Raw genomic sequence first — 54796 nt, 5'->3', positions numbered from 1 at the left:
TTTAATTAATATAAAATATGAATATTCCATTCATAGCTCCACGTTAAACTACCACACACGCATGAGAATTGGCCACCCCTGCAGTGACCAAACACAACAATAGTAGATGCGAGACTTACCAAACAGGCGATAACTAAGTAACGATATTTAGCAACTCCAACTAGTGGACTTCAGTTAGTTCAGCCTTCAAAATCAGTTTTGACCCACTGCCCGCACTTGCTCTGCATTTTCTCACCGAATTCTTTGGGTTTAACCTCATCAATCTTGGCTGGCATTTGCCATGGATTCCTCTTGCGCTTGAGCAGTTGTCCTGCTGCTCTTCTTTGCCATTGCCCCTCTTTCAGCTTCTATCTCCCAACAGCTATGTACAACACAGCTCAATACCAACATCAGCAACTCCATTAGAGACATTGCATCAAAATCGATCCCTCACACTAATCTCACCAATACTTTCCTCTTTGGGGTCACGTTCTGACTTGAGCATCCAAACTCTCGGTTATTCTCTTGTGAACAATGGCAATGTGTTAAGTAATTGCCCGATCAACGAGGCGAGGAGAAGCGAGACGTGAGTTATGAAACGGAAGTGAATAAGCTGAGAGTAGAAACCCACAAAGGAGGTGAGCAGACAGATGCAAGAGACCATGAGGAATGCCAAGCCAAAAGAAGTAGGTGGCATTTGAGAAGAATTTTTGGGGCTAGAGAAGCTGCAGATAGGATAAAAGAGTGTGAAATAAGAAGCCAAGAAGGTATTAGAAAAAAAGAAGCAGAAGATCAAAAGAAGAAGCCAAGAAGGTATTAAGTAAAAAAAAGCAGAAGATTGAAGATAAATGTCCGCGTAGAGGCATAGACTGATGTGAGGAAGCAAAGTTTGGTTTGGGGGGGTTGCATTTGTGTTGATTTGATTTAAAAAAAAGAGTAGGACCATTGATACCCCTTTAAAGTTATAATGAAGCTCATGTTCTAATAAAACTCCATTAATTAATCAGAAGAATCCATTAATTATTTATAAGGATATTTGTGTTTTTTCAAAATTATCCCTAATTCAATCTTTTCCAACTTTTTTGTTTATGAAAGATGTTTTTTTCAAAAAAGGCAAAATTATTGCTGCATTAACAGAAAAAAATTACAAGAAAGAACTGCAATTTGTAGAGCTCATCCCCAGTCAAATACACAATTAACCATTATTTTAAATACCCTAAATTTTTTATCAACCTTTTCCCTAACAAAAGCAATGAGATTAAGCATCTCTCTAGAAGTTGAGTCATTTACATTTACCAAGAAGTTAGAGTGAACATTTGAAATCTCCTCTAAAGTCTTCGACAAAATGGAGTATACATTGAAAGAATGACTCTCTAATTGGCTGGAGCATCCGCTTAGGGAAATTTTAGTTTTCTTATAATGTTCTTTTTATATTTTTGGTGAAGTATTAATTTAAAAAGAAAAAAATGAATTTGTTGACAAAGAGAAAGAAGCGATTTTATGGAATTGATTTAGGGGTAATTTTGGAAGAATATAGATGTACTTACAAATAATAAATTCTTTCTATTGAAAATGGGGTTCTTTTATCAGGACATTAAAGAGGTGCCAATTAGACATAATTGTAGGTTATGAATGCCTACATAAGATTAGACACCGTAAAAGGAAGAGAAATGGTTTTATAGTTCTAAAGCTTGACATAAATAAGGCCTATGATATGGAGTGGCTGTTTTTGAAGCAAACTATACTTGAACTAGGATTTGCTCACTCGTGGGTAGATCTAATTATGAGGTGTATCACAACTTCCTCTCTCTCAGTCATTATAAATGGTACAGCAAAATGCTTAATCTATCCCCTAGAAAGGCCTAAGATAAAGCTGCCTCATTTCCCCTTATTTGTATATTATGTGTGTAGAGGTATTCTCTGTCATGCTGCAACGGGCATAAGGGAATGGACTGATCCATGGCTTAAAATTTGGCAACAATATCAACATCTCCCACCTCTAGTTTGTTGATGATAGCCTTGTTTTCACAAGAGCCTCGCTTAAAGATTGTCAGCATCTTAAGCAGATTTTGACTACTATACGGTTGCATCAAGACAGTTATTCAACTACAATAAATCCTCAATGTTTTTTAGTAGCAATATAGACAGAGGAAGCATTACAACAATAAAAAAAATCTTCCAATTAAATGTAGTCTCCAGACATGGGAAGTATTTAGGGCTGCCATTTAATGGTGGGGAGGAAAATGACATGATTCTTTAATGATATAAAACTAAGGGCGATGATCAAAATTTCAAGTTGGCAACACAAGTTCTTCTCAAGTGGGGGAAATGAGGTGCTTATTAAGGCAGTAGCACAGGCTATTCTACCCTATACTATGAGTGTTTTTAAACTTCTCTTGAGTACTTGTGAGGATATTCAAAGAGTCATAGCTAGGTTTTGGTGGAGCAGTAACACACAGAAGAAGAGTATTCACTGGGCAAGATGGGAGAGCTTGAGCCAAGCAAAACAGAGAGGAGGATTAGGATCTCGAGACTTTGCAAGTTTTAACCAAGCCCTGGTGGCCAAGCAAAGCTAGAGAATACGACAGTTCCCTAATTCTTTAGTGGCTAGGGTGTTGCAAGCGAGATATTTTTGGAGTTGTCAGTTTTTTAATGTAAAACTAGAATCCAAACCTTCATTTATATGGAGAAGCATATTATGGGGGAGACAAGTAATCAACAAAGGGATTAGATGGAGGATTGGTACGGGTGATCAAGTGCAAATCTACAAAGGAAACTGGATGTTGAGACCAATATCGTTTAAACCAGTTTCCCCTCCATCTTTGCCAATTGATGCTACTGTCTCAGAGCTTATTGATGATGATAATCAATGGAAAATTGATTTGATAAGCAGAAGCCGTGATTTGGGGTCTAAATATAGCTAAGCATGTAGGATTGCCAGATATTATTATCAAATCAGATTCTCAAGATGTCATTGATTTTGTTAACAACAAGAAGAGCAACAGAACAGAGATCCAGTGGATGATTGCAGAAGTGTAGAGCAAAATGAAGGATTTTCATGTTGTCAAAGTCCAGCATACTCTTAGATCTTGTAATGTTATTGCTCATTTTTTAGTTAAGCTAGCTTTAGAAAGATGTGAAACTGTTGTTTGGGTAGGTTCATACCATTAAGAAATTATGTACTTATTTAGCTCATTGGTTGAATGAATTTGTTTTCCTTTTTTTTAAAAAAAAAGAGGTGCCAATTGCCAAACTCTTAAAAAAGAAAAGAAAAGGAGGTAGAAGAAGAACACGTGGTAAAACATATAAAAGTTGTTTCTTATGCTATGACTAATTTGTGGAGATTGGATTTTATATTTTATAGGCGTGTTCTCCTCAAATAGTTGCCCAACAGATATTTCAACTATATTTAGAAATGAAAATGAAAATGGCCTTTATAAAATGACATCGAACATTTCTTAATTTTGGTGTCCTGTAAATTTTTTTTATAAATTACTTTTGACAAAATCGCTCAATCTTATAGCATATTCTAAAAAACTACTCTTTCGTTACTTTCCAAAATTTGATTTTGATAATTAATTTTGTACTTAATCTGATCCTATATATATATACACTCATATATATTGTAAGAATTTAAAATTATTCGTATTAATTATGAAATAAAATCGTTCACCTTAAAGAGATTATTAGTATTACCAATTATATTGAGATACACAATAAAAAAATATTTTATATACATTTTTAAAATGTTAAATAAATTTTATCAAATATTTAACCACGTCTTTTCATAGATTATTATTTTTACAGTACAATTAACAACAATTATTTTAAAAACTACATTATTATCAGACTGACTCTAAACTCATTTTTTAAATAAACTCACTCTTATGATTTAAAATTTAAATTTTACTCTACTAATAACCCACTTAAATACCTGATATAACCATACAAGAAAAAAGATATAATTAAAACAATATTTTCTACTTTAGAGACTCATCAAAACTCATATACATATGAAACCCTTAATCGAATGTTGTTGTTATAGTTTAAATAGAATATATATTTGTCTATTGTTTTATTCGCGCAAAAGTTTCAACATCATTTATTCTAATCTTCCCTATATATTAATTTATGAATAACAAAATCTAATAACAAATCAGCTCCACTCCAATCATTTTCATACTCTTTTTCGTTTTCTTCTTCTTCCTTATTCGATTTAATTTAATTATCAAGCATAGAGAATAAGGGAAGCATTCGACTAATATGAAACTATAGACGGTAATAACAACATACAAGAAATTGTATTAAAAAAAAAAGGTAGCAACGAAATATTTCTTTTCTTTTCTTTTGCCTTTTATGAAGCTTGCCTATCAAAGGAATCTGGCCAAAAGAGTTCACTGGCAACAGAATTTCAAGTAACAAGTGATTATAAGATGGATGTGTTCAGAAATAGGCTTAATATTTAAGAACGGGTGCAGGAATAAATTTCCTTATCATTTAATTTCTTTTAGCAATTTGATAACTCTTTGTCATTTAATTTCTTTTAATATTTTGATGGGTTGAAATGGCTTCGAGGCATTATTGTTGCTCGAGTTTAAAGTTTCGATATCATTTAAATTAAAATAGTGTTTACAAATTATGAACAAAATAAACTTAGGCTCAATGTTTAAACTTTAAACATTTGAAATAAAATTAAAGGAAAATAAATAAATAGTAAATGTTTTACTCATCTTGCAGACTCCAGCTATCTAGTCTAGTTGTTACAGAATTCACATCAGTAGCTCTATAAGTCTACAATTGGTAAATGAAGCCACGCATGTGCACACGATTAAATCTAAATTGTTCGCTCCTTTCTGCTAAACTACTTGTTACAACTTCACAAGTATTTACCATCTGAAATCAGTTTAGAACTTCCCGAAGATAGATTCATCTACTCCAAAAAAAGATCGAAAAATTTAGCCACAAATCTTGATTATAAAATTATAAGGACCATCGTGCTCAGTTACCTTACTCTCTACTTGATACAAATGGTTGGAACCAGTTTCTCATGACAGGATCCTTTACATATAAGAGAGATACATACAGAACACCCATAACTCGTTGTACTTGTACCCTCTTTTCGTATAATCCAATAAGGGTGTGGCTAATGCCAAATGACTCAAAAGTGGTATTCAACCACTATGTACACTTGACTTTCTGGGTACTACTTTTGCGTTGGTGTAAGTTCTATTATAATTTAACTTAATGAGGTCAAAATTATTAAACAAGCCATATAAATACTTACTCAGTTTTGGCAACCTAGGTTTAAAATGAGGAATGGGAAAAAGCTCATCACCAATATTGCTGCGATAATTAAGCAATTAAGCAGTGTCTTTTAAAATTTTTTTTTTTAAAGTTCCTAATAAGAATGAGCAAGAGAAAACGAGGCATGGAATCTTCTGTATCACATTCGGATGAATATTAATAAAGTTTGATTGGGTATGGTTCTTGCTAATCTAATTTAATTTTAAGAATATTGAAAGGAAATTAAAAGATAAATAAAGGTTAATGATGCAATGTTTGGTAATAAGGACTAAGGAGATTTTACGTTCCCAAGCTCAGGAGTGCTAATAAGGTTAGTGCACAATTATGAATGTTACATAACAGAAGGAAGACTGCCATGGAACTTCAGAGATGATATAAGGACTAACGAGAGTTTACATTCCCATGCAAGCTCAGGAGTCCTAATATGTACTTTATTGTTGGTGTCTTTAGCTATAAATGAATTCGACATAACGATTTTCAGCTCATTTTAGTTTTTCAGCAATGGGCAGAGTGAACTTTTTAGTTGGTGTAAAAGCTTCCTTGACGCACAAAATAGGAAGATTCGAAACTCTACATGCCCAGGAGGCCAGAAGTGGAATTCAATGAAAGCCACCAAGTCCTTTTAATATTTAGTTTGTTGCTAATTCTTCGCATCCTCTAGTCACTGACTTGGTTAAAGCTTTTAAATTAGTATTTTTTTTTTTTTACTTGACTTGGGGCAATTAATTAATCTAAGCAATTAGGGATCGGTTGCCGGAATAAAGAAATCATTAGTTGTTGTATCACAATTTAATTTGAAATGTTGCATTCAAATTGCTAGAAGACAAACACGTGCAGATTGAAGAGCCTACTTTGAAATTGTGTATGTGGAATACCAACTATCTGGAAGTGATCAATCTCTCTTACCTGTTTCTCCAGGATAAACACACATCCAAATTCCAATCAATTATCGAATTACTTTTTAAAGGCAAAAAATAAAAACAGAGAAGTAGAGGATAAGATAGTTTAATTACAATTCGAAGTAAATAATATAAAATAAAATTACAAAAAACTCTCAGCTTCGAGGCATTATTGTTGTTCATGGTTAGAGTTTTGATAATATTTAAATTAAAATAATATTTACAAAGTATGAGCAAAAGAAACTTAGGCTTAACGTTTAAACATTTGAAATAAAATTAAAGGAAAAAATAAATAAACGTTTTACTCATTTTGCAGGCTCCAGCTATCTAGTCTGGCTGTTACAGAATGCACATCAGAAGCTCTACAATTGGTAAATAATTTAAGCCATGCATCTGCACACAATTAAAACTAGATCCTCCACTCCTTCCTGCTAAACCACTTGTTACAACTTCACAAAATAGTTACTTCATTAAATGTTCAACTGAGCAGCCGATCCGAAATCAAATTAGCACTTCCCGAACATAAATTCATCAAGTGAGTGAGAGATTTTATCTTGAGGAAATTGTTTCGTTCAGCAAGTGAGTGAGAGACTTTTTGCTTGCGTATGAGTAATCTTTGCCAGCATGTTATCTTGTTATTCAGACTTTAACATGGCATTCTCTGTTTTCTGATCGTTTTTTCCTTTAAAAAGATAGTTAAAATACTTTTTGTCTTGCATATCCACAGAATGGTTGCCGCAAGAAGGGGCCTATGGTTCAGTCTTTTAGTATGTGCACTCATGTTTCTGAAAGCTCAAGGCTTTAGTGTACCAATCACCTATGTTGAGAATGGTGTAGTGGAAGGAGCTGGTAGATAAGTGCACTCATATTCTTCATTTTATGATTTTTCGTTATTGTGCACTATAGTTTGTTTAATGTTTGATATGTTTTGCAGTTTGCTTGGACTGTAGTCCGCCTACTTACCATTTTGATAAGGGGTTTGGTGCCGGGATTAACAATTGGTTGGTGTTCGTCGAGGTAACTAACGTCCTTCTCTATCCGCATATGTTTGCTATAGCCGTTCTAACTTTAATAATTATGAATGAAGAGTAATCAATCCAGAAGGTTATAGCCATAAAACTTCTGATGTTTACATTTGGCATTGAATTCAACACAAAGTTTCGAATACTTTTTTTCTTTATTCAATTTGCCTTTGGATTTGGGTTCCTAGGGAGGAGGCTGGTGCAACGATGTCACAACTTGTCATGTTCGTACGAATACTGGTTGAGGTTCATCTAAGAAAATGGGCGAGGAAGATAATTTTACTGGGATACTGAGCAACGAGCAGAAATATAACCCGGGTATGGCCTTTTTGATTCACTTCGACTTGATTGATATGAGTAAATAAATTCCCCTTCCGTTTCCAGATTTCTACAATTTGAATAGAATCGAGGTTAAATACTGTGACGGGGCATCATTTACTGGAGATTTGGAGGCTGTCGATCCAGTAAGTTAATTTTCCCCAAAATTTCCAGCTAGACTTATCTTGTATACTTATTTTTTGTTACTTATTTTTTGGGTCTCTTTTTGGTGGGATAATTAATTAGTTAGTGATTTAATCAGGGAACTAACCTTCACTTCAGAGAAGCTAGGGTTTTTCTAGCAGTCATGAAGGACCTATTAACGGTTAAAGGAATGATAAATGCTCAAAATGTATGATCTTCGTTTTCTTTTTTCCTTCTATAAAATTCTTTTTATTAGATTGGTATGCTTGATAACTCATTAGGACTGATGGCAGGCTATTCTTTCCGGCTGTTCTGCTGGGGGATTTGCTTCAATTTTGTATTGTGATAACTTCCGAGCTCTCTTCCCCGTGGGCACTAGAGTAAAATGCCTCGCAGATGCTGGTTTTTTTATAAATGTGTAAGCTCATTTTAGACATTCCAGCTTGTTCTTTAATCGAACATTGTGTAATAGTAGCTTCACTTGTGTTTCTTTCCAAATTCTAATTCCTTGGTTTATTTCAACAGGAAGGATATTTCCGATGCAAGTCACATTGAGGAGTTTTTCGCTCAAGTGGTTGCGACACATGTACATCCTCTCTCTCATGCATACACGCAAAGCACAACATTCTATGTCTATCCTACTTATTTATTTTGTGTCTAGTAATATATGCCCTGCATATCGTCACTCAAGGATTTTCCCCATTGATCGTAGATTGAAATAATTTACCTTTGTTGTTTTATTTATCATTTTTGATAGGATAAGAAAATTCTTTCCTTGAGGATAAAGTTCTTTTAACTGTGGTTACAGCCCTTGATTCTTCGCTTAATCTCATGTACAGGGATCAATTAAGCATTTGCCAGCATCCTGCACTAAGAGGTTGAACCCTGCAGGATTGGTAAGTTTCACCATTTTAATGTTTCTACTTTGTAGTCTTCATCCTTTCATCTCTGGTCTGACTGTTCCCTTGCTTTTAAAATGACAGTGTTTCTTCCCGCAATACGTGGCAGGGCAAGTAATAACACCGCTATTTATTATCAACTCAGCATATGATAGATGGCAGGTTAGCACAGTTCTTCTCATCGTTATATATTGTTGTGAGATGATTTTGGAAATTGCTTATCAGACTCCTTTTGTCTCATAATTATGGATTTCCGCGACTGATATTCGTATTCCCAAAAATAGGATTCATACAATTTACACAAGTCAATGGAAACTTTTACATGCAATTTTCAAAGATAGGCTTCAATTCGGCATATACGGTTACATGAAGTTTCACTGGATTTTCATTTTTTTTTTTAAAAAAAAAAAAGGATGTGAGATCGTTTTTACAGAAAATTGGATGCATAAGCTTAATGCAAGAAGGTCATTTGTTGTACGTATTGTTTTCCATAAGAATATGGCACCTGCCCCAAACGCATCTTTAGTAAGAGTGAAATTTATCTTTTTTATGTTATTTCTAAAAGGTTTTCACATATATATAGTATAAATAAATTCAGGAATGTGTTTCTCCTTTGTTTCTCATCCTTTGGAACATGATATAGCTAGATAAGTCACATTTTGGTGCCGGATGATGCTGATCCCAACAGCAGTTGGGAAAGCTGCAAAAACATGCTCACCTTATCAGCTGCAAACTTTGCAAGGTAAATGCCAAAAGCCCGGACTACTCTCTACAAATGCTTTTCATTTATTTTTTATAGTTAAAAGTACTGCTAAAGAACTATTAAATTAAGTAATTTACTCGATCTTATCTCGGCGTGTACTTTCAGGTTTCAGGGTGCAATTCTTAAATGCATTGGCTGGACTTGGCAACTCTTCATCCAGAGGAATGTTTATAGACTCTTGTTATATTCACTGCCAAACCGTGTATCAGGAAACTTGGTTAAGAGCTGACTCTCCGGTGCTGGATAAAACGGTACGAATGATTTATGATCATTTTTACTTGTTCCTCAGCATCTTGATGTATTAATTCCTTTCGAATGATTGAAAGTCTGTTCTACAGTCAATTGCAAAGGCAGTAAGACTGGTATTACGATTGAATTCCCTTCCAAAGGATTGATTCCAACCCATTGCCAGAAAGTAGTAATTGTCAAAGCTAACGTGCACACATAGATGTAGGGGCGACGGGACTCTACGTCTGGATCTTATTTCATCTCGGACCAAAATGCTACAGTTGCAAAGCTTTTTCCATTTATTTTATATGCCAAAATGCACCCCGAATTGGCATTACAACGGGAGTTAGCGAGCTTTAAGTTATACCTTTACTGAAAACTAGTTTTAGCATATATAGTCTAGAAAAAATGAACTCTAGCTTCTCCAGTACTTGCTTGCTTAAAGTTTTCAGATAATTGAATTATCTAACTTCATTAATAGTACAGATAAAATTAATTTATATCAACTCTTGGTTGGAACATAGATATGGATCCTTTTCATATTGGAGTGGCACATACTGTACACCAATAACTCATTGTACCACATTTACATATAATCTAGTAAGGGCATGGCTGTCTACCAAAAGTGGTGCCCAATGACCAATTACATGATACAGTAACTCAGATCACATAAACAATATGTCCAATCACTTAAACGTGGTATCCAATACTTGACTTTCTGAATATTACATTTGAGCTGATTTAAGTTTATTATAATATAATTTAACAAGGTGATCCAATCTATTAATCAACCGTAACAATGCTTGGTTAGTTTTTGCAACCTATAATTTAGCAGAATTGAACAACTGATGCATTTATATTTATTAACCATATTTAATTAACTCCTAAAAAGTTTAAAGCACATTTATTTCTCTAAGACAAAAATTTTATCGGAAACCATGGCATATATGTATATATATAAATCAAATAAAAGAGAGCTGCAGAAGAATCACATTTTAGCTTTTAATTAGGCAGCAGCCATGAAGATCTTCATCGCAACCATAACCATTTTTCTTCTATCGCTTATTTCATCAAGTAGGGCAAAGACGTTAATTTTAAGCAACCAAAAAGACACGGGCGAACCTGGTTGTGTTAAATGCCCCAAAAAATAGCATGCGTTCACCCGGGAAATGAGACTTCAATCGAGTTGCCCAATAACACAGCGCTGTGTTGGGGATCATATTACAGTGAATCTGAATACAGGGAATCAGATGGTGTTTATCTTGGATATCGTTGGTCCCGCCGTGTGTATGATTCAAGAGAAGACTTTGACAAGTTCAAAGATAAGATCATCGTTAAGATTAATGACACAAGTTTTTATCGTTCAAATGAAGAGAACAAGGCTTGGGAAGAAATTCCTTCTGATTATTAAATATATATACACATATATAACCTAATTAAGTAGTGTAATTTTGACTTGTACTCCTAATAAGAATGAGGAATTGGATAAAAATGCTGCATGGAATCTCTAGATCACATTTGGGTAAATAATAATAAAGTTAGATTTTATTTATTCTCACTGTTTAATTTAATTTTAAGAATTTTGAATAAGAAAATAAATTATAAGGAAATGGTGCAAAATTCGGTAAAGTTTTTATTGGGCTAATTTGATTTTTGAGTTCAGTTTAATTTTACTATGAGTTTGTAGCTTGTAACATCCTCTTTTATTATGAAAAAACTGAAAAATCAATCATAAAATAAGACCAAAGGGGAAGACTTGTTAATTGTAGTGGTTAACAAGGGCCCATTCAAGAGAAGGGTATGTTGGATACCCGAGATTGTGCTAAACATCAAGAATGACGAGAGAATACTGAGAGAAACGATAGCTTGTCTCTCTTGCCATTCTAATAGTTTTTTATTGTTAAAATATATATATAAGGAGAAAACGACAGAAGACAGCCAATATCCACATAATCCCCACCACTCCATTACTCTCTCTCCCTCTTTGGACTTTGATCTTACCTCTCCCAAATTTCATCTCCCTCTCTCGACAATGGATCCTTTCTTTTCATAACCGGACATTCAATAGTTCATGATGATATTTCCATGACATTCATCTGCTCTGTATTAGTATGATGCCCTTCCTCAGACAGTTCAACTTATTTTGGAGGTTCCGCTCTTTGGACCCATAACACATTTCAACACCAGTGAATACTTGAGGGACTATATGCTCACAAAGCTTCTCTATGCTTGCTTGTAGTATAGTTATATTTTTATTAATGTCTTTGCTTGTAGCTTGGCATGTTTCTTTTTCCAATTGTGCTAAATCAGGAACCATTATCTGCTCTCCATCAGAGTGGTGGTCCTCCTCACATAATTTAATAGGGTCCAGAGGTTCTTCTGCGACCTCACCAATTGTGTTATTTCTGCAGCGTTCATGTACATTCTTTCTTAGCTAGTCCTAATGCTAACAAATCGAATTTAGTACATACTCATTGGCTGGAGAATAATCAGAGAGAGAGAGACGAAAGTCGAGAGAGGGAGAGAGACTGATGGAGTGATGGCATTATGTGGATATGGGCTGTCGTTTTCTCCTATTTCATATGTTTTTAACAATAAAAAATTATTAGAATGGCGAGAGAGAAGCTGAAACGGCAGCACAAGTTGTCGTTTCTCTCACATTCTCTTGCCATTCTAGATAGTAGATAGTAAGCATTTTCCATTTGCTTATTTATGCAATAAATAAAAAAGTGAAAAATAAGTATTCTCTCAAAAACTCTTTAAATAAAAATAAATTTATATTATTTTAATTAAACGTTTCTTCTACCAAAATAATAGTAGTTATAACACTTCTCTCTCTTCAAGAATAATTAAAAAATTAATAATATAATGCTAAATTAAATAGTTTCAAAAAACTCTCCAAATAATATTTTTCAAATGAAATAGTATTTTTCTCCCTTAATATTGAATAAAGAGAAAAACAATCTTATTTAGAAACCCTTTTAAAACTCTTTTTTTTATGTGACTATTGAAATAAATAGTAAAATCTCCATTAAAAAATCATTTAGTAATGCTGTAAGTTCTATTACAATTTAACTTGACAAGGTCAAAATTTATAGGCAACCATATCAATTTTGATCTACATATAGAAAAGCCAGGTTTAAAATATAAATTTAATAAAATTGTATAACTGATCCATTTACATTTATTAACCATAATTATTAACTCCTGAAAAAAATAATAACGCACATTCATTTCTTTAAGACAAAAATTTTTAACCCAAAAAAGAAGTTTAAGATGATTATCAATCAAATTACTATATTGATAAGCAGGCACGGAAGATTGAGCCCCACTAATCTCAATGCCAATGGATTCATATCGTTTCAAAGTTACGAGGCACGCTCTGGTCGCAACTGATAAGCAAAGCCAAGTCGGATGATCCAATGTTAGTGTGTTGAGGGCGAAATTCCTGATGCCTTGTCTTTCAAGCCAATGCCTGAAGGCCACAACTTCCTTGGACCAGCCAGGCTCAAACCCAGCTTGATCATTAACTGAGCATCTACTTTTCGATCATTTGTGTGAAAAGCTTGGAGTTGTTTGGAGAGAAATCCGAGCAAATTAAAAGCCATTATCCCAGCATCAAAATTCAATATCCAAAAAGCAAGTTCTTTAGAAGGCAAAAACGAGTTCTTTAAATGGTGACGTGACCAAGAGTTTGATTTGATACACAAACACACACGCACGCACGCATTGATTCCATGGATTAAACATAATCAAGTTGTCAAACGATACTAGCTTTGCAAGTTGCAACTGTGCGGCACTGGTATGATCACTTGCATATTCTTTAAAGAGTGCTGCTATTTACCCGAATTTTCACCCCGAAATCAAAACGCACTATTTGCTTTGAGTTAATCACGTGTCCATTATCTTGCTTTATATAAAGGAAAGGAAAAAGTTGGGGAAAGAAAAAGCAAAAGCAAAGCTGTTTCTTCACGTGTTTCTTCAGTCAACGTGTGGGCCTAACTAGAAAATTTGTTGTGTCCAACTGTGGTCCACTTATTTTACTTTGCTTTGCTATTTCCTTCCTTCTTTGTTATTTCCTTCTTTGCTATTTACTTTGCTTTCAAGAAGATCTGAAAGAGAAAGAGGAGTTCATTGCTTTACAAAGTGAAAAACTTTACATTACAAAACTCGTAAGTATGGAGAGAAAAAACTCTACATTTACTAACTAGAGAAGTGGAAAGTGAAAGCAAAGAAGTGGAAAGTGAAGGCAAAATGAAGCAACACGTGTAGAGAGAAAAAAAGTAAACGGTGTGTTTTGATTTCGAGGCGCAGATTCGGGGTAAATAGCTTTTTCCTTCTTTAAAAGGTACTGACGAGTTCTTTAAATTGTGACATGACCAAGAGTTTGATTTGATATATATATATATATATATATAGAGAGAGAGAGAGAGAGAGAGAGAGAGAGTAAATATAATCAACAAGTTGTCAAATGATACTAGCTTTGCAAGTTGCAACTGTGTGGCATGATCACTTGCATATATAGAACCTAGGTAATGCTAGGATCCGGTGCACGCAATTGATAGAGCTTCTCCTCCATCTTGCCTCTCCTCTTCTACTCCGAGATCAGAGTTCTTGATCTATGATCACCCTCTGGTTTCTTTCCACTTGCATCAATTGTCGTTGTTCTTGATCATCGCGATGATCACCTTCCTTCACGTCCCCACCAATGTTCAATCCTGACAATGTTAAGAACAAAATTATTAAGATCAGACACCTTCATTCTTGCAGCATTGAAATCAAACAAATGATCGTCTGGCCAGGGGCTGTGGAACTATCATCACAAACATCCACTAAAGACTCTACAAACAAAACTAGGAAAGGGTTCTTCGTTTCTCCTTGAATTAGATCAATGAATTGATCAAAGTTTTGATCATCAATGAAGTCATGTAACTCAAAAGTCATTGCCATGCATCAGAGGATTTCCGAATTCATTCATTATTTTGTTAGTGACCTTGGTAAAAAAATGATTGTAGATGATCATATTCTCAGCACAATAGCATACAAAACAAAAACAGAAAAACAAACTGTGACTTATAGCTAGCTTGTGTTTCAACAAGAATACAAGCACATCTGGCGATGTTGAAATGTTAATAGGTTATTTGGTTTGCTAATGTGAAAAAAAAGAATCAAATATAAAATAAGACCCAATGGGCACTGGCCACGACTCAAGCGCAGTGGAAGACAAGTGCCCGTTCAATAGTAGGCAGCCCATACGAACAGCAATTTGCTCGTTTGCTGTCTGCTCTCCTCCTTAAATAAAGAATCGGGGATGATTGTTTGTCTTTAGGCTTCATAACCATACAAGTAGTTTGAATTGAAAAATATACGTACATAAATACACACACATATTGTTGTCAGTAGTCAGACTGAGTATTTGTGTTTCTTTGTTTGTAGTTTGAATCACCAATTCGGGTCCGAATAAGTTACAGGTCATGTAACTTGCGGCCGCACTACAACATTTCACTAAGCCCCCTATACTCTGTATTATTTACAATTTATTCATAAGTACTATAATAACTTGTGGATTATAAACTTTCATTTAGCCCCTTATACTCTATTTTATTTTATTGAAATCCCTAGAGTACCAATTCGCCCTGTATAATTTTAAAATTTCAAAATAACCTCCATTTAATTAGAAATATAATAATTATTTTATTATAATTATAAATATAATTATAAATTTTAAATAGATTATTATTATTAACAAGAATAAAAAATATTATAATGAATTAATCTATTAACAATAATTAATAATAATTTTTTCATTAAATTCTTAATGATAACTATTAATAATAATTAATTTTTGAATAATAATAATAACAATAATAATTAAAATACAAAATACTAATTATGATAAAAATTAATTAAGGATTTTACAGTAATTTGTTACAAATTACTTGCGAATAAAAATAAATTGTTAATGCACTATAAAATTCATAAAACTTATGAATAAAATTGTAAATAATATAGAGTGGTTTAATTGAATATAGCGTGGTTTACAATTTTATAGTGCGTTTACTGAATAGAAATTGAAATTAGCTAAAAACATAATAAGTTAGAATCAGAATAGCCAGAATCGAAATGAGGAATTGGTATCATAATAATTTATTTACTTAAACTGCATAAATCGTAATTAGAATGTGTTGTATTACCATTTATGTGTTTACTTTGTCTTTAAATAAAAATCAGAATGAGTTAAATTGTAACAAATTACTGTAAAATCTTTAATTAATTTTTATCATAATTATTATTTTTAATTTAATTATTTTATTTTTATTATTATTCAAAAATTAATTATTATCATTCACAATTTAAAGAAAAACTATTATTAATTATTGTTAATAGATTAATTAATTATAATACTTTTTATTCTTGTTAATAATAATAATAATAATCTATTTAAAAATTATAATTATAATAAAATAATTATTATAATTTAATTCATTTAATAATTATTATAATTTAATTCATTTAATAATTATTATATTTTTAATTAAATGGAGGTTATTTTGAAAATTTAAAATTATAGGGGGCGAATTGGTACTCTAGGAATTTCAATAAAATGAAACAGAGTGCAAGTAACTAAACAAAGTTTACAATCTAAAAGAGTTTATAATGCTTATCAATAAATTGTAAATAATATATAGTTTAGAGACTTAATGAACTTTTACAGGGCAACCATAAGTTACATTAATTGTAAGTTAGGCGGAACCAATTCATTAATATTGTCCACAACTTTATGCCTTGAAAGATTCTGATAGATTTTTTAGTTTAAAACCACAAAGCAATAATATTTGAACTTTGAGAAGATACTATTAAATTAAAGTAGAAGTACTGATTGCACTATAGTAGTACTGTAGCATACAAAACGTCAAATATCATTTTTCTTTAAATTGATATAAATACAGGGTCTGCCTATGTTGCAACAGTTGCAACATACTAGAGCTGGCAAAACGGGTCATCGGGTCGTGTTCGTGTCGTGTCAAATTTAGGTCGACCCAAACCCGACCCATTTAATAATCGTGTCAAAATATTTAGACCCAAACCCGACACGGAAAAATAATCGGGTTACTCAATAACCCGCTTAATATCTATATATTAAATAAAAGTTACATTAAATATTTATAGTTTGTCATACATATATATGCACATACATACATACATCCATTCATACATACATAATTTATCAATATTATAAAATATACATATCTACTAAAATATTACACACACTATTGAGGTTTTAATTATATATATGTAAATAATATTATATATCAATATTATAAAATATACATGTCTACCAATATTTTATACATTTACACTATTAAAGCTTTAAATGTATTTAAAATTTTATAAATAAAATATTGTATCTATATTCATCCTTTTAAAGAATAAAAAAATCATCCTAATATTTGAGTTTTGATGACAAGAATCTATAAATTATTTTAAAATAAAAAATATAATCAGGTCATTAATCGGGTAAATGGGTCAAGAATTTTAACCCTAACCCGACACGGAAAAAAATCGTGTTGACCCGGACCCGACCCATTTAATAATCGTGTTAAATTCGACAACCCATACCTATTTATTGGTGTCGTGTTCGTGTCGGGTAATCGGGTCGTGTCAAATTTTGCCAGCTCTACAACATACCACTTCTTTTGTCATTTTATAATTTAACCATTGGATCCAAGACAAGAATGGCAAAAGCAAATCCAACGGTAGAGTGTATTTATTTAGGTTATTTTCATTGCAATCCCTCTTGTTTTCTGAAATGTCAGAAAAAAAATATAATTATTATTATTTTATTTATTGGCTTAGTTGTTAAATGATATGAATAAGAAGTAGGAAATTTAAGAGGACTTTTATTATTGATATTATGTAATTACAATGCATGATTCAATACTAGTTTATAAGAGTCACAACTCGTTAAATATAAAATAAAGTTTATGTTTGCGTCCTAACTTTAAAAAGATAAATACGTTCATTTATTCCACAAATTCATAAATATTTCATATTTTTTAAATTATTACTATAATTTCTAGATCTACTCTTATTATGTAAATTTATTAAAAAATATATTTAATTATTATTTTTATATTAATTATTAATATATAAATATAATATGATATAATAAAATAATATTATGATATAATTTATTTTTAATATTATAATTATTATAGTAAAAGTAAAAATATAATTTAAATATATTTAACGTTTCAATTAAGACAAAATTTAGCACATTGTAGTGAATTATATAATTGACCACAATCTAACTTTTAAAACTTCCAAACATAGGTAAGTAATAAATTAATGTGAACACTATTATAACAATATACAATACTATGTTCTAAGCATATTCTAATGGTGCGTTTATTAAATAAGAATCGAAATGAGCTAGAATTGTAATAAGGAATCGGAATGAACAACATTCCCATTGATGTGTTTACTTTATTTTATAATTGGAATAAACTATTATAAGTTATTAAAATGTCCTTTGTTAATTGAGTCCCTAATATTATTTGTACATATTATAATTAAAACAATAATAATAATAAAACTAAAAATAATAATTATGACAATAATGTTAATTAAAACAAAAAATTAATAAAATTTAACAACAATAATAATAACAACAACAATTAATAATAATTAAAATAAAAAAGTTAATATATTTTAATAATAACATTAATTTTAATCATAACAAGATAAATATTAATAATAATGAATTTAATTTTAATCATAACAAGATAAATATTAATAATAATGAATTAATTAAGGTAAAATAACAATTAAAATAATAAAAGTAATAAATTTTAATAATAATAATGACAGTAATAATCATAAATAATAATAATTAAAGTAATAAAATTTAATAGCAATAATAATAATAATAATAAAATTAAAATTCTTTTCAAATGTCATTTTATTCTAAAAATGGACTTATATATAAAATTTTGTAACTTTTAGTTCCTAATGAATTTTGTAGAAAATATAAGGTGATGTAATGTAATCAAACACAAAAGGACAAAAGTTGTTGTATGTTGCAACAGTTGCAACAGAGGCGGACCCATAAATACAAATGTTAAAAGAACATTTAATTATAAGTAGATGTCTCTTCCTTGGAAGCAGATTTGCAGACTAAACTTCAAAACGAACTACCCCTAATTAATATGCAGTAGCAATCATTTACGGAGTTGCGGTACTGCCCTCATTTTAGACTCTGAGTTAGGTAATTAACAAATAAAACTTTGCCAACCAAACGACTACTTATTAAAGCTATAACCGACCGAAGCGGTATCAGCAAAACAAAATCTTAATGATTTTATTTATCTAATAATCTTGATGATAGGGCAATTTCTGATTTATATTGAATATAACTTACAATCACTAAAAATAAAATAAAAATAAGTAATAATTAAGTTTGCTTCTGATTGCAACTTAGAGAGACCCTAGTGATAGAATGCTTAATGATCTGCCGATTTTTCAAAATGACTAATAAAATCAATCAATTTATGCATTGATTCTTCTACCCTCTTTGGGTCTCAATCAATCAGTTGCAACTTGCACAACATATGCCGTGTGAAGTGTAACTCGCCGCAAAAGGCCAAATAATCAAAGCCTTATTCCGTTCTCTAGAGGGCAAATAAAAAAGGCCATCAGAATTTATGAATCTCACCTAAGCGATGCCCGTCGGTTAAATGCTTCATTGTGATAAATATTATTTCTACTTTTCCAGCCTTAAAAAGGGGGGAAAAAAAGGTAAAGAATATTTCTCTTTACCTTTTAATTTGTTTTATTTATATGTTCTTTTAAAAATTTGCTCTAATTTCTAGTTGTCTATAAAGGAAATAATTTATCTACAAGAAATCGAAATAAAAACGAGTATATTTTAATGATAGAAATATGTACCACCCGTTGTGGGTTTGTTATTACCAAATCCACACCTATAAAAAATTTAAACTACCAAACTCACCGACTACCCACAACGAACTTTTTGCGAGTTTTCTCATTTAAAGTTATAAATATTAAAAAGTACTTTCAATAATACATAAAAAATAATTTTAATAATACAATATTCAATTCTAAATTTAATCAATGTAAATAAGAAATTAGAGTTTCAACATTAAAACAAATACGCAAAATCTATTAATCTAAAATGAAATTTTTTTTTTGTGATCAAATTATCATCACTTATATCAATGCTTTGTTCCATCATTTAATCATTATACAAGTATTATCAACAATATTAACAAGTAGATTTTGTACAAATATCAATACCATTAACAATAAATTAAACAAATAAAAACCCAACTTTAATAAGCAATCATTAGGTTCAAGTCGTTATAGCAAAACAAACGAAATCAATTAAATTAAAATAAAATATCAATAATATTAAACTTGAAAATTATAAAATTCTAATTATAAAAAACTTACGCTCTGTGTGTGTGTGTGTCTATATATATGTTGTAGTGAGATTAATTAGTTTTAAGAATTAGGAACTTTAACTTATATATATTTATGATTAAAATTTTTAACGTAAGTTTTATGATTAAGATTAAAACCATAAATAATTAAAATAAGAAACGCGAGGTTGGGTAAACGGCAGATTTTTCTCTTAAATGCCAAATCCACCTATAATCCATAATGGGTTTAAGTTTAAAATACCAAACCTTCCCACAACCTGCAAAATTACCCTCAGCAGGCATGTTTTTATAGGCGAATTTGGGTAAATTTATGAGTTCGCGGGTAATTTTACCATCCCTAATATCTCTATGTGTATATAATCATATAAATAAATATTTGTACAGTGATAATGTTTATAAGGGTTCAGCTACAATGCAACTGTTGTTTCATACCTTTTTTTTTGTCTTTTTGTAATTTAACCATTGGATCCAATCCAAGAGTTGCAAAGGTTATTCCAACGGCTTGGATATTATCATTTGGTTATTAACAATGTGGTCCCTTTTGTTTACTAAAAGAATAAGAAAAGATTAAATTTCAAAATTTTGACACATTGGTCCATTAAATATTTTATCATCAAAGGTAATTTAGTAAACGAACATATTTATATATTAAAAATATGGATTGATTATTTTAACTTGCTAAAATACTCTCCACTTCCATTTACTTAAAATACCAACTATATTTTAATAATACTATTTTGTATTTAGTGTAACACAAAATTGGAAGTTTTATATAAATTTTGACAATATTAAAATGAAAAATAAATAAATATTAAGCAAATGCTTGGATTTAAGAGGTTTTCGTAATATTCCAATAATAAAAGAGTGCACAAAAGGGCATAGCCTCCTAGGTAGCTAGGGAGCTTACTTTTACGGAAAGTTCAATTATTTATTGTCAAATTAATAATAATATTGCCATACTTATTCGAATCGATCCGTTTAGTGGCAGTTATTTTAATAATTAGCAAAAATAATTCAGGTGCCCCTCGCGATAGATCTTCACCCATCATATTAAACCATATTTATTGAACCAGATAAGAACAATAAGAATGTAGCCACACGGACAGAAAAATGCAAATGAATTATTATTGAGTTAACATGCTACGAGGCTACGACTCGTGACTATAGTTAAACCTCATCTATATTCTTTCTTACAAAGTCAATTAAGAGGATAAAATAATCCATAAAAGAAATTACTTTCCTTATTCCTTTTTCCTTCCACAAACATGAAACAAAAAAAAAAAAGAAGATTTTTATGTAACATTTTTTTTTGGAAATGAAGTAACAACTTGAGTAATAGGACATTTTGAAGTCATGATACTACGAATTGGATAAAAAGCCCATCAATGAATTTGTTGTAAATTGTCATTTACATTTAATGTTGATCCATTGTAGAATTCACAAAGTAGGCTTAGAATATATTATTAAAGCCTTTTTTTGGTACTGAAAAATTATAAGTATAGATGACAAAACAATTTGTATTCAACTAATATTTGCTAAGATTCGAAATATTCGAATTTAGAAAAATATAGATCCGCACACTAAAAAAATACATATTTGAATATTAAAATTGAAGATCCGTACAAATTTAAATTCGGATCCTGATGTAGGTGTATCTAGAAAATTGGGTATTCAAATCCTAATGCAAGTATGCATTATTTTCTAATTAATTAATTTATTTATTAAATTATAATTAAATTAAAAATATATAAGTTAAATGAAAAAAAAAACCTATGTGGATTTGTGGTGGTGTCTTTATTTGTGATGGTTTTATATAGAATCTATGTCAATTTGTGGTGTTTTTATTTGTAGATATATGGTGGTGTTAGATTTGGATTTATATTATTTTTTACGTTTGATTTATGTTGGGGTACTTTTATTTGTGGATTTATGGTGTATTTTCATTTGTGGATGTATGGTGTTGTTGTATGTTATTCTAGGTTTTGAATTATGATTGGATTTTATTTCATTTTTTTGGCAAATTTGTTGAATTTTAAATTAGATTTGAATTTATTATGTGAATTCGGATATCCAAAAAATGTCTGCAATCTACACGAATATTACCTACATTCGAATCCACATATTTTTTGCGGATCTTAAAATATCAATCCAAATCCAGATCCGAATCCCGATTTTTGCCATGCCTAACTATAACTTTTAAGGGTTATTTTTACATACCTCCCCTGAGGTTTTACGTAATAACAATTTAATAGAAATTATGATTGTATTATTACATCCCTCCCATACTATTAGTATTTCTGTCAGTAGACCATTTATAAGCCGAAAAATGACGAAAATACACCTTAAAGGCTTAGAGGTACAATTTCCCAGCTAGTATTTGGCAAATAATCCCTCGATACTTAAAAGCAAAAACGAAAGACATTTACACTAGGAAAAGCAAAAGACATTTACACCAACAAAAAGTAAAGACACAACTTCTTTCTTTTGCTTGCTTTATGATAAAAAAGAAATTAAATTCCAGAAACCTTGAGAGAAATGTAGGGATGGCAAAATCCGGGTCTGGGTCCGGGTTTAGCCTTTCCGGTTCCGGACCCGGATGCCATTTTCTTTCTCCCGGACCCGGATTAAAACCCGGATTTTCTTCACCCGGGTCCGGTCCGGGTTCAACCCGGAAAAATCCGGGTTTCCGAATTCCGGGTTTTGAACCCGGATCAATGAATCAATTTTAAAAATTATAAAAATGAAATATTAATACATTTCCAGCAACAACACATCCAGATTGTAAATCACTCATCAACAATATAAATTTCTGAGCAATAACGGCAAATGATGATGAAGGTGCGCTGTTACAGCTCAAAAAAGGGCAGCCGATGATGAATAGAGGAGCTGCAAGCCTGCGAGGCTGCGACGGTGGTGAACGATTCACCGTGAATCCGAGGGTATGAGTTGCAACGGTGGCGCGAACCCAAGTTTGCGACGGTGGTGAACTTGAGATGGTGGCGAACTTGCGACGATAGCAACCTGGATCGTTGTTTGGCAGCGGGCAATTTGCCTGCGGTAGGCGGCAGCTTCAACTTCAATATGATAAAATTAAGGTTCCTTTATGTTTGTATTTATATTTTTTTTGGAAAGTTATGTTTGTATTTATATTAATTAATAAATATAATTAAAAAATAATATTAAAATAAGATATCCGGGTCCGGGTTCCGGATATACGGGTTAACTCCAACCCGGAACCGGACCCGGATATATCCGGGTCATTAAAATTCATTCCAGATACCGGGTTTTTTACACTCCGATACGGGTTCAACCCGGCCCAGATTTTCCGGGTTCGTCCGGGTCCAGGCCGGGTGCGGGTTAATCTGCCATCCCTAGAGAAATGGCATCTTTCTTCATAAAATGCAGATCTTCTTAGCACGATTTCCAGTGTTGTGAAAGAAGGTTTAAAGTAGCATTGATGCCACCCACCAAAATCTGAAGAACAAAACAAATTGAAGTTTTGAATATCTAGTTCGGTGACCAAGGCGTGTAAGAACTCTATTTTTCTCATCGCTCCTCGTGGCTCTTCAAAGATTACGATAATTGGCCATTATGGGGAAAAAACAGTGGCAAAGTGATTAACTCCAATACCTTATCTCAGCAAATGTTCAGTAATAATAATAAAAATAATAATCATAGTACAACGGCTTCTCGATCTCTCAATATTGCATTAGATATGGTTGAGACTAGGACGGTATCTGATCCGTCTTCGAGCGTGTGCTCTTCAAGTTTCTGTTGAAGCACTAATTACATAACCGGATCCAATCTTCGCTCGGCGAATCTATCCGCATCGATCCTTTCACGTTACTCTCGGTCCACATTTTTCTCCCCAAGTTTGCACTAAACCCTCCCGAGCCTGACTCCAGCCGCAATCCAAGCCTAAACTGCACGCGAACTCGAAGAATGTAGAGGCGGAGCTACCACGCGACCTGCTTCATCTGTGGAGGAATAGCTACGGCTCCCCGAATACGGCGGTGGCTATAAGGAAAGAGGAGTATCAGAGAAGTAGCTATAGCGGCCACAGCAGTGCCGACGCGGAAGCGATGAGTTTGAATGGGAAATCGAATGTGCACAGGGGGTACGCGCTGGTGGATGTGAATAGGAGGAACTGCCAGTAATGTTGCAGTTCCACGGTGGCGGGTGGGTGAGTGCGGGAATCGCAAGGTTCTGTGATGTGATTGTTGTGGCGGTTGGGTAAAGGTTGGCGCCGGAGAATCAGTTCCCCGCTGCGTTTGAGGATGGGATGAAGGTGTTGAATTGGTTGGGGAAGCATTTTTTTAATTGTTTTTACCCTAAATGCCAAATACCAGCTAGGATTAATGGGGTATTTTTGTCATTTTCTTGGCTTGTAAACAGTCAACTGATAGAAATACTAACAGTAGGGGAGGGATGTAATAATACCACCATACTTTCTATTAAACTGTTATTATGTAAAACCTCAAGGGAGGTATGTAAAAATAACCCTAACTTTTAAGTCATAACTATTGTTGAAAAAAATTATATCCATGAAATAAAAGTTAATAGTGTAAAAATAAATATAATTTTTAAATAATAATTTTGACGACATTAATAAATTTATTATAAGTTTTTCATTATATAAGTGTGAGATAAATCAATTTAGCTTCTACCAGATATTATTATAACTTTTTAAGTTACAATTGTGCAACCTCAATATCAGATAAATTCTTAAACTTCGATTGTATTGTAAAATTGTAACTTAATTTTAAGTCGAGAATATTGACAAATAAAAGTTGATAATACCTAATAAATATGATTTTAAAATTATTTTTAGATGAAATAATATGAAAATATAACATTTTCATTAAATGAATGTAGATTAAAATTATATGAACAATTAAACTACAATAACAAATATTTACCAAATACTAAAAATAAGAAGAGTAGCACCATCGTAGCTAGCAGTAGCCCAAAATAAACCAAATCTCTGTTACAAAGTTATTAGTAGTTTTGAAAGTGGATCATGACATAAGAGCCCCTAAACTTTTCAATTTTCACAAACAAAAATACAGTTTTGCATTTGCATCACATAAATCCCTGGCTAGTAACTTCCCTTGGATTGACCGTTGACTCGCAACGAGACAACTACAAACTACCCTCGCAAACCTTAATACGACGTGTCCATTAATTTGTTATTTCTAGGACTTATCATATTAAAAGTTTTAGGTAATGCGCGACTTGTCATACAAGTTTTACTCTGGAGTGAAAATAATACGATTGTCAATTTGATCACTACGAAATGTACGACTCGTCAGTTGTTTAAAACTATTGCACGTCTTCTTCTAGAGTTTTTAACTCTCTACTCTTAGGCTGTGTTTACTTGTTGGAGTGGGAGTAAGGAGTGTGAATTCTTCTCACTCCAGCGTTTACTTCCTTAAAATGGGAAGGGAGTGGGAATCCCACTCTGTGGGCCTCACTTATTTTTGGAGTGGGGAGTGGTAATCCACTCCCACCTCTCCCTTTTTTACCCTTTTATTTTTTTAATTTAATTTAATTTAATATTTTATAATTAATAAAATAAAATAAATAATATTATATTTATTTGAATAATAATATTATATTTAACTAAATAATAATTTGCATTGATTCTAAGTTAAAATTATTTTAAAATAATAATATTATATTAATAGAGAATTAATAAATATAATATTATTATATTTATTTTAAAAATAATAGTACTATATTTATTTAATATTAATAATAATAAATAGTTTATTATAAGAAAATATTAATTTTGTACTAAATAATATTATATTATTATTTTATATAATAATAAATTTAATATAATTATATTAAATAAAATAAAATAAGGTTTCATTTTATATTAAAATTAATAATTTATTGTTCATAATTAAGAATATTAATAATTATAATAAATTTACAAATATAATAAAATAAATATTATTCATTAAATATATTTTTCATTAGTTTTGTAATTAAAAACTATAATTCTTTAAATAAGGATAAAATTATAATTTGAAATTATTTATTCTTAATTCAAGACAAAGTAAACACATAAATTAGATTCTGATCTCTATTTTATACTTACATTCCAGTGTAAGTAAATAACCTACTCCCACTCCTACTCCACACTTCCAATCCTAAGATTCTCACTTCTCAAAATTTCTAATTTAATCTAAAATATAAACGCTACCTTAATTAATTTAGGCACAGCTCGGGCCTGAACCGTGAAAGCCTCAAAAATTTAGAAAACAATTTATTAAAAAAAGAAAAAGCAAAAAGCTCAAAAAACAAAAGTGTTTCTGTTCCCCCCAATCGAATCAGCCAAACAAGACCCGAAACGAAGCTTCAAAGTTTATTGAAAAAATAATAAATAAATAAAATAAAATAACACGGAAGCGACTTTCCCTCCCGTCGCCATCACTTGCCCCTTTCTTCCCTCTCTCTCATCTCTCTTTCTTTCTTTCTTTCTTAAGTAAATCACACTCTTTTAAACTCATAAGCACGTTACGAAGCCAACAAAACATTCACTTGTCTCTCTCCCTCGACTCCAAACACAACCTTTAATGCGGGCTCCTTCCCTCTTCCCTGTCCAAGCACCATCATCATCATCCGCACCGTTTTAATCTTCTCTCTTTCTACATTCTATTTCCTAACATCATTGCTCTACGTGAAATATGCAACTTGACTATCCGTTTTGGCCTTTCACTGTCGTTCTAGAGCTTCTTTATTCGTCCTCTTCCGCCTTGTAATTTAGGTACTATATATGTATTTTTTTTCGTTTTATACTTTTTAATTTGTTGTTTTAGATCTGATTTAGTTCAAGTTACTCAACATTCTTCAAATTGTAAAATTTTGAAAATTCATTTTTAAAATCTCATTATTGAGTTTCAAAAAGCTTTTAATTTTTTTTCTTTCCCGGATTTTATTGTTAATCTCCCCCGCAAAATCTTGAATTCATCTGTTTTCTAACGATATCTTTGCTGACGGTTATTCTTGTTATGCCTTTGACTTGATTAGGGTTCCAGTGACAGCAGGCTTGAAACTGTGCCGTTTTGGGAGGCTGAAAAATGGAGACTAGAATGAAGAAGTATAGGCAAGTGAGTCCCGAGAGAGCCAAAGTGTGGACGGAGAAATCTCCCAAGTATCATCAGCTGACTCGCAAAGTGCCGGTCGTTTACTATATTTGCAGGAACCGCCAGCTCGAGCATCCTCACTTCATTGAAGTTCTATTATCGTCACGGGACGGTCTCTACTTGAGAGGTAACTATTTGATTGATTGATTGATGAGATTATGAAAAATGCTGACGTTTTGGTTGTTCGTTTATTATTATTATTATTAATGAGAATTGTGTGTTTTGTGCAGATGTGATCGAGAGGCTTAATGTTCTGAGAGGCAGGGGGATGGCTTCTATGTACTCATGGTCTTGCAAGAGGTAAATCTTTTAACCTTCTTGCATTCTCCTGATTGGCTGCTGATAAAACTCAGGAAAATCATTTAGAATTTCGAAAATTGGAAGCCTTGAGTTAGTGTTTATTGGTGGAGCTTTGGGGCTGTAATTTTGTGGGTATATACATGTATGCATACGTAATTTTAACCTTAGTTTTCCTAGAAACCAAACGGATCCTTATTTTGCTTTTACTAATTTTGGGTTTATGGGTTGATGCAGAAGTTACAAGAATGGGTTTGTGTGGCATGATCTATGTGAGGATGATCTAATTCTTCCTGCCCATGGAGATGAGTATGTTCTTAAAGGGTCAGAGCTCTTTGATGAATCTAATTCAGGTGAATTAATTCAGTAATATTTTTCTTTTAACAGTTTTATTTACATCGAAAAGAATCTTTCCTCATAAACATTAATCTGCACAGGTCGTTTCAGTCCTGGTGTGACTACTAAAATTCAATGCCTGAGACAATTACCAGCACCAGAACCTGCGTCTTCTAGAAGCCCAGACGATTCCTCATCGTCTTCAAGCATGAATGAAAAGGGAACTAAACATTCCCAAGACGATGACCTTTCTCCTTCTGTTCACCATCCAGGCTCTTCTGGTGTGTCACCCGATTCCACAGCTGGGAAGAGTTCTTCCTGGGGAGGTTCTTTAAGCTTGACCGAGTATAAGGTTTATAAGAACGATGGGTTAGCAGATGCTTCAACACAGACTGAGGAAAATGTGAACAGAGCCAAACCCAGAGAAACCTGTACTAGGGGTGTTTCTACTGATGATGGTTCGATAGAACCAGAAATTACTGCATCTTGTCAAAAACAGGTTCCGCGTGTAAAAGAGAATTCTGAGATATCTGGGCATCAAGTTTCGGTTTCTCCTCCTCCATCTTCCTCTAGTGCATCATCTTCTGGTGGGAAGACTGAAACTTTAGAATCCTTGATTAGAGCGGATGTTAGTAAAATTAACAGTTTCAGGATTCTCGAAGAGGAAGAAATTCGAATGCCAACCAATGCAAGGCTCAAGGCTACAAACATGTTGATGCAATTGATTTCCTGTGGTTCGGTATCCGTGAAAGATCACAGTTTTGGTGTTATTCCAACCTACCGACCAAGATTTTCCCATACAAAGTTTCCATCCCCATTGTTCTCTACTTCTATAATGTTTGGAGATCTTGATTGCTTGTCTGACAATCCAAGGTTGATGGGCCTGAAATTGGAAGACAAAGAATATTTCAGTGGCAGCTTGATTGAAACAAAAATCCTCAAGGAAGAAGGAGATGAACATAATGCTTTGAAGCGTTCTTCTTCCTACAATGCCGACAGGTTAGACTGGCTCTACCTCTTGTAGTATCAATGTTTTGAATCCTTTCCTAGAAATCAGTGAGTGATGATGGCTATACATGATTTGGGAAAATAAATTCATGCGATGGTGGATAGCTTCATGTCTAGTTAAGTTGAATAAATAGAGTAATTTGGAGTGCCCCCAATGCTTGTAGACCATTTTTTTTAAGACATCCCAGATTTAATGTGTCAAAAAAAAATTGATATTATCAGAATATGTTGTTAACTCGATTGTCCATAGGTGTTTTCACCAAACTATTTGGCTTTCTTTTGAGAATTCTGAGATAACTAATCAGTAAACTATATATAGCACAATCTGTTATGTGAGCAAGCTTGAAAATGCTCTAGAGGGACATCTGAGAACCAAGCTTGGTTTGATCAGTCTAAGATCGAACAACTAATACTGGGTTGAGTTTGCTTCTCCTCTCTAGGTGTGGGAATTGTATAAATACTAACCAGTAGGAACATAGCACTCTTCCCAGGCAATTTTTCTTTCTGCTCATGGAAGAATTATGATTGCAGAATTTCTAAGCAGTTGGATACAGTTGAGGACAAAGAGGAGTCAAATTCTGGGCAATCGAAATGCATTCCTCGCGCAATCAAGGCTTCTCTAGGCAAGCAAGGACGAAGTGAAGCCATGAGATCCCCTGTTCCTGACAAACCTAGAAACTCCTCTGATAGGGTTGACAGCTCACAAACTGTGTCCGGTGGCACATCCAATGGTAGTAGTAAAAGAATCACCGAATCTGTTTCAAGTAAAAAGCCATCCAAAAGGCTGGATTCCTTCAGAGAAGAGGAGGAGAAAGTGATCAAAATCGAAGAAAGTTAAGTGTTGACTCCTCCCATTGTTCTAGTAGGTTCTCAAATTCCATATTCTCTTTTTAGTTGCCTAATTTAGTTTGATTTCCTTCCAACAGGCTTGCTTCAGGAGCTCGGGTTATAATCCAATCCAAAGTGCCAACTGACACCGTTGTTGGTTGCTCTTAGAGAGCATTTTGCCATCTAGCAACAGGATCACTTTCGGTAAAATCCTGTTTGTTGTATAAAACCAAAAGTTTGTTTTGAATTCAAAATGATGGAAGTTTTCTGGAGGGTCCATGTGACAAATTTTGTACATCTGGAAAGTTAAAAAAAGGTTAAAAAAAAGAAGGAAAGGTAGAAATCACTCATTTCAATGTAAAGTGATTTCATTTCACTTGAGGTCCAACTTCTAGTGGGCCTGTTTTTTTTAAAAAATTATTGGAGCAAAATTTATTAGTCAGCTTTCTCACGGGAGATTTGTTCTTTTTTGTAACTACAGTTTCAATCAATATCATCCTTTTGCCGTCTTGCTGTTAATGGCAACGGCAAAAGAAGAAAGAAGTGCCCGATTATATCATACATCTAGCTTAGATTAATGTGAAATTGAAGTTGAAGTTTGAATGAAACTGCACTGTTTCAGCTACCTGGGGAGCAAAATTTACCAATCTCATTATGGCGCATGGGATTCCTTTACTCCGTTGAAAAACAAAGCAAGATGTTCGGAACTCAGGATCCTATGTGGTTGACTCCCATCTCCATTCAACAAAGCACAAAAGCGCTTCCCTAAAACGCAGAAAGCTGCTTTTATAAGATAAATTTTAAAATTGTCAAAAGGCTCCTTTTGCTTAAACTCATGATATCTTTCACAGTCAAACCTAAGCTTCCGGCTTTGAGGTTGAGCATGGGCCATTGCCCATAGGAATGTTTGTGGTTACCTTGCATTATGGGGTAGCTGGGTGGCTGGAGGCAATTGGGATCATGGTGCTGCTAAAAAGGCAGTAACCACGTGCAAGACAACTTTAATGATAATCAGATTTTTTTTTTTTTTTTAAACCTCAAAAGAAAGATCGAGGTCATAAATGACCTGTCTCCTCTGTCCTCTCCTCTGTAATGGTGATATTTAATTAGACTCCCGTTCTTTGTTTAGGACAGGGAAGCCTGGAAGACCGAGAACAACATACTTTACGAAAACTTGGCACTTACTCAAAGGTCAAAGCGAAAATCAGAATGAGGTGGGGGAAAGAAAAAAAAATTCAAACTCGGCAAATAGTGTACATACTTGAACAGTTGTGTAATTGAAAATTTGAAATGGCCATTACATTATATGGCATCGATATCGAAGGACTCGAAAAATGAAAAATTCAATGGTGAGACCGAGAGAGCCATATAATACCCACATGGGTACATAACTGGATCCAAATTCAAAACCTGAGGTCCTGACCGAATTTTGTTTTTATTCTTTCAAGAATGTGTGCTTAACTGTTAGTCCCAGTTGGGCTTGAGACGCTGCCACATTAAAAAATACGCACATTTTTGGTCGTATGTCTGCATATAATAATTGCGCAACAAAAGTTGAAGTTGTCCGTTGGTGGGAAGTGCGGAACCTAACAAGCATTGCATGCCTGATGTTTCAGCACACTTCAGTCTTCTCTATTTTTTATGTTTCTTTCGTTTGCGTCTTCTGTGTTTTGACCGTTTGTACACATTCTCTATATTTGAGTTTATAGTAGACACATTACTGCCAAAGATTTGTATTTTCAATTTAACAATTATTGCTTTAACTGATTCAAGAAAAAGTCAACTTGAAACTCAACTTCAGCACCCCATCAATAAAAAGAAAATGTCTAATCAACGGAAACCACATCTCCCTTCTCCTTCGCCTTCCCCTTCCCCATCTCTCTGAGGAGTTTAACCTTAAGCCCAAATGAGCTTAAGGCCCCAGCCTATGGCTGCAAGTCCAATTCCAAAGCTTAGTTCAATACCTTCTTGCGTTCGGGTGCAGTGAAGTCTCCCCGTATTTGACAGGTCTATCATAGATTTAGAGATTTACAGATGCTAGGCTGACACTGTTTTTCATGCCAATTCCTGGAAATGCACGGTGCTATTGAGTTGTAAAGACTTTTCTATCCATTTATAAGACAAAACAAGAATGAATCAAGAGAACAACTGAATTCAACCCTTTTACTAAACACGCTTTCACTAAATTCCTACTAACAAAGGTGTATTTACAGAGATATAACATTGATCACACAGACATTGATAGATCTAGAATTCTGAACAGTATAGCTGTTTTCCTGCTGCTACAGAGGCATGTTGTTGGTAATCCCAATGATGGGAAAGAATGGTTAGTTCATCCTGAAGCTTTGACTTTCTGGAGCTAACTCACAATCTCAGCCACCCCAGATGAGCATGTAGTTGCCGTATCTCCTCTTGTTTGTCTTGTATTGTAGGACTTGCAGCTGAGGCATTTATGAGCTATAACGTGGAACTGAACATGTGAGTTTGCACTGCAGTCATTGCAGAGAATCCACACCTGATTAAAAAAGATTGCCGATTGGTCATCTGTGATTGATTAATGAATTATGCATTGTTTTATTTACTTACCATCTTATTTTGGTACATTGCTGGCATCGGAGTTGAGGCAATCTGGATTGGAGGAGTTTCAGTAAAACACGTGTTAAGAAATGAAGCAATTTAAAGAGAAGCAATAAATAGAGATATCTTCTTTCTTGCTAAGCAATAGGAAATTGCTGGTTTACCTCCTGATCGATCTTTGACCACAACTTGGACATGTCCCAGAGGGACTTTGAGCAAACAGGGCATGTGTATCTGCAAGATTAAGAAATAGATGAGATTTTAGTAACTGAAGAGTTAGTGAAGGACATGAGATGATTTTAAGAGTTAGTGAAGGCTATGAGATGATTTTAGAGGTGCAAATGACAAAAAAATCTATGACTTATTTGTGCTTACCGGTAATGCTTTTCCATCTCTTTCAAACATTCTAAATGTATTGTGTGTCCACAACATAAGACGGTAATATCTTTCATGGTGTCAAATATAAACTGCAAACCAAAATTGTAGAAATTGTCATTGACATTCAATTCTGGAAACATTTTGCTTTAGAATTCAACTGTATGGATGATCTTATTACCTCAAAGCAAATGGGGCAATTGTGGTGCATTGCTCTCTCCACACAACGATGTTTATCCTTCATTTCCTTTGAGTAGCAACATCCTGAAACAGCAATTGAAAAATTTATTGGATAGTGAGTTGCAAAGAATCATTAAGAATGAAAGAAACAAAGATGTAATTGGAAAGAAATTTGGTTTTGTCTCACTTACCACAAGTTTTACAATGGAAGAAATTATCCTTGCCTCCAGTTCTGCAAGCAAATCACAGTGGAGATTAGATTCCAGAAAAATATTCGTAGAAGATAATTTGATGCCGACAGAAGAATGATAATATGTTTATTAGCTATAGTTCGATAAGAACAAATGCGTATAGCAAAAGAAAGCAGGGATAGAGAATCTCACCTGCAGATTCCACATTCATCACAGTGGTATTGATTCTTTGTTATCTGAAATTGATCACCAATGTGGCACATGAATAATCGTATAAATAGCAAACAAAGATTTCACAAGATAAACATACAAGAAGATGTCTAGAAACTTACATCATCATCGAAGAACTTGCACTTTGCACAATAGTACTTCCCCATACAAACTCCACAGTTTATGCAATACTGTTGAGCCTGATACAGTACAACACAAGAAATCAAAACCCAGATACAGTATTACTTTCAAAATTTGCCTCTATGTTGTGTCTACAAAATTAATCAAGCTAGTATTGTATCATGTTTAGAAGACTCACATCTTGTTCCGTGCCGCAAAGGGAGCAAATAACCTTCAAGTTAAAAGAGATATAATTAGATAAAAAATCAAATAAGTATCTGATTACGTATCAAGATCAAACAGTCACAGTCGTCAAACTTAGTCCACAGAAATTCATGTCTAGGTGAGGTTGATATCAATTTGTGTAACAAAAGTACAAAAGTATAGACAATTTTGTACAGCAAGACTTATTAACAAATGCCTCATTCCTAACTGGTCCAAAGTTTATCCTGTTTCTTTTTCCATGTCCGTATCCTCACTACAAAGAATCCAAAGATTCATATCGATCACAAAATCCACCAGTGTTTCCAGATACAGGAACGTGCAAAAAGAAGCAAAAAAGAAAAATCCAAAGCTAAAAAAAAAAAAAAGACTCAAATTGACAACCACAAAGGCAAAAGCAAGTAAGCAATCGTATCAATGCATATCAAAAGTTGAAGAAATTAAGATATTTTGCAAACCTTTTCAATTTCATGGCGTGGGATATCATGACGATCAAGAGGATTGGTTTCCAGAGAATTCTGTTCATACATAATTAAAAAAAAAAAAAGATTAAAATAAGCTTTAAAAAAATAAATAACAAAACAAATTAGCAAAATTAAAGAGAAAAGAAAAAAATCATATCTTTCATACCTTAGCTTCATTATGGCAATGCCTGCAATCAAAAATGTCACCACAACAAGGTGCTCTGATCTTGCATCTCCTCTTATAGTGTGAGCACCTATCACTCATAACACAAAAAATTTTCAATAACAAAGTTTCACATATTCAAGAATTTTAAACTTTCCATAAAGAAAAAATCATTAAAGAAAATGAAACATACCCATAATTCCCAGATCCAATCTCCATCAAAGACACTTCTTTTTCCTCAAAATAAGTACCTTCTGATTCATAAGACGACCCCATTTTCTTCAGCAACCAACAAGACATTACAAGATAAAAAGAATGAACCGGGAAAAAAAGTAGGAAAAAAAAAAACACTAGTGATTTTCTTTCGGAGAGATGGTGCAGCTGAAAGCAAGCAAGCAAGCAGTGTAATGAACAAATTGCAGCGGTTTAAAGAGAGAGAGAAATCAAGCGGTCTTTATATGGTTGCTTCGTGCGTGTCATTTCAACGAGCTGACTCGGAAACACGTAATGCCACAGCTTGCCCGATATTTAATCTCACCAGCTATTATGATACTAGCTAGCGTTGAGTCAAATATCAATCAAATCTCAACCTTCCTTAGTTAGAAAACCTCTTCTCGCTGTAGTAATAAATAGTAGTCAATATACTTTTTTTTTTTATTTTGGGTAATATTAATTGCTGAGTTTTGGCTGAGTTGGAGGAACCGAGTCGGGGAAAGTGGTGGTTGCCGCACTGTGTGAAGGTCTGTTCTTATAGTGGGTGGCGGGAAAACAACGGCTAAAAAGGTTGGCATAAAGATACGATAAAGCACGTGGTGTGCTGCGTCGACCACCTTTTAACCCGAAAGGGTAGTTTAGGGATATTCCAGTTTGGGATAAGGGCGGCGTTTTTGACAATCACGTGCGGTCAGTCAGTCACGTTGTACACGCTCTTGGTCTTTCGATAACGTGAAAGGTCATTATGTTTAATTCCCAAATTTTTTAAAAATAAATTATAATTTATTGTTGAAAAATGAAAATAGTTGTAAAAAAATATGTTACGTAAATAAGGTCAATGGTGCGACAAGATCCAGAGTCTATTTTATAGTTACGGAGTCAAACTGAGATATTTATTATGGCCATAATCAAAAGGGCAATACGCTAATACAAAATTATTTTTTATTTTATTGAAATAAATAAATAATTAATTAATTAGTTAAATTCCACTGGATTTGGAGTTGATTTGAGCTGGAATTGAAGCATTGCCAGAGGGAGAAGAAATCAGTGACCGGAAGTTGTAGATACTGAGAATATATTTCACGCGCTTGGAGATCGCGTGGGTTAGTATTGCCAGATTCTGTAGAAAACAGCTGGCCGCCGAGGTCGTTTTAGGATACATACGATTACAGATATGGAATCGGATAGGATTCCAGTATTTTGCTCAGTAACCATGGGCCCGGATCTACAATTTGCGTATTTTATGAGTTCGGTCGGTGCTAGCGTGGCTCTTTCTGATTGGCTGACATGGAAGATGACGCCGAAATAGCCTGTGTTTGGAGATAAGTGGTCACGAATCTTTCGGATGATTTGGGCTGTCTCGATCTGGAGTGGCCCCAGATTGTGATGGGCTGAGGCATGGTTTCTAACTAAAAATGAGAGGTGATAATAAAGCAAACAAAAACGAAAGAGGTGGATAAGAATAAAGCAAATATCGGATCAAGTTGAAAGAAACTTCAAATTTGAATACATTGGTACAATGGGAATATGGGTTATCCAGTCCACTTATCACAAGTTGCAAATGGCTCAAATTTAATTTCTTTTCTTTTTTTCATTGGGAAATGATACATTTATTTATATTAGAATATAGAAAAATTTTATAATACATCATAAATATTATACCCAATTATCATTATATGTATGACATGTGTATTTTAATTAAATATCATTATTATTTATATGGTAATTTTTTAAAAAATAAATACATACATGATATACATACGTTAGTTGATTATAATACATCTGATGTACCGTTTAAAACTCTCTAAAATAAGAGTCAAACATGGGGGCAATTTGAATAAAAACTCTTGGCTTAATGCTGGACTCCATATTAGTTTTTAAGGAGATAATATGAAAGTGAGGACCAGGCTCAAAAGGAAAAAGAAAAGCGTTGCAAAAGAACTAATTCGTGGGGCTAGCCCATTTGTGCTCAAAATAAAGATAAAATGTAACGTGAGATATTAAATGGGATAGTGTATAGAAAAGAACCAAGTAGAAAGAATCGTTGTCATTAGACCCATGCTCATATATAGCAACAGATAAACCCAAAATTGTCGAACATTGTATTAGTAACAGTCACAGAGCTCTGGCATTTAGGGAAACTCATAAGTTGGGTTTGTTAGTTAAAATCGTTTTTATTTTTTATTTGTCACAAAATCTCTTTTCTCGAAGCTTCTCCTTGATCCCTTCCCTTGATTTGCATATGGAATCTACCAAACCCATTTGTTTCTTTCACTGAAAATATAGCTCTCAGGAACTTTCTGTTGTCGCACGTCTTTCTTCTCCCTTTAGTTTTTCTGGAAGGTGGATATATCTATAAATCTATCCGTGGCGATTCTTGTGTATCCATATTTTTAGATGGTTAATTAATTATGTTATAAAATCATAAAATGGTTTCCTTCCAATTATGAGGCCCGAATTTGTAAGATTTAGAAAATCTAACACGACATTATTTAGAAGAGCCTAATTTAATAAAAGGGAATGATATGAAAACTTTTTGAATAGATCATGTCAAGCTTAAGCAGTATGATCTCTAATGCAATAGTAATCTCAATTTATTTTTAATATACAATAATAGTTCCATCGGTTGGAATGAAGTTTTGACGTAATAATTCAAAAAAAAAAAAAGATAAAGAGAGAGAGAAAAAAAAAAAACAAACATTTCTATTCAATATACTATTATCTGATTGAATTACCCAAACAAATTTGACTATAATAATTTAATTGAAGCACAATAATTGAATGTTGAATTTTATAAAAAAAAAAAAATTTAGTAAAGGTTCAGGGTTTAGTAATTTTTTTTTACTATAATAATTTTATAAACATTATTGAGTGAAAGTTCTTTCAAACTAATTTATAACTAATTCATGATGTCAATTGTCATGCCTCCAAAAATGGGCTAAAAATTGAAAACGCTTTGACTTAGGGCCCGTTTGGGATTGCTTTTAGGAGACCTAAAAGTGATTTTGAAAATCTAAAAGTTAGTTTTAGTGTTTGGTAAAAAAAAATCAAAATCACTTTTGTCAAAATCAGCTTTTCCTACAGCTGATTTTGAAAAGCAGGGAAGTAGTAGCTTTTAGATTCTGATTTTGAAAATCAATTTCATCATTTAATACAATTTCATAAATATCCTTAAAATTATTATTTAAATCCAAAATTATCCTTATTCAAATTGGAAACAAAATAATTTATAAAAAATTTGTATTATAATTCATAAATATAAATTTATTAATATCAATTTATTGGTCGAATTATTATTAAATTTATTTCACTATATTATTAATTTAATTATCAATTGCTTTAAGATAAAAAATAAAATAAATATATTATAAATTTTATTTTTAGTAAAAATTATTATAATACACAATTAAAAATATTATATGTACATGTTTTTATATATATAAGTAAATTTTATCTTATATTATGGATATTTTAGTCATTTATTTTATCTCAGCAGTTTAACAGTAAAATTTACCAAACGTCCATAACTGCTTTCAAAACTCACAATACTTCTTGAAACAAAATTTACCAAACACTTAACTGATTCTCTTCACAGCTGATTATTTTTACAGCACAGCTAACAGCAATTATTTTAAAAGCTACAGCATTCCCAAACTGGCCCTTAGTACTTTTCCCATCGTGATTGGTGTGTATAAAGAAATATAATACGTATTGGATTTGAGGATTCAAGTATGAGTACATGTGAGTAGGATGTGGCTATTTGCATTGAACACGTGCCCTCGTCGTGCAATCGCATGTTTTGCATACATGTAAGTTGTAACACACATTTAATTAAATATAATAACTTAAACAATTTCATTTAGGCTCAATAGATTCTTTGCGCATATAATATGTAATTAGAGAACACGATAGCTTATCTGAGCTGGAGTCGATCTTATAATTAAACATCCATTATCAATTCAGGTGCACTAGAATTTTTTGATCTAATTCATAAGCTAGGAAAATTGGTCATTATCTAATAAATGAGAGCCACATTAATTAACGCTTGAGATGTAAATTTTTTGAATATTGCTTGAGAGATTTAGTATATGTATTATTTAACTTTTTAAGCAAATTATTGTTGTTCTTCATGCTTCCATGAAAATGGTATTCTATTAAGTGGTATTTTAACAACTTGTAATGACGTGCCGAAAATGACTATACTACAACTTTGTACAATTATGTGTGATTATTATTTAGGTGAGGTGGTCTCATGCATAAAGTCGCACGCGCGCAGCTGTCACTTGATCGAACTTCATTATTCAAAATTTGGTGTGTTGACATGAAAAGACCTTGGGTTTAACAAAATCTCAAATAATATGTCATAATTAAGTTGGGATTAAGGGGAAAAAAATTGACACTAAGAGACGAAAAAGAAGTTTAAAAAGAGATTTAGAAATATTAGTTCTTCAATCAATCAAGCTATTTAAATATTGTTAAGAGTTTTAAAAACACTACTACAGCTTATCTGAGAGTTGAAGTTGACCTTATCATTAATTATCTATTCTTAATCTAGTCTCAGTTTCCACCTTCCCCAGAAAGAACTAAGCATTATTCAGGTAGCTGACATGCATTATATATATATATATTTGTTTGTTTTTATTAAGCAGAGTCTTTCCCCTTTCGAAGCTTACTTAATTAAATATTTACGTCAAGTTTTTGATTTGGTTGTTTCTCGTAAAATAAAGTCACATTTCTGATGAGTGATGATCAAACTATTGAGATATGCCGCACGCCTCCATGCTTATTTCTCACAATTGACATAAACAAAAAATATAAGATCGATGATATAGAAGTTGAAAAGAATGTAATTAGAATTATTGATTCTTAAAATTCTTTGATAGTGACCATTCTTTGATATGTTTGAGCCCAGAGAAAAAAATTCGGGAAACACACAAGGAGTTAAAATCAAAATTAACTTATTCATGTATAAATTTTACTGTTTTACTCAGATTTATTGGTTTAGGATGAACCAGTATCCTCCTCTAACTAAGGCTTTTCGTGAGCAAAATATTTCTTAATGCTTTTATAATAAAGCAGCGAACCCGTTACAATCATTGTAAACTCCCGTTTTGATCCCTTCCACACTCAAGATTTGGATTAAATTAAATACAATTAACTTCTATTAACATCAAGTAGATACACGACTCATAAGTTAAAATAAATAAATAAATCAATTATGTGGTGATCAAACAAAGTTTCTTATTTTACTTGAGTTCTGTCATTTCAAGATATATACATACAATAAATTATCTGGATGAGTTAAATTTGTTATTAAAACCTTCCAACGTCACAGATCCCACTGTATGATTCCTTTCACACAGAATTTTGAAATAAAAAACAAATAAATAAAATTATTAAAATTTGCATTTAGTTATTCACAAATCTATATATAACAATGTAGCGTGCCAATATTGTTTAGCAAGAAATTAAAAAAAAAAAAATACTCTGATCACCATCAAATTAGCAATGGATGAATTTGGAAACCCTCTCACATTACTTGATTTCATTGACGATCCAAACTTTGATCAATTCATTGATCTTATTCGAGGCGAAAACGAGGACCCACTTGCCAGTTTTGATTGTGATCTCATTAACGGATGTTTCGCCGACACCCAATTCATTGGTTCCGCACAGGACGATGTGTTTGGTCATTTTAACGGTACTGCGGCAGGTACAATGGTGTCTGACGATCTTACTTTTATTCTTAACTCATCATTCCCGGATTTAGACGGGGACATGAAGGGAGAGCACCGGGAGGAAGAAAATAATGGAGATGATTCTTCAGGCGCAACAAGAACCGCGACTACAGCAAGCACTAGGAACAAGAAGGCTGATCGATCGAGAACTTTGGTTTCGGAGCGAAAGAGGAGAGGAAAGATGAAGGAGAAGCTCTATGGATTGCGTGCACTGGTTCCTAACATAAGTAAGGTACGTATACGCACGTATCTGTCCGGAGCTTTTAAACATGTTATGCCGTGTGCGCATTTAGATAAAAATGTACGTGAAGATTTTAATTTTTTTGGTTGAATTTTTTTAATGATGTTTGATGGGTTTAATGTGCAGATGGATAAGGCCTCGATCATTGGAGATGCTGTGTCGTATTTGCAAGAGCTGCAAATGCAGGTTAGGAAGCTAAAAGCTGAGATTGCCAGTCTTGAATATTCCATGGCTGGATCAGAAAAAAATCAAGAGCCAATTCAAAAGCCAAAGAAGTCTCAAGTTCTCAGCGGCAACTTACAGCCAATTTGCAAGAAGATAATGCAGGTTCATATATACACAATATCAGTGAACTGAGTTGTCCGAAAATTATTCTTGAATGCCATTAATTTAAAAATTAGTTTAAGTTATTTTTTTTTTTTAATTTTCAGATTGATGTATTTCAAGTGGAGGAAAGAAGGTTTTACTTGAGATTGGTAAGCAGCAGAGGGCAAGGTGTGGCTGTTTCACTTTACAAGGCTCTCGAGTCCTTGACGAGCTTCGATGTTCAAAACTTCAATTTTGCTACAGAACCTGAGAGACTGGTGTTAACATTTAATTTAAATGTAACCCCATCTCCTCCTTTTCTCTCTTTTTGTTTCTTGTTTTTCAAAAGTATAGGTAACTGATGACCAATTGCCTTTGGAAAAAAAATAAACAGGTAAAAGATTGTGAACAAAACATGAACTTGCCAAATTTGAGGCTGTGGGTGACTGGTGCTCTTCTGAATCAAGGATTTGATGTTGTAACGCCATTTTCTACCTAGCATATCCATGCAATATCAAGATTGCCATTAGAGTAATAATTGCGGAACTTCAGGGATCATCGTATGGAGCTTTTTATTTCCATGCACGCACGAGAATCCCCAACACTAATGCTTTGCTGGTGTGTTTAATTAGCTGCAAATACACCTAATGCTTTTGAGCTCATTTTAGAGTACTTGTTCGGAAAAGGGCAGAGTGAACTTTTTATGTGTTCGTCAGATTTTATTTTGAATAATGATACAATCACTTACAAACTTTTGTAATGTTTGAGAAAAATCAACAACTGCAGTTTTGAATCAAAAGCAAACTTCTATATTGTTTCAGATTCTTGTTATCCCGTATGTATAAACTTTTCTAAGAGCATCTCCAAAAGACTTTTCGAATTAAATTCTACTTCTTATTTGAAGAGTCATATCAGTATTAAACATTCTAAAAAACACGTTAATTTAGATTTTTCAAATAAAATTTATTTCTCACTCTTCAATATTGTCGAGTGAATTTCTCCCTCTTCTATTAATATTTTTTAGGGAAATTATCAGTCATATACCCTTAAATGACACCAGTATTAAATGTGCTACAACACTTTTCGCTTATATCACTTGTATACTGTAAGTTGACAAAAGAGTTCTGTCGTCCACCTTTCTGTTTACTATTGTTAAGAACTTAATAGAATTTGAGCAAAATAACCATTTTACCCTTTAAACTCAAAATGAGGTAAAAAAACAAATTTACCTTGAAAATTAATGTAAATTTTCAATACACAATTTTTTTTATTTTGTCATTAACAATACATTTTTTTATTAAAAAATATGAATTATTAATGATACATATTATTAACAATTATCCATAAAAAATATTCATCTTATGCCATAAAAAATTATTAACAAAATATTATTTACAATTATACATATTATACCATAAAAAATTCAAGTTTGAGTTTGGAGGAGTAGATCTTCAATGATTTAGGTTAAATTTTGGAGGAGTATATTCGGTTATAAAATAGTTTTTTTTTTTAGCAATTATTAACAATTATCTGATAAATGGGATAACATGTCATTTTTATCAAAATATATCATATGACATGTCGTTTTTTACTAGGTAAATGGGATGACATGTTTTTTTAAAAAGACCAGATTACCCTTATGATGTCAGCGCTCGCAAACGGCAGTTAACGAATTGGTGGACGGCAAAAATGTTTTGTCAACTTAAGGTATACGAGTGATACACTTGAAAAGTGTTATAACACGTTTGATATTGGTGTCATTTAAGGGTATATGACTGATAATTTTTCTATTTTTTATTATTTATTGAAAAGATAAGACTGCAATAATTATTATTTATGTTTCCTTTCAAAAATATAACAGCAATTTAATTTAATAATGGAAAGATTTAATTAAAATAATGTTAACTTATTCTTCTTTGATGAGTCTTTTGGAGGAGATTATATTTTTCCATCTATTTATTTACCACATCAGTAAGCAAATTGACATTTGAAAAGTAAAATCTAAAAAGTCTTTTGGAGATGCTCTAACAAGGTTATAAGGAAGCTTGTGTAATGATTTGTAGGGCATATTTCATATAAAAAAGATGTCATTTGGCCAAAACTTTAACCAATTTAGGCCTAGTTATGCCATATATCCCATTAATTGGGTCCTAATTATTCCAGTACTTTAACCACTTCAGTAGGACCAAAATTAGAAAATGTAACAATTAATGGAAGGCAGCCATAGCTGCAAATTATTTATTTATTTATTTTTTTGCCTGGATGATTTTAAAGCCTGAAAATCTATGCTAAAATTAGAGAATGTGGCAACAATTAAAGACATTAGAGCTAAGACAAAACAACAATTATTTTAGAATAAATAATCAATGGACACCCATGTAAGTTCAACTAACATTCCAATTTTTTTTTTTATAATGGATGTTTTTCCTTCTCTTAAAGTTTTCTCTAAAAACTTTAGAATGGAAGGTGAATAAAGTCTTTAGGACTCTCGTTTTTTTACCCACTGGTTGGGTTTATCTTTCCAAAATCTTCTTTCTTTCTAGCTGAGGAGGTTTGTAAAAACTCCTAAGCTCAAAATAGCGAGTTGGTGAGTAGTTAAGTTAAGGCTGGTGTGGATCTGAAGTAGAGGTAAAAGAAAGTTCAATATGGATATAGAGGAGTTGATTAAAAAATGTAAAGCTATAACCCTTAAAGGAGGTGAGAAAGGCAAAGTGTCTTTTAAGAGTGGAATGAAGTCCAAAGGAGAGAAGATAGTTGCTGGATGCCTTGTGGGTAAAGTACTGACAAATAGAAATGTAAACAAAGAGGTGTTAAAGTTAGCAATGCAACAAGCATGGCAAACAATCAGAGAAGTGAAGGTAGATACCATGGGGGAAAATATGTTCATGGCTTACATATACATCCTTTTGGGTACAACTAAAAAATGTGCCCATTATGTGTATGGAAAAAGAAACAATATCAAAATTGGGAGCGGTCATAAGAAAAGTGGAAGAAGTTTGGACAAATGCTAATGGAGAAAGCACTTGTGCCGTTATTAGACTTAGAGTATTAATTGATATTACTAAGCCTTTAATGACACTCATATCACTTAAATAAGAAGAAGGTGAAAAAGAAGATATTCCAATCACGATTCAATATGAAAGATTACCTGACTTTTGTTATTGTTGTGGTCACATTAGCCACCAATACAGGGAGTGTAAGGAGTTTAAAAACCAAACTAAAGAGGATTTGTTATATGGACCATGGATAAAAGCTACAAACATGGTTGAATTACTGAAGCAAAACAGGGGAAGAGAACGATGAAATGCAAAAACAAATGAGCAAAGAGCTGAATCCTCATCAAGTCCTACTGATCCAGTTGCTACAAATCTGCAGATCCAAGCTGTTATAGATAAATCGAGTCCAAATGATGGTTTGAACTTGAACCAGAACCGTGAGTCAAAGGGTGCTGAGGAGCATTCAATGCAAGATTGAGGCTTTTTGAGGCTATCAAACATTAATAGTTAAACATCAAAAGTGATAGCTAGTAATGTCAATACCACATGGAATCAAGAGCCAGAGGGGGAAGAATGGGAAAAAAAGGGAGCAGTTGAGGGAAGGTCAGAATTCTGGAGCTAAACCGAAAGGGGAAAATGAAAAAAAAATGAGGGAATAAAGAGCGGGAAAGGGCAGAAGTTTTGGGACCACCTCAAAGTATAGCTCTGTAGCAAGCTAAAAATCAAAACTCGGCCTAAACTGACGAGACGATAAAGGAAGTGGATAGTGGGCTATAGACTCATAGAGTTAAGCCCAAAGGAAGAAAATAGAAGGCTCAAGCAAGAGTTGGAGAAAAAAATGTGGCTATCAAGTACAGGAGCTCAGTAAAAAAAAAGACAAGCTAGTGAAGCTAACTGGCAAAGCCCAGAAGCAAAAATGAAGAAAATAAGCAGCCTTATTATGACACCACCATTTACAGCGCCAAAAGCAAAACAAATGCTAAGTCTGGAAATGAACGAGGGAGAAATGAAATGAGACATAGAGATGGTAGTTGAAAAAGTTGAAAATTTAACGACGCATGTTGGTTGCCAGCCCCACCGACAGCCACGAGGATCCTTAGTTGGAATGTCCAGGGTTTGGGGGAGGATTAGACGTTCCGTGAAGCAAGAAAAGTTCTCCAAATTTATAGGCCTCATATAGTTTTCTTTTGCGAAACAAAAGTGGTGCCAAAGCAAATGAAAATAAAAAGTGAAAAGCTAAACTTTGAAAATTGTTTTGTAGCTGGAAGAGAAGGTATGGGGGGTGGCTTAGCAATGTTGTAGAGCTCAGAGGTCAAGGTTCATATTCAGTCATACAACAAACATCACATTGACTCAGTTGTGTATACTGAAAAAGGAAGCTACTGGAGGTGTACAAGAATTCATGGACATCCAGCTGCAGGACAAAAGCATCATACATGGAGGTTGTTAAAGAGGTTAGCTACTCTTTCTTCTTTGACGTGGCTTTGTTTTGGTGACTTCAATGAAATATTGCGGCCAAATGAGAAAATATGAGGTAATAGTAGGGAGGTTAGACTGATGCATGAGTTAAGCGAGGCAATTAGGGAATGTGATTTGTTTGATTTGGGTTGGAAGAGGCTACCCTTTACATGGTCGAATAGGAGGTACGATCCTGATTTAATTGAAGAACATTTAGATTGTTTTTTGTGTAGCAAGTCCTAGGGTAGTGTTTTCTATAAAACTGTAGCAAAAACTTTAGTAACCTCGACATCAGACCACAAACCAATTCTGATGGACATAGAAGAAAAAGGCAAGGCAAGAAGTTATGAGAGAAGATCAACTAGGTGTTTCCATTATGAGGATTCTTTGAGTTATTATAATCAGTGCAAGCAAATAGTTAAGCTTAAGTGTCTTGAATTTAGAGGGTGGGGTGGAGAAGATGCGGTCAAGACTTTTAGAAAAGCTGCAAAAGATTCCATGGCTCATTTGAAATATTGGAGTAAGGAAGAATTTGGAGGCCGAAAAAAGAAGCTGAAGATACTAATAGAGGAATTAAAGTCCCTACAGTTACAAGGTTTGCAGCATGAAAATGGGGATAGAATTAAAACCATTGAAAGACAAATTGATGTTATCCTCTCCGATGAAGAAATCTATTGGAAGCAAAGGTCTAGAGAAGATTGGCTCAGAGAATGGGATAGAAACACAAAATTCTTCCATGCAAAAGCTTCGTCAAGAAAAAAAAAGAACAAAATATGGGGAATCTTGGATGAACAGGACAAATGGACTGAGGAAGCAGAAGATATCAAAAGGATGTTCTGTGATTATTTTGCTAATCTGTTCACATTAACAAGGCCTTCACAAGATCAAATTGAGGCAGCTTTGCAGGGCATACCAAGTAAAGTGACTGAAGAGATGAATAAAGAGTTGAATCAACCTTTCACCGAAGATGAAGTCTCGACAGCCTTAGCTCAAATGTGCTCCACAAAAGCACCAAGTCCTGATGGTTTTCCAGCAGCTTTCTTCCAAAAGCATTGGCAGTCTGTAAGTAGAGGAGTGTTGACAACTAGCATGCACATTTTGAATGAAGGATGTATCATTGTTCCACTAAACCATACTTTTATTGCCTTGATACCAAAAATTGAAAAGCCTCAGAAAGTAATTGAGTATAGGTCTATTAGTTTGTATAATGTAATTTATAGAATTGTAGCAAAAACTATAGCTAATAGGCTTAAGCATGTGTCGCAACACATCATATCTCCAACTCAAAGTGCTTTCATTCCCGAGAGACTCATTTCTGATAACATTATCATAGGCTATGAATGTCTCCACAAAATAAGGCTTAGTTTAGGAAAAAGAATGGTTTTGTGGCTTTGAAACTTGATATTAGCAAGGCTTATGACAGAGTAGAGTGGAATTTTCTGACTTGTACTATGCAAAGGCTTAGTGGAATTTTGGATAAATTTTCGCCGAGGTAGAGAATTGTTGAAAAGTAAGTGTTGAGCACATGCAAGTAGTATCCAAATTTCAAAAGGTCAGTATCGAAAGCATGCACTTTATCAAAGGCCACCAAACAAATGAAGAAAAATGAAAAAGTTGGCAAATTTGTCAAATTGAGATAAATGGGCGCCATTGGAAAATTGCTTGGGTTAGGTGAAATAGTGCAAGCTTTAAGCCTATAAATTGAATCCATTTCTTCATTCTATTGCATTCCAACATTGGGAGAAACAATTCAAGTGAAGAATTGTTGAGACACTGAGCAATTGGAAAGTGTGTGTATTTGAGAGATTTTTCCTTTTAAGCAAGTGAGAGTACCTGGTGTATTTGGGTTTTGGGAAGTGAGGTTTCTTTACTCAAATATTGTACTCTAAAAATTATTGGTAATACAATTATTTTTTCTTACTCCTGCAGACGTAGGCAAAATTGCTAAACCACGTAAAATTATGTGTCCTTTATTTTTTCAATGATTATTAGTGTGCTTGATTCTACATTTCACGCACAATAAGTGGTATCAGAGCCAATTATTCATACTTGGGGCAACAATACTATTCACATATACGAAACTGTTAACATATATAGAACTATTCACAAATACGGTGGAGCCAACATTTTATACTTGGAAGGATCAATAGCTAGTGCAGTAGTGTAGATTTGTGCATGTCTATGAAAGTTCTGTCACAAATGTGATAAGAGCCTATAGAGACTAGGTTTTAAGTAAGATCGATGTGACTCCTCCAATCTTTCTTGGGAACTTTCTTGGTGTATTTTTCCATATGTACTGATCTCTAAGGTGTGAATAGTTTATTGAGAAAATGGTAGAATGTGAAACTTCTAGAAGTGGGAGAGATTTACCTAGCCTATTCTAGGAGACACTTCAAGTGGGAGATGAGACTTGTCACATTGCCAATCAACACTTGTTATAGGAGGTCAGAATATCGATTTTGAAAAGTTTGATGAGAAAATCAACTTCAGCACGTGGTGGCGCGAAGTTATGGATGCTCTTATTAAAATCAATCTTGTTGTTGCTTTGATATTACTTGTTGTGCCTGGAATGCGGAATTAAGCTCACTAAATAATCATTAAAAAAATAAAGAACACAGAACTTTACGTGATTCGACAATTTTGCCTATGTCCACGGAGCAAGGGAAAATAATTGCATTATCAACAATTATTAGAGTATAATATTTGAGTAAAGAAACCTCACTTCCCAAAACCCAAATACACATAGTACTCTCACACACTTAAAAGAAAAAACCTCTCAAATACACACACTCTCCAATTGCTCACTCTCTCAACAATTCTTCACTTGAATTGTTTATCTTAATATTGGAATGCAATAAAATGAAGAAATGACTTCAATTTATAGACTTCAAGCTTACACTATTCCACCTAACCTAAGCAATTTTTCAATGACGCCCATTTGTCTCAATTTAACAAATTTGTCAACTTTTCCATCTTTCTTCATTTGTTTGGTGGACTTTGATAAATCGCATGCTTTCGGTACTAACCTTTTGAAATTTGGATGCTACATGCATGTGCTGAACTCCGACTTTTCTACATCATTGAAACCACAAGAAAGAATATCCTTGTGTAGAAGTTTTCTAAGATAAAATTGTTGGGATGTCATTCCAAAAAGGGTGGGTGTTGTAATATCACCGCCCATATCCATATTTTGTGAAGTTAACCTTTAAGGTGAATGGTCTAATAAGCGACGACAAATTAATTAGTAAGGGCTCAAATTGGTTGATTTTACAAATTTTGAGTTCATCTGATTTGAATTTTAGGTAAAGATCAGGAATAACGGTTGTGAATACATAAACCAGGCCTCGACCCACTTAAAATGTTTCTAATTCTCACTAAGTTGAGTATATTATCAACTATGCGATTATGCAATCTCCATGCCCATGTTAAAATGTTCCAAGTTGATTAGAATTTTGAAAGTAGTCGCCGAGTTTTGAATTCTATTCAGCATCATTCCTGGCTATGTGTTCAGATTTGAGGTTACCTCAAATATGGTTTACAATTTTTTTGTTAGTAAGAATTCTCCTTAATTTTTAAAAATTTCACGTCATACATATTTTAAAAATAATATATGTATATAATAGTTTAACTTTATTAATTTTTTCTAATTAGCACATAAATATTTACTCTGAAAAAATTCAGATCATGATAAAATGATTCAATAGCTTAATTAAAAAGAATGAATAAATTAACTCAGCAAGGGGATGCGAAAAATTAATTAAAAATAAGTGTGAAACTGTCAGCTTCATGGCATCTTGCAAAACTAACATGGGTGTGCAGTGGACATTTATTTGCCATTTCATCCAATGGTATGTTTGAACAGACATAAATCGTGTAACTAAGTTAAGTATCAGTTTAACTCTTTGAAATTAGGCAGCTGGTACCTTAGATCAATTCTAAGGTAGAGCAGTCACCAGAACCGTTGGATACCTGTACTTGAATTTAAAATAATTATGACAGAGTGCATCCAACGGCTTTAAAGGCTGCTCTACCTTAGAGCTGATGCAAGGTAGCTGAACCCAATTAATTAATGATTGGTTAAGGCTTAGTGATTGTGCTTTTACATTTTAATGTTAAGAGACACATGATGACCAAATTAGCATCTGGTAACGAGATGCCGGCTACATGCATGCCTCCCGTGTTTATATTTTCCAAATCATCAACATCAAGAGGTCAAGAGAGGTTGACTCTGTAGCATGATCTAGGATAAGAATTTTTGAATTTGATAAGACCATGCATTTATTTAACAATTATCAAGCAGCTGCAACCAGTGAAGGTGCGAAAGTTCCACCAAGAAAAGGAATGCTAAACAAAAGTGATACTCCTCATTTCATTTATTTTTTATTTTTTATCGGATATCTCCTAAAAGACCAATTTTTTTTAAATAAAAAATAAAATTAAATACTTGTAGTCATCAAATAGAAAGTGCATTTAAAAAGTCAATTAATCAGTTAATCTCCATATTTTAAAAAAAATATTTCAAAACGTACACGTTATAACTTTAATTAGTAGTTATCAAATCTACATTTTTTAAGGGTAAAATAATATTTTTCTCCATATAACTTTAAACTCAAATGAAGCTGACACACCACAAGTGAAAACCAGAAACTATTATAATAAAACAAACTTGAATGTAAATTGGGTAATTTTTCAAAATAAAAAAATTATTTAACTAAGTAATTCACTCAATTTTACCCAATGTTTCTGTCGACATTTTTTTTTTCTTCTGATCCCTTCATTTCTATATATTAATTAAGGTTGTATATTGTACATTGTTTTGCAGCATTCATGGTGAACAACTCTTTGCTGAAGTAAAGGCCTACTTACATATTGAAAGTATTTGATGTAACTTCTTAAAATCCTGTACGAATTAAAACCTATAGACTCGTTGTAGGTTGTCTATATCACTAATTATATATTTAGATAAAACATTTTCCTATTTGTTATTGATGACTGTAATACTAGATTTCTTTTTATAATTGGCTTATTAAAATAAATTAAGAGTCCTTAGTTGAATTAGTAATCTAGTCAGTGATCTTTCCATTGATTCCATCTAAGGGAGAACGTACCCCTAAACCAATGTGTTTTGGTATTTTATTCCTTTCACACTCAAAATTTAGTAGGATAAATTTTCTTCCGATCTGTTAAAAGATTTAGACCCTAAACATGTAAATATATAGGAGAAAAGAAAGAACTTGATCAGTAGTAAATCGCAAATATGCTGGAATTTTGATGCAAGATGAATGTCGTAAGAGAGATGTGTTAACTTTTTGTATATCGAAATTGAGATCAGTACACCAAGAGACTAAATTTACATGATTATAGTATAGTTCTGCTACAACTTATAATTATAGCATAGCTAGAAAATATATTAGACAAGACCTACACTTTATACTTGATTAATTAAAACGTTTTTCAAAGGAAAACGAAGATTTGCTGTAATCACCCAGATCAAAACCGTGTATAAGATTTTGTGGGCAACATGAAAGTAACAAACTGGTTATAAGTCAACATTTGTTTTTTGTTTTTATTTTGTATGCTATATATATATATATATATATTTTATTTAAACCCCATCTAATATTATTAATACTTACAAAGTTAAAAAAAAAAAAAATCCGGGTAAGATTCCATTCACACGGATAAATTGTATAAATCATGCACTAAGATCAATATGATCACTAACAATCAATTTTGGCCAAAGAAAAAAAAATGGATGCATTTGGAAATCCTCTAAAGCAGAGCAATGACTTTGAGTTGCACGAGTTTATTGATGATCAAAACTTTGATCAATTTATTGATCTAATAAGAGGAGAAAATGAAGATCCCTTTGCTACTTTTGATTGTAGAGTCATTAGTGGATGTTGTGATGATAGTTCCACAACCCCAGATAGTCATTTGTTTGATCTCAGTGCTGCCGAAAGTACAGAGGTGACTGATCATAATAATTTTGTTCTTAACTCATCAACATTGTCAAGTTTGAAAATTGGTGGGGACGTGAAGGAAGGTGATCATTATGACGAAGATAATGATGGAAATGATGCTTCTGGTGCGACTAGAACAACAACAATCATCGATGCAAGTAGTAAGAAACCAAAGGGTGATCATAGATCAAGAACTCTGATCTCGGAGCAGAAGAGGAGAGGCAAGATGAAGGAGAAGCTCTATCAATTGCGTGCATTGGTTCCTAACATTACTAAGGTACTATATATGCAAGTGATCATACCACATAGTTGCAACTTGCAAAGCTAGTATCCTCATTTGACAATTCTTGTTGATCATGTTTAGTTCATGGGATTAATGAGCAGATGGATAAGGCCTCGCTTGTTGGGGATGCTGTTTCGTATGTTCAAGAGCTGCAAACGACGGCTAAGAACCTAAAAGCTGAGATTGCTGATCTTGAAGCATCGTCAGCCAGTTCAGAAAATTGGAACGAATCAATTGAAAACACAAAGAACACTCAAATTCAAAGCAACAGCACCAACAGCAGAAAGAAGATAATAATGCAGGTTCATACAGATGATAATAAATGTAATTTTAAAATGCCAATATTACACATTAGTTAAGTTGTTTCTTAATTTATTTTCAGATGGATGTGTTTCAAGTGGAGGAACGGGGATTTTACCTGAAACTGGTGAGCAACAAAGGGGAAGGTGTGGCTGCGTCACTTTACGAGGCACTGGAGTCGCTAACAAGCTTCAATGTTCAAAACTCCAATCTGGTTGCAGAATCTGAGAGATTCGTATTAACATTTACTTTGAATGTAATTAAGCTATCTTATATCCTTTTCTCTGCTTCTATTAATTTCATGTCTTGTAATAGGAATTGGATAACTGATCATTATATTAGTTGTGTTTGGAGAAACAGGCAAAAGACAACGACCAAATTAGCATGCAGTTGCCAAATTTGAAGCTGTGGGTGGCTAATGCTCTTCTAAACCAAGGATTTCAAGTCCTACTTACACCTTTGTCTGCCTAGCACGTGTTTCCATTTTTCCTGTTTGCTTGGCAATTGTGAATCTTATACAACAATATCAAGACTCCCTTGGGACTCCAGTGATCATAATAGGGACTAAGGAGATTTTACATTCCCATGCTCAGGAGTCCTAATATATACTTTACTATTGGTGTCTATAGCTATAAATTTGACCTAATGATTTTCACCTCATTTTTGTTTTTCGGCATAGTGAACTTTGTAATTAGTTCTTGGTGTTTTGTGATGCAGCTTTTTGCTCATTCTTCCCATCTTCTAGTCACCGACTTGGTTAAAATTGTTAAATAGATTGGCTATTATTGACTTGACATGGGGCAGTAAATTAAGCTAGGCTATTCGGAATCAGTTCCCAGAATAAAGAAAACATTAGGTGTTACATCACAATTGATCTTGAAATATTGCATTAAAATTTTTAGAAGATTATATTTGCAGATTGAAGTGCCTGGTCTCTTTTAACACTACAAGCTTGCTCTTGAGCAAAGGGTATCTTATCAGCTATGCCGGCCATCATCCCTAATGATTCTGCAAGGTCATTCGGAATATGCAGTGTCAGATAATAAAGCAGAAAAATTGGAAAATTAGAAAAAAATTATCAATTGAAAACACAAAGAAGACTCTTGTTTTCTTAGCAGCAGCGCAACCACCTGCCAATTTGCTAGAAGATACAGATGATAATGATTGACAATTGTAAGTACTTTTAAAATGCGATTAGTTAAGTTGTTTCTTAAGTCAAATTATTGTCAGCTGGAGGTGCTTCAAGTGGAGGAAAGGGGACTTTTTCACCTTATATCACTATATAAGGCTCTGGATTAATAAACGAGCTTAATGTTATTACGTTCAAAACTCTAATTTAGGTACAGAATTGAGACTTGAGAGATTAGTTTTAACATTTACTTTGAATGTAATCCTAACAATACTTATACAATTTTAACAACTTATACAAAGGTTTTTTTTTTTTTTTTAAAGGTACTGCTATCTACCACTCTCCGTTAATAGAGAGGAATTAAAATCTTAACACCAATCTTTATTAGAGATAGTACTCAAATCTACGCCTCCTCATGTTCCCCCATTGAGCTGCAAAGACCACAAGTACAAAAGAGGTTAATTAATACAAAAAGAAAAAGGAAGTAAACCAAAGTTGGTTGGTGTGAGTGGTTCGGTACTCTTACTCTTTAAGAGAGGTCAGGGGTTCAAGTCCCGCTCTCGTATGCAGTCACTACTTTGGCCAGTACTTTACCCCTTATGGGCCGACCCGGTGCGAGCGGAGATTAGTTTGGGTTGTGGTACGGGCTTAAAGGTGCCTCCCACAGTTGGGGCCCACTCAAGACCACCTCATTTTTCAAACCAAAAAAGAAAAAGGAAGTAGAAACTGCATAAAAAGTAAATGACTCATTTCGAATGGCTTGGATGACGCTTAATAGAATTGAATAACTGAAGCATCTATATTAATTAACTCTTAAAAAATTAACGCACGTTTCTTTGTTTTTAATGATAAAAATTTTAACGGAAGATAATGAAAACACACGCACATATATGCATGCATATATACAAATTAATTAGAGAGAGCTACAAAGAATTACATTTTGGCTTTTTAATTGGGCAATAGCCATGAAAATCTTGATTGCAACCATCTCCATTTTGCTTTTATCAGTAGTTTCATCAAGTACGGGAAAGACATTGATTCTAATCAACCAAAACCACAGGGGCATAACAGGTTGTGTTGAATGCCGTGGAGCAGAAAAATGCATAGCCCCAGGAAATGAGACTGCTTCAATCCAGTTGTCCAATAATGCAACAGAGCAGATGGTGTGTATGGGAAGATATGACCAACTATCATATGGCGGAGGATATGGACCGCCGTCTTATACTGTGTATGATTCAAGAGGGGATTTTGAAAAGTTCAAAAATCAGATCATCGTTATGGTTAATGATACAAGTTTTTATCGTTCAAACGGAGAAGATAAGAATAACTGGGAGCAAATCCCTCCCCACCATTGGTATTAAGTAGTGAAGCAGTTTTATTCTGAGTTTTGTTCCTAATAAGAATGAGCAAGAGAAAATGTTGCATGCAATCCGTATCAAATTCGGGTTAATATCAATAAATTTAGATTTGGTTTATTTCTTGCTATTCCGTTTAATTTTAAGAATCTTGAAAGGGGAAAAACAAAAAAAAAAAAATTAAAGCATGGTTCGAGTTTATTTATATGTAAAGAATCGATAAAACCATATGTAATTGTTTAAAGTAATGAAACTCCACACTTTTGGATTCATGTGAATCCACAATCCAAATCGCAGTGGAATGGGCCTAAAGTGATGTCTATAGGCCCATTTGTTTGTTTTTGAAGTTAGGTTTTTCTATTTTGAATATGCTTCAAATAAAAATGATAGAAATGGAGGGAGTGAAGAAAATGATTTTGACGCAGCGTTTTATTAGATTTCGCTCTAACTTATGTTCTTATAAAGAGAAGAAGATATTACAAATTCACAACCAGAATTTGTATTAAAGAAAATTCACATTTGATTGAAAGTTAGTTTTTATTATAATAAACTATACCTACTACATTCTACTCAACAGATACACCAACTACAATCTACTAAACAAAACACACCTACTCTATTTATACTATTTGGGCCCTTGTGTCTTTTGCTACATCAGATTTGACCAGCT

The 54796-nt window shown here is 33.1% G+C and overlaps 4 protein-coding genes across 9 annotated transcripts; 3 read left to right on the top strand and 1 right to left on the bottom strand.

Annotated features, from left to right (window-relative positions):
* The first annotated feature begins 6601 nt into the window (after window positions 1-6601).
* On the top strand, window positions 6602-9578 carry LOC102627792 (pectin acetylesterase 8-like). Of its 2 annotated transcripts, XM_052432469.1 has the most exons (11): window positions 6603-6761; window positions 6910-7199; window positions 7393-7522; window positions 7589-7668; window positions 7785-7874; window positions 7960-8084; window positions 8192-8252; window positions 8506-8562; window positions 8650-8727; window positions 9209-9307; window positions 9434-9578. In XM_052432469.1, exons 3-10 carry the CDS (start codon window positions 7465-7467, stop codon window positions 9236-9238), a joined length of 579 nt encoding a protein of 192 aa, XP_052288429.1. In that variant the 5' UTR covers window positions 6603-6761; window positions 6910-7199; window positions 7393-7464; the 3' UTR covers window positions 9239-9307; window positions 9434-9578. The 2 variants fall into 2 exon arrangements, with proteins under 2 accessions (XP_052288428.1, XP_052288429.1); XM_052432468.1 differs by lacking the exons at window positions 9209-9307; window positions 9434-9578 and having other exon boundaries at window positions 6602-6761; window positions 8650-8823.
* A 16935-nt stretch (window positions 9579-26513) lies between these two features.
* Window positions 26514-30203, top strand: LOC102627983 (protein SOSEKI 3). 2 transcript variants are annotated; one of them, XM_052432135.1, is made up of 7 exons: window positions 26514-26794; window positions 27058-27300; window positions 27404-27473; window positions 27708-27823; window positions 27908-28805; window positions 29346-29647; window positions 29741-30203. In XM_052432135.1, exons 2-7 carry the CDS (start codon window positions 27108-27110, stop codon window positions 29764-29766), a joined length of 1605 nt encoding a protein of 534 aa, XP_052288095.1. In that variant the 5' UTR covers window positions 26514-26794; window positions 27058-27107; the 3' UTR covers window positions 29767-30203. The 2 variants fall into 2 exon arrangements, with proteins under 2 accessions (XP_052288095.1, XP_006488005.2); XM_006487942.4 differs by lacking the exon at window positions 29741-30203 and having other exon boundaries at window positions 26515-26794; window positions 29346-29652.
* Window positions 30204-31728: 1525 nt separating this feature from the next.
* LOC102627698 (E3 ubiquitin-protein ligase RZFP34) lies at window positions 31729-34867 on the bottom strand. The gene is made up of 12 exons (XM_006487941.4): window positions 34338-34867; window positions 34148-34235; window positions 33976-34035; window positions 33495-33527; window positions 33298-33375; window positions 33158-33201; window positions 32966-33006; window positions 32776-32858; window positions 32595-32686; window positions 32384-32453; window positions 32229-32270; window positions 31729-32157 (listed from the first exon to the last, which is right to left on the bottom strand). The coding sequence occupies exons 1-12, from the start codon at window positions 34442-34444 to the stop codon at window positions 32002-32004; spliced, it is 894 nt and encodes a 297-aa protein (XP_006488004.1). The 5' UTR covers window positions 34445-34867; the 3' UTR covers window positions 31729-32001.
* Window positions 34868-39629: 4762 nt separating this feature from the next.
* LOC102627494 (transcription factor FER-LIKE IRON DEFICIENCY-INDUCED TRANSCRIPTION FACTOR-like) lies at window positions 39630-52312 on the top strand. 4 transcript variants are annotated; one of them, XM_006487940.4, is made up of 4 exons: window positions 39802-40327; window positions 40463-40663; window positions 40768-40941; window positions 41037-41462. In XM_006487940.4, the coding sequence occupies exons 1-4, from the start codon at window positions 39866-39868 to the stop codon at window positions 41139-41141; spliced, it is 942 nt and encodes a 313-aa protein (XP_006488003.1). In that variant the 5' UTR covers window positions 39802-39865; the 3' UTR covers window positions 41142-41462. The 4 variants fall into 4 exon arrangements, with proteins under 4 accessions (XP_052287646.1, XP_006488003.1, XP_006488632.1 ...); XM_006488569.3 differs by lacking the exons at window positions 39802-40327; window positions 40463-40663; window positions 40768-40941; window positions 41037-41462 and adding exons at window positions 50846-51336; window positions 51444-51644; window positions 51725-51898; window positions 52003-52312; XM_052431686.1 differs by lacking the exons at window positions 40463-40663; window positions 40768-40941; window positions 41037-41462 and adding exons at window positions 51444-51644; window positions 51725-52312 and having other exon boundaries at window positions 39630-40327.
* Window positions 52313-54796: the final 2484 nt, after the last annotated feature.

The sequence above is a fragment of the Citrus sinensis genome, chromosome 8 (genome assembly GCF_022201045.2).
Source record: "Citrus sinensis cultivar Valencia sweet orange chromosome 8, DVS_A1.0, whole genome shotgun sequence".
In the NCBI taxonomy this organism is placed as follows: Eukaryota; Viridiplantae; Streptophyta; class Magnoliopsida; order Sapindales; family Rutaceae; genus Citrus; species Citrus sinensis.
This window is presented reverse-complemented; position numbering and strand designations above follow the sequence as displayed.

Excerpts from the sequence above, each read along its gene's own strand:
- LOC102627792 (XM_052432468.1), top strand. The coding sequence starts at position 7,465 with ATGGGCGAGGAAGATAATTTTACTGGGATACTGAGCAACGAGCAGAAA. Across the intron at positions 7,523-7,588 it reads CGAGCAGAAATATAACCCGG|ATTTCTACAATTTGAATAGA; the intron begins GTATGGCCTTTT and ends TTCCGTTTCCAG. Across the intron at positions 8,253-8,505 it reads CTCAAGTGGTTGCGACACAT|GGATCAATTAAGCATTTGCC; the intron begins GTACATCCTCTC and ends TCTCATGTACAG.
- LOC102627983 (XM_052432135.1), top strand. The coding sequence starts at position 27,108 with ATGGAGACTAGAATGAAGAAGTATAGGCAAGTGAGTCCCGAGAGAGCC. Across the intron at positions 27,474-27,707 it reads TACTCATGGTCTTGCAAGAG|AAGTTACAAGAATGGGTTTG; the intron begins GTAAATCTTTTA and ends GGGTTGATGCAG. Across the intron at positions 27,824-27,907 it reads CTTTGATGAATCTAATTCAG|GTCGTTTCAGTCCTGGTGTG; the intron begins GTGAATTAATTC and ends TAATCTGCACAG.
- LOC102627698 (XM_006487941.4), bottom strand. The coding sequence starts at position 34,444 with ATGTCTTGTTGGTTGCTGAAGAAAATGGGGTCGTCTTATGAATCAGAA. Across the intron at positions 34,236-34,337 it reads ATTGGATCTGGGAATTATGG|GTGCTCACACTATAAGAGGA; the intron begins GTATGTTTCATT and ends TATGAGTGATAG. Across the intron at positions 32,271-32,383 it reads GGTCAAAGATCGATCAGGAG|ATTGCCTCAACTCCGATGCC; the intron begins GTAAACCAGCAA and ends CCTCCAATCCAG.
- LOC102627494 (XM_052431685.1), top strand. The coding sequence starts at position 50,848 with ATGGATGCATTTGGAAATCCTCTAAAGCAGAGCAATGACTTTGAGTTG. Across the intron at positions 51,337-51,443 it reads TGGTTCCTAACATTACTAAG|ATGGATAAGGCCTCGCTTGT; the intron begins GTACTATATATG and ends ATTAATGAGCAG. Across the intron at positions 51,645-51,724 it reads GAAAGAAGATAATAATGCAG|ATGGATGTGTTTCAAGTGGA; the intron begins GTTCATACAGAT and ends ATTTATTTTCAG.